This window comes from Gossypium hirsutum, chromosome A08, assembly GCF_007990345.1.
Source record: "Gossypium hirsutum isolate 1008001.06 chromosome A08, Gossypium_hirsutum_v2.1, whole genome shotgun sequence".
Taxonomy (NCBI): Eukaryota; Viridiplantae; Streptophyta; class Magnoliopsida; order Malvales; family Malvaceae; genus Gossypium; species Gossypium hirsutum.
Window position 1 is genome coordinate 6,431,867 of NC_053431.1, and position 71,311 is coordinate 6,503,177.

General features: G+C 34.3%; 2 protein-coding genes, 1 long non-coding RNA gene, 1 other non-coding gene and 1 pseudogene across 7 annotated transcripts; 1 reads left to right on the forward strand and 4 right to left on the reverse strand.

The window, feature by feature from the left end:
- Positions 1-12,289: 12,289 nt before the first annotated feature.
- Positions 12,290-12,769, reverse strand: LOC107954137 (uncharacterized). Its single transcript, XM_016889612.2, has one exon. It carries the CDS (start codon positions 12,767-12,769, stop codon positions 12,290-12,292), a length of 480 nt encoding a protein of 159 aa, XP_016745101.2.
- Positions 12,770-26,305: 13,536 nt separating this feature from the next.
- Positions 26,306-28,351, reverse strand: LOC107961092 (legumin A-like; annotated as a pseudogene).
- Positions 28,352-36,071: 7,720 nt separating this feature from the next.
- Positions 36,072-38,488, forward strand: LOC107961121 (uncharacterized). Of its 2 annotated transcripts, XR_001701183.2 has the most exons (4): positions 36,142-36,318; positions 36,438-36,561; positions 36,662-37,586; positions 37,669-38,488. It is a non-coding gene; the product is annotated as an uncharacterized lncRNA (long non-coding RNA). The 2 variants fall into 2 exon arrangements; XR_001701182.2 differs by having other exon boundaries at positions 36,072-36,561.
- A 3,828-nt stretch (positions 38,489-42,316) lies between these two features.
- TRNAR-CCG (transfer RNA arginine (anticodon CCG)) lies at positions 42,317-42,389 on the reverse strand. The gene has a single exon. It is a non-coding gene; the product is annotated as a tRNA-Arg (tRNA).
- A 755-nt stretch (positions 42,390-43,144) lies between these two features.
- On the reverse strand, positions 43,145-51,922 carry LOC107961099 (phospholipid--sterol O-acyltransferase). 3 transcript variants are annotated; one of them, XM_016897338.2, is made up of 16 exons: positions 51,231-51,919; positions 50,470-50,605; positions 50,211-50,355; positions 49,155-49,324; positions 48,985-49,061; positions 47,942-48,155; positions 47,665-47,839; positions 46,733-46,832; positions 46,424-46,518; positions 46,161-46,212; positions 45,962-46,033; positions 45,484-45,649; positions 44,833-44,937; positions 44,675-44,759; positions 44,504-44,592; positions 43,145-43,576 (listed from the first exon to the last, which is right to left on the reverse strand). In XM_016897338.2, the coding sequence occupies exons 1-15, from the start codon at positions 51,495-51,497 to the stop codon at positions 44,511-44,513; spliced, it is 1,941 nt and encodes a 646-aa protein (XP_016752827.1). In that variant the 5' UTR covers positions 51,498-51,919; the 3' UTR covers positions 43,145-43,576; positions 44,504-44,510. The 3 variants fall into 3 exon arrangements, 2 of the variants coding, with proteins under 2 accessions (XP_016752827.1, XP_016752833.1); XM_016897344.2 differs by lacking the exon at positions 44,504-44,592 and having other exon boundaries at positions 51,231-51,920; XR_005900063.1 differs by lacking the exons at positions 43,145-43,576; positions 44,504-44,592 and having other exon boundaries at positions 44,671-44,759; positions 44,833-44,927; positions 51,231-51,922.
- Between the last annotated feature and the right edge of the window lie 19,389 nt (positions 51,923-71,311).

Below are 71,311 nucleotides of genomic sequence, written 5' to 3' on the forward strand. Positions count from 1 at the left end.
GTGGGGGAAACACTCGGCTGGGATTAGAGATTCAACGAGAAATGAGGTTAGGGTTTGGCTTGGAACATTTGACAGACCAAGAGGCGTTTTCGACGAGAGGATCATCGGCAACACTCAATTTCCCGTTGGAAGTAGTACGAGAATCGCTTCCGAGCATTAAATACCGATGCGACGAAGGCTGCTCGCCGGCGTTGGCACTGAAGAGGAGACACTGTTTAAGGAAAAGATCGAAGTGAGCACACAAAAGGAGGTAATTTCAGAGAGACACGACAACAAAAGAACTTGGTCGTGTGGGAAGATTCAGGATCTGATTACTTGGAACAGCTTCTAACTTGTTCATCTTGAAACTGACGGACTTCCGACAAGAATTGTCATATGTTAGAGACAGATCACTTTTGTCTCGACTTCCCAAGTATCTAACGAGATAGCCCGACCCTTTCTTCAGTTTCAAACATTGTTTTCGGTTTCATTGAATGTTTGAGGGTTGATTTTTCATGGCTGTTAATTGATGCTTGTATGGATAAAATGTTTCTTTTCAATTTTGTAAAGTTGAAACATATATTTATATAATGATAATAATATATTAAATATAATATCTTAACTAGGGGTAGAGAATTCGATTCTCGTTTTGAGTATGGAATAATTTTTTCGATCTTAATCTCGGATAAAGAATAAATTCAAAACTCATGTCTAGCATCTATTTTTTAATAATCTATAGAATACGAAAAATTAATTATTAAACTCATTCCGATAATTACATTGAGAAATTAAAAAAAAATCTACTTATATTAAATGTGAAATTAAATTTGTTTAATATTTTCTTTGAATAATATTTTAACAATATAGCTTAATAACATGTAAATGCACCCATCACAAAAGTAATAAAAATAATATTTGTATTGATCACGATTGTTATTTTTATCAATAGTTTTTTTTTTACATTAGAAAAACAGTTGGCTTTTAATTTCTCAAAATTCAACTATGTTAATAAAATATAAAACATGACCATCGTATTATTAAAATATCATAAAATAAATGTAAAATTACTTTAATTTTATACTAAAATATAAGTGCACCACTTCTTGTTATTATTACAATAATCGATTAAATATAATAATTTTAAAAAAGATCATCTACGACAGCAAAATCCATTGTTTATAGACCATTGATGAGGTTTATAAAAACCCAAAGGAGTGTTTTTTCGGATTTAAAAATAAAAAGGTAAAAGTTTGAAGCGGATTGTATTTTAATCTCTTTACATTAAAAAATAAGTAAATTAATTTTTATACATTTTGAAACGTGCAAATTAGTTCATCTATTAAATTTTATATGTTAAATGATGACATGAAACATTAATTTAAATGGTTAATTACGAATTTGATCACTAAACTATAACTAAAATATCATTATGATTTTTTAAAAATTTCTTAACAATAATTTTAAAAAAATTAAAAATAATCTTAAAATTATTTTTTTTTGCATGGAAAGGACGTGACATTGGCTTGTGCCATGTACTGGTCGGACTTCAAATATCCTTCACCCTATACCAGTTCATGGGCTGAGCTACCTATCTAAGCTCAAAGGTTTACCCGAAATTTGAAAAAGTTTGGATAAAAATATTAGGCCCAAAAAATGAGTTTGGATAAAAAAAAAGGCTCGTTTAACCTAAAGGTTGGACTCAGGCTTTAACATTCAATGATCGAGCCTGGCCCGAGCCCGACCCATTTTTAAGTTTATAATACTTTATATTATGTTATATTTATATATTAAGCAATTTATAAAACATTAAAAAAATAAACCTACACTAAATATATAATACTACTCTAATGTAAACATTAAAATAATGTGAAGATGATTATATAAAAAATTTCAATAAATAAAATTAGTAAATTATTAAATATTAAATTAAAATAATATGGGCGGGCCTAAAATGGGGTTGGGTTAGTCTTTTGCAAATATGGGGGAGCTTGGGCAAACATAAAATATATAAATATCATGCATAGGCCCGACCTGAACACAACCCAATCCGGTCCATGAGCACCTCTACTTCACCCACTGGGGCTAGAAATTTTACCTTGAAACAATTGGTGGCCACCACCATCTTTGTTTCTTCATTAAAGGCCTTCCAAATAGGGCATTATAAGTAGGGGCGAAATTAGAAAAAAAAATTTAGGGGGGCCAAAATTAAATTGTAATTTTTACGATCGTAAAAATTACAATTTCACCATTTTAATAGCCTCTATCTTTATAAATTTTCAAGGATTAAATTAAAATTTTATCATTTTAGAGGGGTCAAAGTGCAATTTTACCTTTACTAATTTAAAATTTCAAAAATTTCAAAGGGCCTAAATAAAAAAAATTCATTTTAGGGGGACAAGGCCCCTACCAGCCTCACTGGTTTCGCCCCTGATTATAAAATATTGGATGGTCCACAATTAGAAACTCAACCATGTTTGTGATTGTTCAATCATCATCACCTACTATAACTAGTAACGTAACTGATCCTTTGACTTCAATCTGCTGATTAAATGCCTGCTAACTCAACACTTCCATCACACGTCCAATGTCAATCCAAATCCTCTTAATTTCATATCCTACAATCATTGCTAAAACTACCAAAGGATCATTGCCTTCTAGATCACTCAATTAGCTTCATCTTGATAAAAAATCCAACTTTATGGGGTATTAATAACTTAAATAAAATGTAAAACTTTAGGGGTATCGAAAAATAGAATTATTTAGGTTCATACATATCATGACCTATTTTATAAATGTTTGGTATTGATAAATTAAATGGAATAATTGTATAGATTAAGAATTGGATCAAACCGAAGATAATCGAGGAAAAGCCAAAATTGTCGATTAGTCCTTGAAGATTCAATTTGTTTGTTGTTTTGATCAGGCAAGTACATATGGAACTTACCACTCAATTTTTACTTTATGTATTAACGGTATTTGAATTTACACTTGTATATATATATGAACTAAGTAGAATTAATAAATTTGGCACTTATAGTTTGAAATGGACTGGATTGTAAGTTCATGTCAATATTGGTATAGAAATAGTACAAGATGTAAATGTGATTGTTGACTGATTATTTGTGTCAAAAATGAGAATTAAAGTTATGTACAGCAATTGGTTTTGACATTTATACGGAAATGATGCATGAGTGAACTTACTAAAAGGTTAGGATACGAATGACATGCCATTAAGATTATACACATAATTAATTAGGGATTTATATGCTATTACGAGATCTAGTATTTGTTGCAGATTCTTATGTTACACGTATCTTTGGTTTATCCTGGACGGATAACCTCGATATAATGTTAGCTTGTGTGAGAAATTTTGTTAAAATGCTTATGCAAGCAACCCTAACATATGTCAACTTGTATGAGCAAAATATTCTCGTGTATCTGAGTCCGCTTTGCTATAGTTCCATCGAGTGATGTTCAATTGATTGGAAATAGAATTTAAATCATGAAATGAAAATGAAATGGTGTTAATGATACTTGGCATATAGATTGTTATATGATTATGTTCTAAATGTTGGCAGTACTTACAATCTGAGAATGTAACTAACACATTCGATTTGTGGTGATGTTGTACATAGAGATATGTCTTAATGTGCCAAGGAAATTTAAATCGGTAGCCAAATAGAACAATTGTTTATGCTTTAATGATCCAAGTATGCTTAAGTTTCCATTTGAACTTACTTAGTTTGTTTTTCCTTTTCCTTGTAGATTGTCACCTTGTCAAACACATTAAGTCGGGTCATCTTGGAGCTCACACTATCACCAAATCAGTAGCCTTTTTGTCATTTTGAGTCAAGGGTTGTGGCATGTTTATATGTGTCATGGTGTATAACTTAGTGCGTGAATGAGTTTAATGCTTGACAAAGTTAATTTAACTATTACTTATGATATGATGATTTGGTGTTTTGATTCATACATGTTATTGGGCATATATGTATGTTTATGCTAAATAATGTGATGAATTATATTTATAGACTTAGCATGTGAATTGGCATAGAATGAAGTTGAGATGGTATGTTTAATTGGTAAACTTGAGATATGTATTAATGAATAGATGATTTGGTTAATGTTTAAGGCATATAAGCTATTAAAGTACAAAATGAATATAATTGTATGAAGGTAAGGTGAAATGGTATGTTTCAAATTAGTATGCATAGATAAACTTTGGTATTTGAATATATTGATTGATATGTTTTCCATAACATTGACTTGTTAAGTTTAATTGATGGATAGGTGTGAAATGTTTGATTTGGATTTGAAATAGTATGTAATTTGAACTCATTTGATATGTTTTTGGTATGTTTTGATTCAAATGAAATTGGTATTTTGTGCACAAATTAATAGGTATGATTGGAAGCTTTGAAATAGGTACCAAATGGTTCGTTTTTACCAAAAACAGAGTCCACGTCCAGACGACCAACCTTCCTTGTTGCAACATCAGTCGATGGTGAGTCACGTTGCGATGTCGAATGGCCTGAGGTCATGACATGAAAAATTGTTTGGTGACATCTTGACTTCGAAAAAGTGATGTCACGACATCAGTTGTCACATTCGGTTTCCTTTAAACCCAAAAATTAGGAACAATTTGGGGGTTGAATTGAAATAGATTGTAAGATGATTATTGTATGGTGAGTTAAATGCATATATTGCATGATTATTGTATGTGTGGTATGGATAAGAATTTTTAAAAGGTTTAGATGAAGTTGGGATTGAGAAAAGAGAATTTCTATTAGATACCACTATACGATGTTGTTGTGTGCAAATTATGATGTGGGAAGCTCCGAGCCTTTTAGAAGGGACATTACAATGTTCGATTATCAAGGTTAGGAATGGTGAAATGGAGGAATGAACAAATGAATAGGAGAAAATAGAATTCCATTAAAATTTTTCCATCCGAGATTATTGGGAGCAAATCTTGATGTACAAAGTTTCGGGCCTTGCGGGGCGAACACTTTGGTGTTCGAGCATCAATGTAAAACATGAAAAGGAATGATGTTGACTGGTCTTTCATTGCAACACCGTAACAATGGTATTTAGGTTCCATAGAGTAACACCGCGATAGCGGGCTCTATGGGGTGACACCGTGACTATAGTAAGGTCTTTCAGGGCGACACCTCAAACAGGTATAAGGTGTAAGACCATGGCTCAACTATGGCAACTAGTGTAGTCCGTCATGACAGTAAATATGTGGTGGCCTACTTAGAAGTTAAACACAGGGTAGACTGTTGAGACAGTAAACATATGGATGCCTGCTAGGATATTAAACATGGGGTGAAAGGGTGTAAGACTACAGCTAGGCTACGACAACCAATAGAGTCCGTCGAAACATTAAATACAAGGTAGACCGCCTGGACAAAACTTACGGTGAATCTCTTGGGGAAAAAGAGTTGGAAGAATAATGCGAGTGTTGACAAGAGATTTTAAAGAATATGTCACATAAGGTAAGTGTAGTGGAAAAAAGGGGAACGATCTGCCAAAATAGTAACCAGAAAAGCCACTTAGGAGTATGGTGACGACCCAGTTAAGATCGGGTAGGGAAAGATGTATCGTTAATGCGTTGTGGATAGGCAATGAAGGGTATTTACCCGTAAGTCATGGGTAAGGATCTGCCATTAAGGATCGCTAAGAAGCTTTACATACTAGTGAAAGACCTTGGAAGGTTATTGGGAGACTCACTCTTGACACCAGGTTCGTCATATTTATAGTTGGCAAGGAAGATTGATCATAAGCACTCTGTATCGATGAATTGACAAAGAAGGGTTAAATAGAACTCGTTGGTAAGAGAAGGTTTAATTTCTCTTATATGTATGTTCTTGGCAATAGCATATCGTAGACTCTATTGTAGATCCTAGATCAATCTTAAGGTCCACCTACTTTTGCTAGTCTTTATTGAAAGATTCTTTAAAAGATAAGTTATGTAACATACCAATTTCATAAAAAAAATAACATATTTGCCAATCACAACTTTTTTTATTTTCAGGACACCATAACTTATACCTTTTAACACCAGCCTTATAACCAAGAAAAACAAATTTAATGGATCTAGGTTCCAATTTGCCATTATCAACATGAGCATACGTAGGACATCCAAAAATCTTCTAATTAGAATAATCAGCAGAATTACCAAACATACCTCTTATGGAGTCTTTTTCTCAATGGCAACGGACGGAGATTGATTAATAAAAAAACATGCAGTAGAGGTCGCTTTAGGCCAAAACGACTTCGGTAAACAAAAATTCGACAACATATATCAAACATTTTTCATGATTGTTCTATTCATCTGTTCTACAACGTCATTTTTCTATGGAGTATGACGAACTGTCAAGTGTCTCACGATCCCTTCTGATTTGCACAATTCATTAAACTCATCAGAACAAAATTCCAAGTCATTATCTGTACGGAGGTGTTTTATCTGTTCTCCTGTCTATTTCTCAATCATAGTTTTCCAAGCCTTAAAGGAGAAAAACACATCACTTTTCTGCTTAAAAAAGAATGCCCAAAATTTTTTAGAAAAATCATTAATGATCGTCAACATATAATTAGCATCACCCATTGAAAGCACTTTAAATGGTTCCCAAAGATCAAAATGAATATAATCCAGCGTTCCTTTCGTATTGTGGATTCCTCTAATGAATCGAACTTTCTTTTACTTCCTAAAAACGTAGTGCTCATTGTCAAAACAATTTTTTATTAAGTTTTGAAAAACGGGAGTCGACTTTAAAACGGATTATGGAGTCGCCACCAATCTTTTTTGTTTAGGTGTGATCGGGTCATTTTAATAAAGCATTTTTGGTTTATTAAAACAATGTTTTTGGACTACGAAAAACTAGAAAACGGATTCGGGAGTCGGTTATGCACGAGAAAGGATTAGCACCCTGGCAACGCCTAAAATTGGTATCGTATTGATCAATTTATGCCCTTAATGTCGAAAATTTGGAAAAAGGTTAGAATGCAATTCCTTAAATAAAAAAAAAGAACAACTCGAATTGGATTTTAAGATTCACTCGTTCCCAAGGAATAAAATACCACATCCAGCACGTGAGGACACGATATTTCAAGCCTCCAAGAACTGAGATCACTTCATGATTTCCAAAACACGCAACGAAATCTTAAAAGGGTATCCCGTTATTTAGCCAAACGGAAAATTGAAACCCAGCATGGTAGGGCACGATTTCTCGAATTTCCAAATACAAAATATTGCCTCATTTTAATTTGAGAAAACATGGATGAAATTTCGCAAGGATATTCACTTATTCAGTTGAACGAAAAATCGAAACCCAGCACAGTAGGGCACGATTTCTCGAACTCCCAAACACGAAATATTTCACTATGTTTGAGAGTTTTTTGAAACGTAGGTGGTTATAAAATGAATGAAAATAAAAATAATAAATAGAAAATAATAATTGATGAGAGTGTTTAAAAAAAGTGGTAAAATAGGATCTTTAAAAGAAATAAATTGTATATAAGTAAATTCTCAAGAAAATACAAATATGAAACAACATGAGATTTATAATGTACGTAGATAAAGCTAATACAAATTGTGTGTATATAATAATATATAAAGGTGATCTAATTAAATATCATACATAATTTTAAAGCTACATTATATGAAAGGTTTTTTCAAAGAAAATAATAAGAATAACAAAAAATAATAGTAATATTAATGAACCACTATGGTATATAAAAATAATTGTAAAATAATAATAGTGAAAAATAATAGTAATAATGATGTATAAAAATAATAGTAATAAAAATAGTAACGATAATAATAATAACATATAATAGTAAGAATAATAACAATTATATATAATAGTAAGAATAATAATAACAATGATAATATTAATTAGTAATCCAATATTGAAAAGCATGTACGGATGTAAAATAATAAACAAAAAACAAAATAATAATAATGAGAATAATATAATAAGTAAATAAAATATTTAAAAACAAAAAACTGAAAGTAATTAGAGTTGAAAAAGGCTTGGGATTTAATTGTAATCAAAACGAAACATGGGGTGCAAATTAAAAAATGCAAAGAAATAGCAAATCATGAACTGGGATCAAAGTAGACGTGTGTGTAAAGGGGAAGGACTGATAGTGAAAATATCCCAAGCCCTCAAAACGCAGCGTTTCAACGCGGACCACATTGAGTCTACGCGCAAAATTCAGGGGCAATTTTTAAAAACAAATGAAATTCGAATAGGGCTGATTAAAAGCTGGCGCGGAAAAAGGGGGACTAAACGCGAAAATTCCCCATTTTAAGCGCAAAAGCGTGGATCCAGGCTGATGGAGTGGGTTGACGCGCGGACCCCCCACCCCTTAAATGGTGCCGTTTCAGTCAATAGGAAAAAAGGAAAAAAAAAACCCTAAAACCTCATCTGGCCGATTTCTTCTTCCAAAAAAGGGTTTCAAAATCTTTTTTTTTAAACTCTTCAACCTCTCCTCCCTCTCAGCCGATCCATGGATTTCATCGGCACGTGCCGCACTTCCGTCCGTCAAACAAAGGAGTAGGCAAACTTCTTTTTTTTTAATAATATGATAGAATTCTATACTAAACAAGAAATAAAAAAGAAAAAATGCGAAAAGAGAAAGGAAAAAAACAACCTCCTGAATCTTCAATCTGATTTTTTATTGATATAGATTCCCTTTGTGTATTCTCTACTATTGTATTTGTAAAAATCGGAAAAAAATCCTTTACAATGAGTTTTTATGAGGCTTTTATAGCCTTTTTACAACCGATTTTTGCTTGTTTGCAGGTGCGTGATCGAGCGTACCACTGACGTGGCGTGGTGGAGCAGCACACGACACGGAGAGGCGCATAACGTGCGGTGCCTGGAGACTGTCTTGGCTGCGGTGGCTGAAGCACTTAGGGTTTCTTGTTTTTCTTTATTTTGCTGGAAAATTTTAAAATTTTGGGCTTGTTATTTTGGGCTAAGGTTTGAGGGTTTTTGTTGGGCTTGTTTGGGTTTGATTTTTTATTTTCTATTTATTTATTTGTGGGCCATAGGCCGGGCAATTTTGGCCTATTACAGCTACCCCTCTTTGCTCGTTGTCGTGTAACGAGAACGGAGCAAAGACTTCAAAAGGGCCAAAATTGACTGGACCTGTCGAGTCTTGACTTCTTTTGGCCACTCTTCTTCAAGTAACCTTATACTCGTCTCTTGCAACTTTAGGGGAAATAAGACTTGTAGTTTGAATCTGCTCTCCTACTATCTCGGGAAGATAAGAGTCGTCATCTTCGATCTACTCCACTACTACTTATAGAGATAAGATCTATAACTTCTAGCCTGTTTCCCTACTGCTTAGGGAGATAAGATCTAAAATTTTCAGTCTGCTTCCTTGCTACCTCAAGAAGATAAGACTTGTATCTTCGACCTGCTCTCTTGCTACCTCAGAAAGACAAGGCCGGTGGCTAAAATCTGCTCTATAGCCGATACATGGAGATAAGATCTGTAATTTTCAGTCTGCTTCCTTCCTACCTCAGGAAAATGAGACTTGTATCTTCAACCTGCTCTCTTGCTACCTCAAAGGGATAAGGCTGATAGCTAAAATCTACTTCATAACCGATACATAGAGATAAGACTCACCATTTTCGATCTACTCCATAGCCGATACATGGAGATAAGATCTGTAATTTTCAATCTGCTTCCTTGCTACCTCAGGAAGATGAGACTTGTATCTTCAACCTGCTCTCTTGCTACCTCAGAGAGATAAGGCTGGTGGCTAAAATCTGCTCCATAGCCAATACATGGAGATAAGACTCACCATTTCTGATCTGCTCCATAGCCGATACATGGAGATAAGATCTGTAATTTTCAGTCTGCTTCCTTACTACCTCAGGAATATAGGACTTGTATCTTCAACTTGCTCTCTTGCTACCTTAGAGAAATAAGGCTGGTGGCTAAAATCTGTTCCATAGCCGATACATGGAGATAAGACTCGTCATTTTTTATCTACTCTATAGCCAATACATGGAGATAAGATATGTAATTTTTAGCCTGTTACCCTACTGCTTAGGTAGATAAGGCTCATCGTCTTCAACCTACTCTCTTGCTACCTCAGAGAGATAAGGCCGGTGGCTAAAATCTGTTCCATAGTCGATATATAGAGATAAGACTCGCCATTTCCGATCTGCTCAATAGCCGATACATGGAGATAAGATCTATAATTTTCAGTCTGTTATCCTACTGCTTAGGGGGTTAAGGCTCATCGAAATTGGTAGCTTCAACCCATCTTGCTATATCGTCCTCTTGGGAAGAATACCTGTAGAATCGATTTCATGGGCCTATGCTTATGCCTAATGATTAGGATGCTGATTAGGATGCTATGATCAGAATGAATCAAATGCTCCTAACTAGATGTATTAAAAATGATATATGTATGCAATATAAGAGTGATCCCCTTTTAATGCTTGGATTGTCATTGCTCCTTATTCATCAAGGTTCTGTCCTTAATGTGTTATCTTGCCTTCCTTCCTCAGTTGGTATCTTCGACAGAAAATTCGAAGAAATAGTCACAATTTTGACTTTACTTCTCAAGTAGTTCCAAACCCTTAAGCTTGGTGAGTTCTGAATAATTGACCTGTTTTGGGTTCTTGCACTATTTAGAAGCCTCTAGAGTAATATGCAGAACTCCTTTAATGAAAGTGTTATTTGTTCATTAATCGTCATTTCAATAAAAAAAATATTTGAAAAAGATTATCAAAATGGACAAGATGAATCTTTATCGAGAGCGAAGCTCGAAGTAAAAAAAATTAATCAAGATAACAAATTTTGTTAAGATACAAAAATGTATAAAGTGAAAAATAGGTGCGCCAGATATCGCAGCATGAGCTCCTCTATTCAGACTGTTCGAAAACCATTGGGAGCCAGATATGTGTTTAGGAGGTCCGAGGTATTTCGTTGATGCCTCAATATACAACATTCCTCCTTCTTGTTAATTCTGGTAGAACAAAACCACAACATGCCTCCCCTTTGATCAAAATTTGAGCTTCCCTTTTCTGGGTTTTCAACTCAAAACCCCTTTGGTCTCCAAGCGCCCTTTGCAGGTTTTCCCCTTGGCCTCTCCATTCCTCCTTTTCTCTCTCTTTCTTTCTTTTTTTTCCCTCCAGGCGCCCTTTGCGGGTTTTCACATTGGCCTCTCCCTTTTCAAGTGAAGTACTTTTTGACTGAATCTGAGTTTACTGGGTTGTAGAGGCTTTTACCATCCATTTCCGTTAATATCAGCGCCCCCAGAAAAAGGCCTTTTTTTACCACATAGGGTCCTTCCCAAATTGGCATCCATTTTCCCCTGAAATCTTTTTGCATAGGGAGAATCTGTTTCAATACCAAGTCCCCCTCATGGAATACACTAGGGTGAACCTTTTTGTTGTAAGCTCGCATCATTCACTTCTGGTACATTTGACCATGACGGATAGCCTTTAGCCGGTTTTTCTCAATCAAGTTCAGTTGATCATATCAGAATTAGATCCATTCTGCTTCGTCCAGCTTCAATTCTGATAAAACCCGGAGAGAAGGAATTTCAACTTCAATAGGCAAAACTGCCTCCACCCCATAAACCAATGAGTAAAGTGTTGCCCCGATCGAAGTTTTAACCAACGTTCGATAGGCGTAGAGAGCAAATGGTAACTTTTCATGCCAATTCTTGTAGGTCTCAGTCATTTTCTCCATGATTTTCTTGATATTTTTATTAGCCGCCTCAACTGCCTCATTCATTTTCGGGCGATACGGTGACGAGTTGTGGTGCTTAATTTTGAGCTGACTACAAACTTCCACTATTACACTATTATTCAAATTTAACACGTTTTCAAATACAATCCTCTCTGGCATGCATATCGACATATGATCTATTTCTTTAAGAACTTGCTGACTGCCGACTTTGTGACATTGGCTTATGAAGCAGCCTCTACCCATTTGGTGAAGTAATCAATAACCACAAAAATGAATCAATGTCCGTTAGAAGCCTTGGGAAAGATCGGCCCAATGACGTCCATGCCCCATATTGAAAAAGGCTACGGAGAAGTCATAACATGAAAAGGTGAAAGAGGCACATGGATCTTGTCTCCATAAATTTGACATTTATGGCATTTCTTGGCGTAATTGATGCAATCTCTTTCCATCGTGGACCAGTAATACCTGTATCTCATGATTTGTCTAACTATTGTGAACCCATTAGCATGCGTCCCGCAGACACCTTCGTGGACTTTCTCCAAAATTTCCTTGGCTTCAACAGCATCAACACATCTTAACAGCACCTAATCTTTCCTCCTTTTATACAGGATCTTTCCATCTAAGACATAGTCACTAGCCAGCCTCCTCAATATTTTCTTATTATTTTCTGTTGCCTGATCGTGGTATTCACGATTCTTCATATATTGCAGAATATCATGATACCAAGGATAATCATCTCTCTCATTTTCTTTGTCGATATTGTAACAATAAACTGGAGCCTCACAAATACTAATCTGGATTGGCTTCATATCCTCCCATTTATTTACTTTAATCATAGAGGCTAACATGGCTAAGGTATCAGCCATCTGATTTTCATCTCGTGGGAGGTAACGGAAAGTGACATCATCAAACCCCTTGATCAAATCCAGAGTTAGCTCTTGATAGTTGATCAACTTTGGATCTCTCGTTTCCCATTCACCATTGAGCTGGTAGATCACTAGTGCGGAATCCCCACATACTTCCAACACCTTGATGTTACGCTCTATGGCTACACGGATTCCCATGATACATGCTTCGTACTCTGTCATATTATTTGTGCAATCAAAATCCAATTTGCAAGTGAATGGATAATGATCTCTGCTTGGGGATATTAGGACTGCCCCAACTCCATTACCAACGGCGTTTGATGCTCCGTCAAAATTCAATTTCCAAGGAAGATCTTTTGAAGTGTCTTCTTCGATAGTTTCCACATACATCAGATCTTCATTAGGGAAATCAAAGTTTAAAGGCTGGTAATCTTCTAAAGCTCTACTGGCCAGAAAATCCGCTATTGCACTCTCCTTTACAGCCTTTTGGTTCACATAGATCATGTCGAATTCAGAGAGCAGAATTTGCCATTGGGCCATCTTTCCATTCAGAGCGACTGACTCCATCATGTACTTAAGAAGGTTCGAGATTAGCCAAGTCGTGTGGTATAACATGTACTGCCTCAATCTCCAAGTTATCTAAACCAAAACATAACATAGTTTCTCAATTAGCGAGTATCTCATCTCTCACTCAGTGAATTTCTTACTGAGGTAATATATCGCCTTTTCTTTCTTTCCTGTCTCGTTGTGTTGGCCAAGCACACATCCAATTGAATTTTCAAATACTGCCAAATACAGTATCAATTGTCTACCTGGATTAGGTGGTGTTAGCACTGGGGGTTTGGACAAATATTGTTTAATCCTGTCAAAGGTCTTCTGGCACTCATCATCCCACACACCTGGGTTGTGTTTCTTGAGAAGACGAAATATGGGGTCACATTTCTCAGTTAGTTGCGAAATGAATTGAGTGATGTAGTTTAGTCTTTCCAGAAAACCTCGAACTTCTTTCTGAGTGCGTGGCGGGGACAATTGTTGTATAGCTTTAACTTTGTCAAGGCCGACCTCACTTCCTTTTTTATTGACGACGAAATCGAGCAATTTTCTTGATCTAGCCCCGAAAGTACATTTTGTTGGATTGAGTTTTAGCTAGAATTTTCTCAGCCTCAAGAATAATTTCCTCAAAACCTGTATGTTTTCTTTTTCAGTTCGAGATTTTACGATCATATCATCAACGTAAACCTCAATTTCCTTTTGCATCATGTCGTGAAATAAGGCTACCATTGCTCTTTGATACGTTGCTCCCGCATTCTTTAACCCGAACGACATCACCTTATAGCAAAAGGTTCCCCACAAAGTTATAAATGTGGTTTTTTCCATGTTTTCAGGATGCATCTTTATCTGATTGTACCTAGAAAAACCATCCATGAAAGAAAATAATGAATAACCTGTCGTGTTGTCCACCAAAGTGTCAATGTAAGGCATTGGAAAGTTATCCTTTGGGCTGGCCTTGTTCAAGTCCCTGTAATCTACACACATCCGTACTTTTCCATCATTTTTAGGGACGGAAACGAAATTGGCTACCCATTCCGAGTAATTCACCACTTGTAAGAACCCAGCACCAAATTGCTTCATGACCTCTTCTCTTATCTTTACTGCGATATTGGGTCTCATTCTTCCGAGCTTTTGTTGAACTGGCCTGCACTCCTCCTTTATGGAGACGCGATGCACTGCAATATCAGCGCTTAAACCAGGCATATCTTGACACGACCATGCAAAGACATTTTTGAACTCTTGCAGTAGTTTAACGAGGTCCTGCCTTGTTTACTCGGTTATGCAAGTTTCGATTTTCACCTCTTTTCCTTCTTATAAGGTCACACTCTCGATTTTTTCTTTATGGGGTAGAATTTGTTTCTCTTCCCGTTCTACCATTCTTAATAAATCCGGAAATAACCCACAGTCTTGGTCCTCATCAAAATCCTGAGATCCCTCTAAGCACATATCTGGCTCAAAAGGAGATTCTGAGTCTGTAGCAGCATCACTCGTATCGTTGATATCTGGAGACCTATTGTAGACATGGAAGAATATCTAAAGAATGAATCTAAAAGTGGCTTATTTGTATGACATAGTTATGAATGAAATAAGAGAACAAAAGAATATTTACCCAGCATGAGACACAAGAATGCATTTTTTATTGAAAATGAAGATGTTTGAACATGAGCCTATTTCACAAAACATTCTTATTGTTTCTAGGCTTAAAAAAACAAGTGTGTTTTGAACATTACTCTGTATTAGCTCTAAAAACTACAGGAATTTCCTCTGCAGTCCAGTTGTTCAGAACACTTCCAAGCTCATAAGGGCGAATGCTTGATAAGTTTCCTTACATCTCTCCCTCCTCAGATATGGCGTTGATGCTCAAATTTTCTATCAAATCTTCAGCTATCCCTTCTCTTGTCATCTCCGACTCAATATGAATAGTTCCTCCTGACACGAATGTATTGAATATGTGGGGAAAGGTCATCGACTCCCACTTGACCTCTACCCCACTCAATCATGCCTTTCATCTCTCCTGCCTCTTCTCTAGATCTTCCTTCCACTGTTTGGCATCTGGCTTATGCCCCAAGCCAAAACGATCCTACTTTCCAACCAAGAATGGCACTTCAACCCGTCCATGGAGATAATTTTTGAGTCCCCTTCCAGGCAATGCTCATTTTCCTACCATCAGTCTTAGGCTCATCCTTGTAGCCTTAGATATTTTGGGCATTGGAACATTGCCTCATTCAGTAATGAAAGTCGCATTTACAAATTCTAATGACTGAAAGGAACACTCTATTGCCTCTCCATCACTTTCTATATAAGGCACATCGCTGGTAACGGATGCGATAATGTCTTCCTATGCGTTTATGGTTATTAGCTGACCCTCCGTCACCAACTTCAGCTTCTGATGCAATGATGATGGTACTACTCCCGCCGAGTGAATCCAGGGCCTCCCCAATAAACAATTATAAGAGGGCCTAATGTCAATTACGAGGAAGTCTACCTTGTACGTATTGGGTCTAATCAGAAGGGGAATCTCAATCCTTCCCATCACTTTCCTTTTGGTGCCATCAAATGCTCTCACTATGTTCTGGCATGTCTTCATATGAGAGCTATCTATAGGTAACCTGTTCAATGTGGATAAGGGCATGACATTCAGTACCGACCCATTGTCAATTAATACCCCCGATAATGTGTACTCTTTACAGCTAGTGGTGATATGTAAAGCCTTGGTGGATCCCATGCCTCCTAGTGGGTTTTAATCATCACTGAAGAAGATAAAGTTATCAGTGCTTATGTTGCCGACAAGACAGTCTAGCTTGTTCACCGAAATGTCTTCAGCGACATAGTTTTCATTCAGCACCTTCATCAACGCATTACGGTGTACCTCTAAATTTTGGAGCAGAGCTAGCACAGATATGTGTGCTGGCTATTTGTGCAACTATTCTACAACACTATACTCATTGTGTTTTAGGAACTTCAAAATTTTTTAGCTTCATCCTCAGTTACTGGTTTATTAACCAGTAGTTTTGTCTTCTCTTCCCCCTATTCAAACATCAAAGATTTCCCTTTTACAGGCTCGACTTTCGTATCTGGCATGCTGACCAGACTCCTTTCTTCTGATGATGTCACATTATAGTTATAATTCCAAGGCACCCTTTTGTTATCCTTGTAAGGAAAAGCAACGGGTTTCTAAATCACAACTCTTGGCGCCATTCTTGCTCCAGCTTCATTGATTCTTGGTCATGAAATGATCTCTACTGGGTGATTGACCTTACAGACCCTCTCTATCTGCCCTTCCGCCGAGGTGCATACATCCTCCTCCTCAACAAACTCAAAGAACTTCAGCTCTTTCTTGTCCATTAGACCTTGTACCAGGGCTCTAAATTCATCACATGTGTCAATCTCATGGTCCTCCTCCCCGTGGAACTCACAATAGTTCCCTGCTTCTCGGGATTTACTTCCAAAGTCTCGCATGATTAAACCTCTCTCACCATCTTCTTCAGAACCTCCCTCATCGGGGTTTTCACTTCTGCCACATCCAACTTAATTCTCCTACCCATATTCTCGACTATCGCGTTTACCCCATTAACAGTATGATTGGGTAACAGATTTCCCACACCAGGTACATCATCGAATTTCACAACACCCATGTTGATGAGCCTTTCGACTACCCTTTTAACGGAGGTGCAGTTCTCTATCGAATGTCTCGCGATTCCCTCATGATATTCACATTGGGCACTTGCATCATACCACTTGGGGTATAGGGGTTGCAACAGTTTTAAGTAGAACGGGGATACAACGTGTGCATCGAATAAACTTTTGTACAGCTCCCGATAGGTTATTAGAATAGGAGTGAACCAAAGCTTTTCCGTGCCTTTCTTTGTATTGGGCTCCTGTCTTAGTGAAGCTTGCTAGCCCATGGCCACCGTTCTCAGATGAATTACTGTGATCGATTTTGTATAAACCATACTCACCCTGCTAACCTCATTTTCTCTCTTCTTCGGGGCTGACCTCCGGTGCTTTCCCTAGCCTCTATCTTTCCGCACCTTATCGTATTCTCTATCATTTCACCGGACATAACTATGTCTGCAAAACTCTTAGTTGCGCTTCCCAACATGTGATTAATAAAAGGTTCTTTCAAGGTATTGATGAAAAGCATGGTTGTTTCTTTTTCCAACAGTGGGGGTTGGACTTGTGTAGCAACCTCCCTCCATCTTTAAGCATATTACCTGAAACTTTCATTTGACTTCTTTTCTATGTTCTGTAACGTGATCCTATCAAGCACTATGTCTGTCACATGGTCGTATTGCTTCATGAAGGCCTGTGCTAAGTCCCTCCATGATTTAATTTGGGTACGACTCAGCTAATTGTACCATTTGGCCGCGGCCCCAATTAGACTATCCTGAAAAAATGAACTAGCAATTGCTCAAACTCCGGCATTTTGAACTTTGAAGGGAGCATTAGATCCGGAAGCAAACCCAACTCTTTAGCATCCATAGCACACTGATAATCTGCGCTTTCCAGCGCCTTGAACATCTCCTCCAGCCATTTGTAACAGACTTCTAGCTGCTTTGGGAGTTCTCCTTTTGCCTTCTCTACCTTTTTCATCTCATCAAAGTTGGGGACTGAAGGATTTACCCGATTGCCCTCGGGTTTAGAACACGAGCCCATCGAAAAATTCATCAGTGTCAAAATACCTGTCTGATATTGGGGTTTGATACTAACAGAAACCCTTCACAGTGGCACTGGGGTATTTACTGGAGTGAAACCTGGAGGGTAAGCAAGGATCTCACTATCGTCCTCAAGGTTGACCATAGGGCTCTTCCCTTTTCTTGGCCCTTCGAGCAGTAGCTGAGTTAGTTGATTCATCATGTCCTTCTGCAAATCTAGCATCTGATCTTTCATATCCTACTGAATCTTGGCCAGTTGCTCTTGCATATGTGTTTGCAGCCGCTCCTGCATTTCTTTCTGCATTTGTTCTAGTTTTTCCAGCTTTTGATCCATAGCTTTGGTCTTTTTCCATGTGTAGTATTGATGTTCCAGGGTAACTTTTAAAAAAAGATTTCTACTCAATTAAGGTTCCTTTGTGAAATTTAATACACATGATGCGATGTAATGCAAATGCATGAGATGAATGCGAGACTAAAAAGGCGTCGATTCTGATTCAATTTCATTTAGAAAACTTGATTAGAAAAAAATCCTTTACATAAAACAGATCTTATATATGACTTTGCACTAATGCCCAAAGTTTTAACTTTCTTAAGAAGGCAAGCCAGCTCACGACCTCTGTCTGACTCTAACTCATACTTCACACTTAGCACATCATCCTGAACTGCTAAGGTCTGTAAATGATCTGCCGCTTCTCGAATCTGAGCCACGGCCTCACCCATGATATGATATCTATCCCTGACCTAGTCCTGCGATCGACGGAGCTGTTCCCTCCATTGCTCATTATTCTACTCAAGGAACTCGATTCAAAGTTCACAGTTCTGTATTGCAGACTCGAGTTCATCTACCTTCTGTTTCAAATGCTCGATCTTGCTTAGGCTGGCTCTTAATTCAATGTCGAAGTCACGACCCCAACGCTAGTGCAGTGCCTTTTCTAACACTACCACTCGAGCTAATAACATCTGCTTCTCATTTTGGCCCTCAACCAAGCTCTTTTTTAAGGCATTTTTCCATGCTCGAGCATCATGGAACCTCTTCTCCCACTGATCAGCTCTAGCCTTTTCCTCCTGAACTTCTTGTCGCTATTACTCTGACGTCTTTCCCAATCTAACAATTCTCATCGACATCTGCAACTTCTTGTAATCGGTTTTCAAACTGTCCAATTCTTCTTCAGCCTTCCTCTTTCCCTTTCTTAAATTCTCAGCCTCGAGCTTCTGGACATCGGTGTCTAACCTCATATGTAACTTTTCCTCCTCCAATTACTCTATCTTCTTCCCTAACTCTGAATTTCTCTTTTCAAAGTCTTGTTTGATGATTTCTAGCTCGGAGGGTATTACTTGCAAGTATTCTTCCATCGATTGAACGCTTCCTAAACTTGGCTCAGAGACATTATCATTGATTCTTTTACTCAACCACCCTTTGTATTCAGGAGTCGTCATTGTTCCTACAGTCAATCTCTTCATTTGGTGTATCTGTTTCCAAGTATCAGAAATCTCTCGAACCTTCTTCTTATAATTGTTCTCCCTATACGAGAACTCACTCTGGGCTAGTCCATGTGTCATCGGTATAAACTGCCTTGACTTGTATTGTCTTAAAACGAGCAAAGGGGCATATCCAACAGCTCCCTAAATTCCAGGCAAAGGTACCCAATCAAAGCTCCCACATCGATAGAGGATCTCATCAGGAACAAACCAAGGAGCCCTCCATTCAACATCCTCTTCCTAAAAATTTTGGAGGAGCGCGATCCAATTTTTCTCTGATATGTCATCTCTCTTAAACGTGGCCATTATCTCCTTTAACTGGGAGTAATTCTCAGAGAAAACCCGATAAGAAACCTTATCCACCTTCCAAAAATGGTTGTGGAACCAAGCTAGCAATAATTGCGCGCACATTATAAATATACCTTCACATGTCCTCCGACATGCACTCAAAGACCTGAATGTCTCCACTAGAATACCGGTACCGGTGTGACCCATTTGTCAAGCCGTTCAAATAAACCGATAACTGCTTCATCTATATGCCTTAAAGCTTTTGGGAAAATTATCAAACATAGATGCTCAAAGCGAAGATGTCAACATTCTTCTTTGTATCTGGATGTGCTACGATCAGGTCCTTCAAACTCACCCAAGGAATGCACTTACCATCTTCTTTTTGTTGAATTCGGGCTGTAACCCACTGTTCACTCATCCCGGTGATATTCATTAATTTCTTTACAAATGGTTGGGCATTAGTAGCCTTAGAATAAGCTCTATCGACTTAAACCTTTGGACAATGAAGCAAAACTATATACTCCTCTACAGAGGCACCAAGTCCATCTTCCCGAAAGTGAAGCAACTATATGTAGGGTTCCAAAATTGAACCATAGCCCGGAACAAGTGTTTGTCCACCTTGATGTCAAGTAGGTAGGGTAAGTCACCAGAATCTTGATAGAACAGCTGCTTAGTTTCATTATCCCAACGGACCCATATATCTCTCAATTCCTGGAACTCGTTTTGGGTCACATTGATGCGAGTGAAGTCACACAGCTCCGATATACACCCCGCAACTAGGCTATCCCCTTTCTCAAGTTGCATCTTCTCTAACCACATACGGACAGCCGCATTATCCTCCATTTTATCAAGGAATTCACTCTCCATGACAAACTTTCTAATTTAGTAACCGACCAGAAATCAACACCTCTTTAATATGGAATGACATGCAATTAAAGCCACAATAAAATAGAACAAGTCAGTATCAAATAATAAAAATGAAGCAAATAGAAAATAATCAAACACCTATCTAGGTAATCGCTAGGGTTCAACACAGCTCTATCTAAGGTGGGCTCTTACAGTTCACTATATGTGGCTCGGTTCTAAGAAAAGGGTACCTGAACCAGCAGATTCCTCAATCCTCACCCGTTATAGGCTCATGCGGATCGAGTTCAGTTCAGGGGAATACATTTCCCTATGGCCATGCGGTGCTGAAAACCTCACGAAGACATAGGTACGGATGTATCTCGAAAGCAGTACACTAGCCCATACGGAGGTGAAAACCTCACGAAGGCATAGTTTCTCACTCCCACTTAAAAGGTGTAACAACAATGGTCATGCAATATAATGCAAAAGTATCCTAGCAAACACAATGATCACAAACAAATGCAACAGAGGAATCGTGATTTTCAAATCAGATTTTCAATTTTTGACAAAAGGACAGAAAATAATTAATTTTACGGCTTGACTCTCTTATTGGTCCCCAGTGGAGTTGTCAAGCTGTCGAAATCATTTTTTATTAAGTTTTGAAAAACGGGAGTCGACTTTAAAACGAATTATGTAGTCGCCACCAATCCTTTTTGTTTAGGTGTGATCGGGTCACCCTGTGATCGATCATTTTAATAAAGCATTTTGGTTTATTAAAACAACGTTTTTGGACTACGAAAAACTAGAAAACGGATTCGGGAGTCGATTACGCACGATGAAGGATTACCACCCTCGCAACGCCCAAAATTGGTACCGTATTGATCAATTTATGCCCTTAATGTCGAAAATTTAGAAAAAGGTTAGAATGCGATTCCTTAAATAAAAAAAAAGAACAACTCGAATTGGATTTTAAAATTCACTCGTTCCCGATGAATAAAATACCACATCCAGCACGTTAGGACATGATATTTCAAGCCTGCAAGAACTGAGATCACCTCATTATTTCCAAAACACGCAACGAAATCTTAAAAGGGTATCCCTTTATTTGGCCAAACGAAAAATCGAAACCCAGCACGGTAGGGCACGATTTCTCGAATTTCCAAATACAAAATATTGCCTCATTTTAATTTGAGAAAACATGGATGAAATTTCGCAAGGATATTCAATTATTCAGTTGAACGAAAAATTGAAACCCAGCACGGTAGGGCACGATTTCTCGAACTCCCAAACACGAAATATTTCCCTATGTTTGAGGATTTTTTGAAACGCGGGTGGTTATAAAATGAATGAAAATAAAAATAATATATAGGAAATAATAATTGATGAGAGTGTTTAAAAAAATGTGGTAAAATAGGATTTTTAAAAGAAATAAATTGTATATAAGTAAATTCTCAAAAAATACAAATATGAAACAACATGAGATTTATAATGTACGTAGATAAAGCTAATACAAATTGTATGTATATAATAATATATAAAGGTGATCTAATTAAATATCATACATAATTTTAAAACTACATTATATGAAAGGTTTTTTCAAAGAAAATAATAAGAACAACAAAAAATAATAGTAATATTAATGAACCACTATGGTATATAAAAATAATTATAAAATAATAATAGTGAAAAATAATAGTAATAATGATGTATAAAAATAATAGTAATAAAAATAGTAACGATAATAATAATAACATATAATAGTAAGAATAATAATAACAATGATAATATTAATTAGCAATCCAATATTGAAAAGCATGTACGGATGTAAAATAATAAACAAAAAACAAAATAATAATAATGAGAATAATATAATAAGTAAATAAAATATTTAAAAACAAAAAAACTGAAAGTAATTAGAGTTGAAAAAGGCTTGGGATTTAATTGTAATCAAAACGAAACATGGGGTGCAAATTAAAAAATGCAAAGAAATAGCAAATCATGAACTGGGATCAAAGTAGACGTATGTGTAAAGGGGAAGGACTGATAGTGAAAATATCCCAAGCCCTCAAAATGCAGCGTTTCAACGCGAACCACATTGAGTCCATGTGCAAAATCCAGGGGCAATTTTTAAAAACGAATGAAATTCGAATAGGGCTGATTAAAAGCTGGCGCGAAAAAAGGGGGGACTAAACACGAAAATTCCCCATTTTAAGCGCAAAAGCGCAGATCCAGGCTGATGGAGCGGGTTGACGCGCGGACCCCCCACCCCTTCAACGGTGCTGTTTCAGTCATAGGAAAGAAGGAAAAAAAACCCTAAAACCTCATTTGGCCGATTTCTTCTTCCAAAAAAGGGTTTCAAAATTTTTTTAAAAAAAAAAACTCTTCAACCTCTCTTCCCTCTCAACCGATCCATGGATTTCATCGGCGCGTGCCGCAGCTCCATCCGTCGAACAAAGGAGTAAGCAAACTTCCTATTTTTTAATAATATGATAGTATTCTATACTAAGCAAGAAATAAAAAAGAAAAAAATGCGAAAAGAGAAAGGAAAAAAACAACCTCCTAAATCTTCAATCTGATTTTTTATTGATATAGATTCCCTTTGTGTATTCTCTGCTATTGTATTTGTAAAAATCAGAAAAAAAATCCTTTACAATGAGTTTTCATGAAGCTTTTATACCCTTTTTACAACCGATTCTTGCTTGTTTGCAGCTGCATGATCGAGCGTACCACTGACGTGGCATGGTGGAGCAGCGCACGACACGGAGAGGTGCGTGACGTGCGGTGCCTGGAGACTGTCTTGGCTGCGGCGGCTGAAGCACTTAGGGTTTCTTGTTTTTCTTTATTTTGCTGGAAAATTTTGAACTTTTGGGCTTGTAATTTTGGGCTAAGGTTTGAGGGTTTTTGTTGGGCCTATTTGGGTTTGATTTTTTATTTTCTGTTTATTTATTTGTGAGTCATGGGCCGGGCAATTTTGCCCCATTACCTTCATAAAACTTTAGTTTGTTAATGCCTTGTCCATCAAGAAATCCTATTTTGCTTAATTCTATTATGCTGTTCCCGCTCATATGCCCTAGACGCATATGCCAAAGTCTAGTAATATCATCATCTAACAAGAAAGAGGAAGTGACAGTTGCATCACCAGTAATAGTAGAACATTGCAAAACATATAACGTGGCAGTCTTTCTCTACTCTTTCATCACAACGAGGGAACCCTTGCTAATCTTTAGAACCTCACTTTCATTTGTGTACTTGTGCTTTTTTGAATCAAGAATACTCAAATAAATCAAATGCATCTTCAATTCTAGTACATGTCATAAGCCACTACTGTTCTGACGATTCCATCGAACATCTTAATTTTGATTGTGCTAATACCTGTGATTTTACATGAAGCATTATTTCCCATCAAAACAACACTTTTAGACACTGTTTCATATATTGTAAATCGATCCTGATTAGGACTCATGTGGAAGGTGCAACCAGAATCGAGGATCCACTCCTCGCTCACTTTAGAGTTGTCGGTAGAAGCAACTAGGAGTTCACCATCGCTATAGTCTTCTACAAAATCAACTTCACTGGATTGTTCTAGTTGCTTTCCTTTCTTTATTCACAGTCTCCCTTTTGATCTTGTTCTGTAACTTGTAGCACTAGGATTTAATGTGCCTTTTCTTCTTGATGAAGTTACAGGTTTTACCTCTATTTAAAGATCTCGATCTACCATTAGATTTACTACGAGGATTTTATTCTTGTATCCTCTCATGATTATCATCAATATTTCATTCTTGTCTCCTAGAACAATGAGACCCTCTCCCTGAAAGTAAGATCCAACCACAAGATGTTTCATTTTGTCATACAAGGTTAAGGAAGTATAGGCTTTATCAACTGTGAGAGATTTACGACTATACAAAATTGTATCTCTAAAGGTTGAATAAAACGAGGGCAACGAACAAAGTAGAATTAACACTAAATCTTCTTTATCATACTAAACCTTTACGGCCTCTAGCGAGAATTTCTTTAAACACAATTAAGTGTTTGTACACATATGCACCTTCCTTCAAATGATGAGCATAAAGACGTTATTTCATATGCAACTTGCTAGTTTGGGTTTTCGACATGCAAAGCTGCTGCAGCTTTGCCCATATTGTAGTGGTGGTCTTCTCCTTCATCATGTCCTATAGAATTTCATTCAACAAATGCAGATGTAATTGCGTTAAAGCCTTTCGATCTTTATGCTTTTTCTCTTTCTCCGTCAATATCGAAAACATCTTACCTATCCTTAGCAGGGCATCCTCTAAATCTATCAGCGCAAGAATTGTCTGCATCTTTATCTGCCACAACGCGAATCTAGTGTTGTGATCCAACAACGGAATATCATACTTTAAAGTCACCATTATCATGATCGAGATAAGCAACCTGAAAAGCTTGATACCAATTTGTAAAAACTGAACGTCGATAGTTGCAATATAGAACGATCGCAAAGCAAAAATATATATAAAAACGCACAGATTTTATGTGGAAACCCTTTCAGGGAAAAAAACCACGTTCAGAGGAGAAGAAAATTCACTAATGTTGAAATTCGAATGAAAAGGAGTTTCAACTACTTCTATTTATAGGTTGAAAAGCCTTATTCTAATCAATGTCAAATAGAAGGAGAGAAGTTCTATATGGATTCTACTTGTACAATCAATATCAAATAGAAGAAGAGTAGTTCTATACGAATTCTACTTGTATTTTATTTTTTTAATAGGAATTTGGGTCACACAACTCTAACAGGAAAAGTAAGGGATTTCAAGAGGAAGGAATGTTTAGATGAGTCCTTGTGAGTTGTTTGCATGGCCTTTTTATAAGAGGGGACAAATTTGGATACATGCCCTAAGGTCACTGACGTAGAAGTTTGATTTGATACTCTTGACAGTGACAGTGATTCTATGTCCTAGGATGAGACGTTTTAGGGTTACTAACAATCAATTACCCTAGGCCTCCACGTGGTCTTCATATAATCTTAGTGAAGATGTCTTTTTCCAAAGTTCGTCGAGTTGAGGCTCGCAAACTAATATGGATGCAATATGAGGTCCACAAGGTATGTTGGGAGGTTAACAAAATTCACTACATGAGCTATACCAAAAAATATATATGTATCAAAATATGAAACAAAAAAATTATCGTTGACCTTCTTTAAGAACTGCGTAATTATTTACAAAAGAATGGAAATAATTAAGTTTTTTTTTTCTAAAAAAAGGAATTTCTTGGGTTTGTTTGGTAAGGTTTGTTTCACAAAATTCTGAAAAATGTGTAAAAACAGAAATTTCTAAGATAATGGAAATAGATTTTTGTTGTTTAGTTATTTTCTTAAAGATCTATATTAATTCTTTTCAGATAACACTATTAACATAGATATTAAATGTTAATTATTAAAGTGTTTATCGACAAAAAGAATTGATATTGTAATATTATCATCAGGGGCGACATGGGAGCCGACTGGCAAGTGTTTTGACTTCTTTAAATTGAAAAATTGTAGATTTGAGCTTTTCAATTTTATAAAATTATAAATTAATAATAAATTTTTAAAAATTATAAAGTTATGAGCTAATAAAGTTACGATAAAACTACATTTTAATTCTCATAAAAATTTTCTAACTTCCCCATCATTATCATTGATTATCATTGACTTCAAAATACATATTTTCAATTTGATGTATCAATAAAAGAATTTCAAGGTTATTATTATTAAGTAATGGTTTCGTTCATCTTTCAAAGAATACGGTAGGACTAATAAAGAAATTATTATTATTGCTATTAGTAGTAAAGGAAGAATCTAAGTCTTCTTTACATCATAGGCGTAATGGAAGCTTAGAGTCATAAAGAAATGTTAGGTGAAGTTGCATGTTGATGTTGGCACATAAACAGTAAAAGTAGATATTAGAAAGTTACATATATTGAAGTTGTATCATTTCAACCGGTTACATGAAATGAAAGGGCTGCCTTGTAAGACCCTTTCTTTTTATTATTCATCCTCTAAACCCTAATCTCTCAGAACCTCAACGATCAACAACAAAATCCATGGCGGACATAGCTCTGCAACTCTTTTTATTACTCCCTACTTACGTTACCCTACAAAGATCCCCCTGATTTTGATTGCATTGGCAACGGCTGGAGTTTAAGCATCGGCCCTCCTCTCTGACTGTGAATGAGTGAAGAAAAAGGTGTTTTTGTTGTTAAACTTAATCCGCCTTGCATCTTCTCTTGACACCTGATACGACGCTGCCACCACTTCCTCCGGCAGTGCTCGCATGAAGGAGACACTTCCAGCCATTGGGGTGTTGGTGGCTTCGCTATTGGTGAAGAAGGAAATCCATTCCGCTCCTTCGTTTCCTGCTTGTTTCATGAACGCAAAGTTCTGTGGCACCGTCAGGAGCTGACCTTGCTCCACGTTATCGTCGAACACTGCGTCGCCGTTGTGGTTCACCACTTGGACTCTGGCACGGCCTCTTAACATGTAGAGTATTTTGTGAGCGTTGACGTTCCATTGTGGAATCAAACCAGCTCTCTGCAAAAAGAAATGTTACATAAAGTGTTATATATGATTCAATATTTTATTGAATATTGTTAAGAAATAAATGTCTCGAGCTTACGTTGTAGAGGACACCCCTCTCGGCGCTGAGCTCAAGTTGTTGGAGGATGGGGAGGTTAAACCTGTTGAGGGTGGAAATACGACCGGCTTGTGGGTTGAAAATATCGGCACGTTCAGGGTCAGCAAGGTTCTCCTTGATCCTCATGGAGCAGAAAGTTTCCTCGAGGCCATTATCTTGAGACCCTCCTCTCGTACGGCGGTATCGCTGCTCCTGCTGGCGCTCCTCACGTTCTTCTTCCTCCATTCTGGGTGGTGTTACGACTTGGAGTCTGTCCCTGACTCTGATGATGGTGCCTCTATTTCCTCGTACACGTTGGATTTTCCTAATGACGTCTTGGTCAACGTTGAAAGCTTGAGCGAGGAAGTTTCAGTCGAAGGCACAGAGAAGGTTGTTGCATGATGAGCTTTCCCGCCCCTGCTCCTCCTCCTCTTGGTGGCGGCTGTGGCGGCTGGGGTTGTCTTCTTCTTCTTCTTCTCCTTCTCCTTCTCCTCCTTCTTCCTCAGACTCCTCCCCTCTCTCGCTTCTTCCCTGCATCTGCTGTGCTAGCCTCCTCAGTTGCCTCTGTTCCTCTTCTGGGTTACCAGCAAGATGGAATCTCTATAACATTACAAGAGAGAGATCATCAAAAACAAAAACAAAAACAAAAAGTTATATGTATAGAAAGGGATTGTCAAAATTATAAAAAATTATATACTCTAGGGATGTTGTCGAGCTGATTAGCACTGTTGCCAGTGTCAAGTAGATTGATAGTAACAACACGCTCATTGCCATCATTGTAGCTCCAGTGAACCACACCCTGCGGCAAAGCAATGATGTCACCCTGGCGGAACCGTCGGATTTTCTGGTGCTGGTCCTGGAACCTGCCACGGCTTTGATGCTGCCATTGTTGTGAATCCTGGAATGTTTCGGCACATCCAGGCATCACAATACCTTGAATACCTCTTCCTGAAAAAACAAATTTAAACATCATTTTGTATTTTATACCAACGGTAATAACACCATTAGTGACGCACTATTATACCTTGGACAATGTAGAGAAGCTGAGGAGCATTGGCGAAGGAAGGCAAAACAAGGCCATTAGGTTCAATAGTCTGCCTCATTACAGATACACCAGCACACCTGAGCTGTTGACTGTTGGGGTTCCACCACTCGGTGGTGCCGGCTTCGGAGCGAATTCGGGTCTGGGGTGCAAAGGCGTGGAGCCTATTGATTTGACATTCATTTTGGAACTGCTGTGACGAAAAGGTCTGGCGAGCTAGGCAGCCATTGAAGAGAAGAAGAAGGGAAAGAAAGAGCAAAGAAGGGTTAATCGCCATAACTATGTGTTGAAATGGTTATTTGGTGAAGAAGGGAGTGGAGGGATAGTGGTATTTATAGGGGAGAAAGGGTGGAAAAGGAGGTCAGGGTTGTGTCGACACACAGCAGTTTGCATGGGGGAGTTGAGGTTAATGGCTTACACATCATAGACTGGGGGAGGGCAGGTGGCTCAAAGCTTCGATGAATATATACTTACAAATAACAATACCAGGAAATGAAGAAGAATCCGAAACCACGATATGTCGCCAGTTGAGATTGGTTAAGGAAAGAGTCTTGAATTTTGGTTACACTAATCAAACCAAAATGATTCAATGCTCAAACATGTTTATCAGATGAATTTATTAATTAAGTGTTAAAGAGTTCTTTAAAACATGTTTCATTATATTATATTATGATTTTATTTAAATTTCCATTTAATAATTTCATCATTTCAAAATTTATCTCAAACTTATATTTTTATCATATTCAAATAAATTATATTTTTCGAGTTTTTATCCTATTTAAAAAATTAACTATTAAATATATATTAATAAAAATGTTATGTCAAAATGTTGAATTTGTATGCATAACAAATATGATTTAATTGTTAAAAACATTAATTGATCCTATATATTCTCGTTGTATTTGCTATATATATTAAGAGTTTGATTAAATTAGTGCGACTTAATTCTCACAAAAAATTTATTTATTTTACAAAATAATAAATATTATTTCTGAGATATTTATATATTTATATATTTTAATAAATACGAGAAAATTATATCATTTGACCCTAAATATTATTATTTTTCTTTTATATTTTAACTAAAATTATATTTAATTTTTAAATTTTTACTAATCTACAATAATATAAAAGTGTCAAAATTGATAAGAATATATAGGAAAAAAATTTTAAACATGATGTAGATGTATGGATAAATAGAAATCTAAAAAGGCCAAGGAGAGTGAAAGTGAGCACGTGAAAATGTGGTGTGGAGGCAGGACGTGAAGAACCTTCGCAGGGAATTACTTGTTTGTTTGTAAAATGTGATGGTGTTCCGACAACTGGGCCGTAGCATGTTATTCCTCTTGCCATCTGTTTAAGCCTTTACCCGTAAACGCAAGTTGTACTATATTCTATACGGTCGTACATTGCAATTATTACAATATAAAATACAAAGAACAAAAATAACTCATACAAAATCTATCAATTTAATCACCCTTGTTAGGGAATGTTTTCATTTTGGTTACCGAGCATTAAAACCTCTAGCACGATTGATTGTGCACGTCTTATTATCATTTTTGTAATAGTCTATTTTTTAGTAGTGTTGAGAACGATGATTTTGGAATTCTATTTTCGATATTTGAGTCCGTAAATACTATTATTTAATATTTATGAGATTAGTATAAATGTTAACTAAAGTTGTGTACATTAATTTTTCTAAATTAGTAGTTAATTAAAATATAAAGACTAAATTGTAAAAATTATAAAAATTCATCACTATGAATTTTTAATTAATCAAAAGATCAATTGAGCAATTGGGCTACTAGTATATGACCAAATGGTGGTGGATTTTAAGTGTGATCCACTAAGAAATGTTAATTATGCAAGTTAATTTTAATTAATTAATAAACTAATCAAAGAAAAAAATAAATCATTTAGTTCATGTAACGACCTAAATTTTAAAGTCATCGAAAAATTAAAATTTCGGGTTATAATTTCGGCAAAATAAATTCGTAAATATTTATTAGAAATATTTACGAAGCTAGTAGTGTAGTTAATTACACTTTGGTTAAGTGAATTAGCTTGAATTAAGGTTAATTTAGTGAAAGGACTAGATTGAATATAGTGTAAAAGTTTAATTGTAGAATAGAGAAAATTCAAGGGATTAAATTAGCAATTAGGCCATAAGGTGACAAATGTATGGTAAAAATAAATAAAATGTGTAAAAATATAAATGGTACATATGTAATAAACATGTGTATTTACTTATATTATAAGAAAATAATACTAATGATTAAAGTATATTATAATAATATAATATAATAAAGTAATTAAATAAAATAAAAGAAACAAATAAATGAAAGAATGAAAAACGAAACAGAGCAGGGAAAAAGGGAAAGAAAAAGAAAATGAAATTTTAGGGTTTTGGAGTTTCAAGCTTGATTGGTAAGTCAATTTGATCCCTTTTCTTGTAATTTTGATGTATATGGAATCCTAGGAAAGAATACTACTTGATTTATATTGAAATTTAGAAAGTTATTGAATTTTTAGATGTTGATTAAGTTGAATAAATGGAAGAATTAAGTGTTAATTTGATGGATATTCAAGTTAGAAGTGGGAGAAGGATTAAATTGTGAAAGAAAATATAGGTCTTGCAATAATAGGGATTGAACTGAGAAGAGTTATAATTAGTGTTTTATGCTGAAATTTAAGAGTTGAGATAGTTTAAAATGATAATTGAATGAAAATATAGGATTTATTTTGAAGAAAAAGAATGGTTATGGTGGAAGGACTAAATTGGAATTTTAGTAGAAGTTACATGGAAATTAAAGAATGTGTTGTTAAATAATATATATTGATAATTTTAAATGTTAAATTTTATGTAGCCAACATAGCACCGGAAACATCATCGAAAAAAGGAAAAGAGAAAGTGAACGAGGATATCGAGTAAATTCAAGAAATTTGGTTTGTATTTCTATAAACTATACTTAATGTTTTAATACAATGTAATTGTTATTTTTATAGTTAGATTGTATATGAATAATATGATGGAAACTGTTACTACTATTGTATTGGAATTGAATTACATGTGAATTATTATGAAAAAGTATTGAAATGAAGTAAAATTAAATTAAGAATGGAAATTTGAAAATTGGAAGTTGACTGAAATCCCTATTAACAATGTCGGGCTAGCCGGATATAGTTAGCATGCCATAGGATTGGAAGTGTTCAGGGATATTCCGACTGTGTGTCGATGAGACACTATATGTTTCGACTACTATGACTGTTCCGGATTCGTTCCGAAGAGGTACTCTGTGCCTGATTATGACTGTTACTGCTACTGTTACTGTTACCCTACGGTATATTCCGGTTTCGGCCGATGAAACACTGTACATTATCCCCGGTGTGTGGGTTGGATCCGTGTATCCGTCCAGGTCCAAGTTATGTTAATAGGGGTAAATGAAAGTACTAAAGACAAAGATTGACTGCTATTGATTATGTGACTGTAACTGTTATACAAATATTGAAAGATATTGAACGATATGGAAAGTATAAAAGAATTGTTTAAATACTTTTAAGAGCTATAAGTTAAAGGTAAGTGATGAAGCTAATAAGATCATAAAGTAAAAAAAAAGTTATGTTACAATGTATATACATAGCTTATTATTGTTTTAAGTATTAGTTTATAGAAATACCACTGAGTGCATACTCAGCGTACGGTTTGTTTCCGTGCGCAGGCTAGGTACGAAAGAAAGCTAAGGACTCAGCATCCAAGCCGATCCCGGACTCAAAGTGGTGAATACTTTTCTTTTGGTAAAATGGCATGTACCTACGTTGTTAAGGTGTTATTTTGTATATGATAGTGTATAAACATGAAAGTTATTGAAGCATGGAATAGATGTGTTTAGCATGTGAAAATAGCTTTAAAATGGTCAAAAATCATGTTTTCACAAGGCCAAGTCACATGGGCGTGTGCCCAGGCCATGTGAATAAGTCAAAATCTGCCCATAGCCTAGCCCCACGGCCATGTTGAGCCCTACGGGCAAGCCATACGGGCATGTTCCAGGCCACACGGGCGTGTGCCCCTATCTTTAAGGAAAAATTTTCAAAGTTACCGGTTTAGTCCCAAATCACTTCTAAAACATATATTGGGCCCCGTAGGCCCATATTAGGGACTTTATGATGAAATTTTTTGAATATTGATTTGGAATGTAAAGTTTATGACTCGGTTTTGTATAAACGTTAGTGTATAAGTCCGGTAATACCTCGCAGCCCTATTCTGGTAACGGCTTGGGGTTAGAGGGTGTTACAGTTCATCTTCTTCCTCACGAAGCAAATAAAATAAATAGTTAGGGTTTGAAGCTTCCAAACTTTTGGCCCTTGGTAAGTATATTCAATTAAGTCGTTTATTTATAATTTTTATGTTTTTGAGGTTGTGGCAACTTGATTTGGCTAATTCATGTACCAATTTCTAAAATTGTTAAATTTTCTAAAATTTACCACTAATGCTTAAATGTATTGGTGTTAAATTGTTAGATTTTAAGCCTAAAAGTGAAAAAGGACTAGTTTGTAAAGTAAAAATTATTAGTTTTGAACATAAGGACTAAAGTGTAAATATTTTAAAATTAGTATGAAATTTCTATAATTATAAATATTATAGGGTCTTAAAAGAATGTAATTGAGATAGGTTTTGAAATCGAAGTTCAACTTTGAAAGATATGGCAATTTGGTTTTAAGGACTAAATTGAATAAAATGAAAAACTTTAGGGGCATTTGAAAAATGAAAATTGAACTGATTCATACTTATAATAAAATGTTATAAAATGTTTAGAATTAATAAATTAAATTGAATTATCGTTTAGATCGGGAATTGAACCAAACCGAGGATAATCGAGGAAAAGACAAAATTATAGATTAGTCCTTGCAATTCAACTTGTTTGTTGTTTTGACCAGTTAAGTTCATATGGTATGATGGTATTTAAATTTTTATATATTTGAATTATGAAGTTGTGTATGTTTGATAGTAATTTAAATTGTTTACAATTTAGTACAAAAGGTGAGTTAAGGACTAAATCGTAAGAAAATGATAAATTGAATATGATGAATTGCAATTTGAGATATTTAATGAATTAACAGTTGATTATGTTTGATCGAATCATATTGGTGTGAATTTGATTGATTCTCGAGATGGAGGATTAAATTGAACAAAATTGAAAATAGTATAAATTGGTGAAATTGGCTTGGTATTGAGATGAATCATGCTATGCTATGTATGAAATGATATCTTGATTGATGAATTGATGATTTTGAGATCAATAGAATGGGAATCAAACTTATAATGAAATTGAATTATTGGTTACCTTATTAACTGTTCGAGTAGGGTTAGATATAGTTGGCATATCTTAGGATAGATAGAATGCGGGTTACTTTGACTACGTGTTGATGAGTGTTGGGCACAAATTTTACTTCAGTTATACCGGTGAGTGCTGAGCACAAACTATTTACTTTGGAATTGCCCGATAATGCATGGGGTGTTAAATTTGGTGTGTTGGTTGGATACGTGCATCCGTTTGAGTTCGAGTTAGGCTAATAGAATTATAAAATGCAAATTTGATAATGGTATATCAATTGAAAAGATATTGTGAAATAATGTTTAAAAGAAGAGTTACAATATATGAATTTTGGTAGTATATGAAAGATTATGCAAGCTGGATGTAGAAGTCCAGAGGATTGATATGAGAATGTGATGAATTAATCAATTCGATTTGGAAAATGTTATGAACTTGATATTGAATTAATTAAATGTTGATTGATTATATGAATGACATTGAAATGCTGATTATAAGTGAATTGGAATATTATATGTTTGGATTACTATATAATACGATATATGTTGAACTCACATTGTTGATATATGGTTGCCATGTTAGGCAAACTTGTCAAGCTAGTAGTTTATCATATTATATTGTAAATCGAGGTAAGTAGTTGTTTAATGCCTATAAACTTACTAAGCATTAGATATGCTTACCCCGTTGTTTTCTCTTTCCTTGTAGATTATCAACTTGCAAAACATATCAAGTGGATCGTCTAGAAGCTCACACTATCCTATTTTGATTCGATAGTTTTTCAATTGTTATAAAGCTCAATTTTGTTGAATGTATATAGGTGTTTTGTGTTTGATTAATCATGAATGATAGCATAGCTTAAAACCTATTTTATGTATGTCTTTACTTAATGGTAATACTTGTTGAGATGGTATACTTATGTTAAATGGTTTGAGTTGTGATTATGGCATTTGGATTGATAATGTTGGTGTGAATTGATAATAATAAAGATGTTAAATGGCTAATGGTATGATTAAAGGCCATGTAGATGTTATCAGTTGAAATAATGATGAATGTGGTTACTTGGATATACTTGAATATAAAATTGAAGTTATTTTGTGCAGGTAAAGATGTGCACTGTGCACAAAATGAATGCATTGAAGTGTAAGCTTAAAATAAGTACCAAATAGCCTAAAATATACCAAAAATAGAGTCCACATCGTGACTTTGGGCGATGGTCGTCGCGACAAGCTTTGGATTTCAGGCCACGAGGTGATGAGGAACATCATCGTCACAACGAGGCCAAGTCAGTATGTCACGTCACGATAAGGAACTCCTTCATGTCGCGACGTCAATCAAAATTTTTAAAACTTTTACAAATTGATCCTTATTTGATTCCAGGCTAATTTTAGAGCATACGTAGGCTTGTATAAGACCCAGGGAAAGTTGTATATCATGTTTATGGCTTGAAAATGTTATGTTTGTATGCATTAAGCTGTGAATTGAAAGTTAAATGTTTGTAGTTGCTTCGGCATCGAATATGGCATCCTGTAGCTTAGATCTAGCGATCAGGTCGGGTGAGGGGTGTTACAATTTGTTACTATTTTTTAACTCTATCATTGTTCATCTTCTTATTCCTTAACCCATTTTTTTTCTCCACAACACCCTGCTTCCCAAATTGAGTAACTCTACTTAAATGAATTGAGGAATAGATTTAGTGAATATTTTGTGAAGCAGGGGTGTGGGAGGGTGGCGTGGAGAAGAAAAAGATTAAATGCTCAAACTGGGATCTAACTTTTTAAGAGTTGCTTAAATAAGTGTCAAACCTTTTAACTGTTCATATAAGGTCTAATCATTAAAAAGTGCTCAAATAAAGGCTCTCTATACACTTTAGTATTGTTTGTAGTAAAAATCAGGTGAATGTTGACATGTTTAAAATAAAACACATAACAACTGAATTTGATATTGCTTGAAAAGAAAATAAAATAATAAAAACATCAACTAAAACCTAATATACGACATTTGAGATGTCCTTATTTAAGTATTTTCGAAAAAGTTTAGCCTTTATTTGATTGTTTTGAAGGGTTTAACCTTCATTTGAACACTTTTTTTGTAAATGTTAGGTCCTAATGTAAGCAATGTCTAAAAAATTGGGCCCTAATTTTAGCAAAAAAAAAAGAGTTATGGAAGAACAAGATAGAAATAGTAAAAAATGATGGCAAGGCATACACAATTAGCTGTTGTTAGAGGTTTTAACGCTTGATTGATTAAAATGAAAGTGCTTTCTAATAGTGGTGACTAAATTGCAAGGATTTTTATTTAGGTGACAACAATAAAAGTGGCCTAAAAGTTGAGTTACTAACTAAGTATTTTACCCTAAATTTTTTATTTGATTTTTTGAATAATTTGCGTATTATGTATGTTTTTTTTTTCAATCGTTATGATATACATAATATTAAAATTTAAAAAAAAACGATGCGGTGCATTTTAATAGTGCCAGGTGTTAACTTTTTTTTTATTCTAATGTTGCAGACCAATTTAAGTAATGGATGATAGTTTGAGTATTAAAAGAAGTCCAATAAAAATTTAAATATCAAAATGAAAAAATAAATATAATATAAGAAAGGGTGCATTAAACATTTTAATATATTTTATTCTTTTATTTCTTCACTTTTTTTTAAAGACCCAAATGATGCCTTTATTAGATGGGATATTATCCAAGTACAGACGCAACAATAACTTTTTCCAACAGCTGTCCTACTGTAATTGGCATCCAGAACGGTGCCTTGGGGAAATTGAAAGTAGAAAAATAATAAAATTTTAGTATTCTAGAAAAGCAACCAGAAAGATTCTAAACAAAAACAAAAACTAAAAGACTAAGATTAAATCCCATTTTTTTCTAACTAAACCCAAAAATCTGTTGTGCATCAGTCACTTTGGAGACTCCTCCACTGTAAATCACTCAGCATTTGGCTTTTTAAGCACCAGCCTCTGTTGTTTCCACGAGTTCATCGAATTGATTCGTCATTATTAGATCCAGACTCGTCACTAACATTTCTTCTATCATTGCAGTGGTTCCTGTCAATATTTACCAGTTCTTCAACCATGCGTGGAACCCCTTCCACCCAATATTGTGGGTCTTTATACTTCCATCCTTCCATCGCCATTCCGTGCGCCACTGTGTTAGCTGTTCTTGGTACGTGTATGAACTTTATACTTCTGAATCTGAGTGATTTTCATTTGATTTCTTGGATATAGGCTCTAATTCATTATCTGTCTTCTGTTTCCCAATTCAGTTTCCTAATAACCGTCAACGCATCTCCCTTAACCTGTATTTCATGAAAACCTTTTTCTTTCGCCATAGCGACAGCCATTAAGCACGCCCTTGCCTCGGTCGTTGTTAGATCTGCAATATTATCTCCTGGGTAAGTACCTGATGCCATAACTATCCCGTCTTTATTTCGCGCAATGACTCCAGCTACTGAAGTATGCTAGATCTGGTTAAAAGACGCATCAAAATTTATTTTTATTACATCTCCTCTGGGTGGTAGCCACTCCTTACTGTTAATCTCAGTTCTGATCTTCATTACTTCTCTCATGTGTTTAATTTCTGCATAGTATGCGTTGATAAATCCCACTACTTCATGCACTAGGATCCTTTTTCCCTCATGAAACACTCTATTTCGGTTGTACCAAATAGCCCATAACAAAATGGTTTTGATTTTACATTCCTCGTCAGTGAGATGCTCGAAATCAGTCCCTAACCATGTTTTCCAATTTGTTTCTCTATTGCATGTCGCATTGATATCTCCCAAATCCCGGAGTACTTGTCAGGTAAAGTTACAGTCCCTAAAGAGGTGGCTCACCGTTTCCTCTTCTGCTTGACACACTGGACAAGTTGTGTTTATCACCAGCTTTCAGAGTTTCAGATTATACAAGACCAGCACAAACTCATTCGTAATTTTCCATAAATGTATTATGATTTTACTTGGCACCTTAAGGTTCCACAGTTTTGTATAAAACTTTGTTAAGAGATTATGTTGTATTCTGTAATCCCCTGTTGTATTCAACCTTCTGTAACTAGTCTTAGCTGTGTAAATCCCTGATTTATCCTCCCTCCAAACTAGTACATCTTCTGGTTCATTGCTCGCCAGCGGTATTGAGACGATTTTCTGCATTTGTTCCTCGCCGAATAGAGAATGTATTTCCTCCTGTTTCCAGGTAATAGAATCTCTTTCAATTAAATCATATACCATGGAATACCTAATATCAATTTGTTGACATTGAACTCTTCCGTTTTCAGCTCCCGGTATCCATGCATCATTCCAAATATTGACACTCTTGCCATTTTCGATTCTCCAGCCAATCCCCTCCTCTAACAGACGCCTGGCTTCCCATATGCTTCACCAGGTAAATGATGGGTAAGATCCGATTCTTGCACTCATAAACTCTCTTTTTGGAAAGTATTTAACTTTCATTATTCTTGCAAACAAACAATTGGGCTGCATAATAATCTTCCAACCTTGTTTCACTAGCAGGGCCATATTAAACCTTGATAAATTTTTAAAACCCAACCCTTCCTTCGTTTTGGGGATGCACATATCACTCCATTTACACCAATAAATGCCTTTATTATTTTTTGGATTACGCCACCAAAATTTACACATAATATTTTCAAGTTCATTGTAAAAAGAAACTGGTAGCTTAAAATACTGCATCGCATAAATTGGAATAGCTTGTAAAACGAATTTAAGAATACCTCATTTCCTCCTTCCGATAAGAATCGAATACTCTAATTGTCTATCAGTTTGTTGAAATGTTCTTTAATCTCGATGAAAGCTTGCTTTTTCCTTCGACCCACTATTGTAGGAAGCCCCAAATACTTCTCCGGATTATTAGAAATACGTACTCCCAAAATGTTGCTCACCTGCTCCTTTAATTCTTCTTCAACGTTCCCACTAAAATAGATCAAAGATTTTTCAAAATTGACTTTTTTCCCCGACAAAACTTCATATTCATTAATTACCCTTTTCAATGTATTAGCACCTTCAAGCGATGTTTCTCCAAACAATATACTATCATCAGTAAAAAATAAATGCGTAACGAAATATTGCTTCTGCCCACCTTTGCTCCTAGCTTCCCCTCTCTCTTTGCTTTTTGAATAAGACGAGAAAAACCTTCAGCACATATAAGAAATTAATACGGACTTAATGGATCTCCTTGCATTAATCCTCTTGTAGGTCTAAACTCCTCTCCATTTTTTCCATTGGTCACCACTGTATACGTAACACTTGTTATGCACCTCATTATGAGAAATCCAATCCTCACAAAAACCCATTCTTCTCATCAGTCCCTCCACAAAGCTCTATTCAACCCTGTCGTAAGCTTTGCTCATATCGAGTTTTAAAGCAAATCCTCTATTCGAACCCTCTCTTCTTTTCTTAAAAGAATGCAAAATCTTGTAGGCAACAAAAATGTTATCTGTAATTTACCGTCCTGGTACGAAAGCTCCTTGACTGTCATCAACACAATAGTGTAAAACTTGATGAAATCTACTGACAATCACCTTTGAGATTATTTTGTAAATCACATGACAAAGGCTAATAGGATGAAACTGACTCATGTTTTTTGGTGAAGTCACCTTAGGAATTAAAACTATACTTGTGCGATTCACCTCCTCCATATTTTGTTGACCATTTAAAATTTGCAAACAGTACCTAGTGATTTCCTCTCCCACAATGTTCCAATACTTTTGAAAAAAATTTGCAGAAAAACCATCATTTCCTAGTGCTTTAAGAGGGGCTATAGATTTTATTGCTTCTAAGATCTCTTCTGATTGAAATTCCTTCTTCAAATTCTCGTTAAGCTATTCTGTGATGCAAGGTGTTGTTGTTGAGATTAAATTATCGCTGTTATCAACTTCTCTGGTCAAAAACAGATCCTTGAAATAATCTGTTGCTATATTCGAGATTTCGTTAACCTCAGTCACCCATCTTCTAGAAACAGTTTCAAGCCCTTTGATTATGTTTTTTTTCCTCCGATATGTGGCCCAACTATGAAAAAAATGATGTATTTCTATCTCCCATTGGAAGCCAATTAGCTCGTGCTCGTTGTTCCCAAAAAAGCTCCTCCCTATCAGCCTCTAAATTCATCTCCAATTTAATCTCTGTCATTTCTGCTAAAACTTTGTTATTGACTTCTTCAGCACCCAACTTTAACATTTTGGAATTCAAATCTCTTATTCTACGTTCTCTTACCCCTTTTTTCTTTTTTCGCCCATTTGCTCAATCTATCTCCTAACCCACTTAACTTCCTCAACGTATTCGTCTTATTCATTGACCACCCCTGTTGAATTTGCTTCTCCAATTCTTCATTCAACAACCAATCTGATTAAATCTAAATTGCCTGTGACAATCTTTAGCCTGTATTCTACCATCCCCTGCCGTATCCACTAATATTGGGCAATGATCTGAAAAAGCATACTATAAATGTTACACCAAATATTATTAAAAAGATCCCACCAATCTTGATTAGCAACCCTCTATCCAATCTTTCTCTAATGTTATTTCCAAATAATCGTCCTCTTTCCCAAGTATAGCACTGCCTAGAAAAACCTAAATCATTTAATTCACATTCTTCGATAACCTCTCTAAAAGCATTCATCTGCCTTTCCTCCCTTATTCGTCCCCCTTGTTTTTCAAAAGAGAATAAAATTTCGTTAAAGTCTCCCAAAACTATCCACGGCTTGTCACTTATCCGCTTCAGATATCGTAATAAATTCCATGATTCTTTGCAATTAATCTCCACTGACGCTCCGTAGAATCCCGTAAATCTCCATACATCCATCTCATTCATCTACCTCCACATCAATATGTGATTTCGAAAAACTTTTCAATGTTAGATTCATACCATCTCTCCAGCCTAATGATAGTCCCCCTCTTGTGCCCTCCGCATCCACATCAATGCCATAATCAAATCCACACTTCCTCCTTATTTTCTCCATCCTTCTTCTATCAACCTTTGTTTCCATTAGAAACAAAATTTGGGGCTGAATGTGTCTCACTTTGTTTTTGAGACGATTTACTGTTCGTGACTGCCCCAAGCCACGAACATTCCAACTCAATATTTTCATTGTGCCCTGTCGGCCAGCTTGATAGCGGCCGCCGATAATGCATTTTTCAATCCTTCCTCTGTTACTTCCTTTCTATTATCAGATCCTTCCTTTTCTATATTATATCTCTGCCTTTTCTTTCCGTCCACAACTTCTAGAGACATATCTTCCAAATTTGTTTCCTTTCCCCCTCCCTCAAATTTTCCCCTATTGTTCTCTATCCTCCACTCAGCTGGTTTTATTGAATATCGCAGTGAACTTCCCTGCAATCCAGTGTTCCAATATTTTCTTTTTGATTGGTAACATCACTACCGAATCTTCTTACTGTTTTCTTCCCATCTATATCCACTCTTGCCCATTTTTCATTATCAATCTCCTCTCGTAACCATTTAGTGACTACTTGTCCTCCCCTCCTTGGTGTTGCCCGTAGGGATATATCCCATCCAAAATCTACTTGCTGATCGCTCAATGTTAATCGTACTGAGCAAAAACTTTCTTCATGCCCAAGACGACCACATAAAAAATAAAATAATGACAATTTTTCATATTGGAATAAAGCATATGTGAATTGGTTTTTCCCAATACTTATCTTTTTCTTCCATTTAAACGGGCTCCGAACATCCAATAAAACTTATATCCGCATATATTTACTCATCCCCTTTGTAATCAATGACGCATCATACTCTATAAAATTGCCAATAAAATTCCCTAATTGTCTTGTCATTCCTTCTGACATGAAACCAGCCAGTAAATTATGAATCTGTACCCAAAAAACTGTAGCCCATATGAGACTGTTGCTAGATCCTTACCCTTTACTACTTTATGAAAGATTATCAGGTGTCGGTTAAAAAACCATGGCATATCGTCAATGACCCGCTTAAGATCAACTTCACTATAGAAGCGAAATAAGGTGCGCTTGTCCTCCATCTCCGTGATCATCACCCCTCTTAATGGATGTCATAAATCTACCAGCGTATTCTTTAGTGATGGAAAATTCACAATACTCTCTGCAAGTACTTTCCCTACTAGACATAACTCATACACAAATTCGTCAGAAATTTCTTCTCCACCCAGCACCAAAGGGTCCTCCTCTTCATCCATTATTTGTAGATTCGCCAAATCTGCTCCTACCGCATGAATATTAGCCATAATCACTCCCAGATTTGAGATCTACCTTCTGTTGATTGCCGAACCCTAATAAAACCTCAGACCAACCATAATTCGTGCCACAAGGCAGACATTTCCTCACGTTTTAAATTATTTTTATTATCCCCATGAATAGTTAGTTTTATCTTTCTAACCTTTTTTTAGATTTTTTTAAAAAATAATTAATTAATTATTTTAAATATCATTATTTTTTAAGAGTTAATAACCAAAAATAAAGTTAATCATAATTCAATCACAAATATATGTAAAATTAAACAATATTAAACATAAAAAGACTAAGAACTAGAATCACTCGAACTAAAATTAACCTTCCAAATTAAAACTCACACATATTAAGGAAATTAAAAACTCACAAATAACACTTATGTTTGATGAGACTCGAATATAGATACTCAAAAATCTAAGACCTAACCTTTGTAAATGGTACTAAAGTTTCACAATTATTATTATTTAAAATAAAATTTCAAAATTATTATATTTAAAATAAAAATTATAATTAATTGATCTTTGATGTCAAGTACAGAAATCTAGCTTATTTATTACTATACAACTTGAGATTTAAATTTTTTACTGGAATCAAATTTTTTACTTTTGAGATTTAAATTGCCGCCAAATAAGCTGCTGCCGTATCCGAGAAAATCACAAAATCAAGCAAAATCCTAAAAATGGATATCGTTCACGGTGGGACTCGAACCCACAATCTCCCGCTCCGGAGGCGAGCGCCTTATCCATTAGGCCACGCGAACCTTTTGTTCTACGGGATACAAAGCAATTTATTATTTAATATAATACAGGCCATTGCCCATACATATTTTTGCCAAGATACTCAGGTTTAGAATCTATATTAGCCCATATTAAGACACGAGGTTCAAATATAACTAAAAAATACATTTTTTAATTAAACTCCTATTTTTAATTAACAGTTCGTAAACTCCTATTTTTATTTAAGTCATTTTCGAACAAGGTCTATGCGTCCGTCAAAGCAATCCAAATAACTACTATTTATGAAATTTAAAAACTCAATAGAATAATAATGTAAAAGGGGGAATCTCATTTTTTAAAGCACTTCCAAGAGGAAAATCATTGAATTATGAAGTACTTGGACTTTTATTATTTGATCAATTCAAACATGTTCAATTCATTTAAACGTTATTATTATTTGTTTGGTTATCATCATTGCAGTGTTAGTTGATTTCTAGTTAAATATCCAATTAAACTATACAACTTGACAGTACAAGGCAATGGGGACTACAAACATATACATGTAATTATATTATCCAGATTTACCATCTTCTTTAAAATACTTTTCCCCCACTTTCAAATATATGTATATAAACCCTCTAAAAAGGAATTTTAAGTACTTGATTGTTAAAATATTCAATAACTTTTCATGTATAATCCCAAAATTGTTTAAATCTCTAAGACAAAAGGGTGTACACCATTTTTTTTTCCCATAGAAAAGAGGTTGATGATGTCAATGTATAAAGATCAATGAAGCATCTTTTACAAGATATATTTCAAATTCTAAATTCACGTCTACCCATGTTTGATTTAATACTCCATGAACAAAATCTGAAGCTGAACTGGTGGATGAATACCATCTGTAAGTTCTATAGGAATTCATAGTCTTCCGTTGCCTACACCGATACTAATGAAAATAATGGTTTGTTTATTGTTCTCCAGCCTATGGGATTTAGAAGTTTAACAGCAAAGAATTGGCTAAAAATGTGTTGTATGAATTGCAAAGGTGAGACTATTTGGTATTGATGTTACCCTGTAAAGCTAAGAGGGACCCAAGGAAGAACTCTGCATGATATATGAAAGAATGTCAGGACACCAACCGAAAAAATAAATTTGTTGGAGATGCAGCTCCTTGATTTGTTTGTAATGCCCGGTAATGTCAGAAAAAGCTTATGGGGTTACAGATGAACACCTGTGGCAACAAAAATTAAAAGATAAGATTCAACAGCAGAATCGATAAATAATAAAGATCACCACCCATTTCCCAAATTGCTATGTAATTTAATACTCGGAGTTTTCAATGAGCGTAACAGAAGAACTGAAGATATTTAGATACAGAATTTTCACAAAAAATGAGGCAGAATGATGTCATGTGATAACACAAGGGAATATGCAAATTTATGTTACGTTGATTCAGGTGTTTGTGTCAAATACAAGCATGTGCTTGGTATGTGTATATTTTAATTCTTTCATGTATTTGGAAGGTCCTAAGATCATATTCCTATATTTATGTTTGAATATGTGTTAGGCACAAATACTTTAAAAGAATGAAGAACCAGAGTATGATATACAGTGCGAAAAGACAGATACGATAGTCACTGCATCTGGGGATTCCATGACTATGTATATGTTTACTTCTTTATGTGGCTTTTGGAATAAGAAACTACACTAATAAAGTTATCAACAATTTGAAACAAAAAATGTATATATGAGAACATTGAATAACCAGCATGTTTCAACCTTTCATTTGAACTTATATGATAATGGTAAAGTAAATCACTTTTGTATGCCAACTCTAAATCAAGTGAAGAGTAAAGTAATATTAACAAAGTTATCAAACTGTGGATCCAAATTTTCCTCAACAGGAAGCATGTGAACTTGAGCTGAAGGCAAAAATATAGCAATAAAGGTGACCGAGTCAAAGCACATCATAAACAATTAGTACTGTCAAAGAGGGAACCATAGCAATATAGGAGAGCATCAGTTAGTAGTAAACATAGTAGAACTGAAGCGGTGAATCCGTTTGTATTTCCTGATTCTGCCATTTGCAATTTATTCTCAAGCCTAGAGACCAATTTACGTTTTAGTTAGATGGAGAAGAAACAAGAGATTAGTCAACCTTTATTCTATACATAATGCAAGAGTGCATCGGCTGAAGAATTCCTTAACCTACAGCTCTGTCCCAAATGAACATCACCAAAGACATACCTACATCACCATACATCAGGTGAAAATCTTAATATAACTTGGGAACAGGAGGAAGAGCCAAAAATAAAATAAAAAATGGAACCTGTATTCACAGTATTCAGGCCATGCACATCGAGCTTTTCCGTAGTCCCAGTAACAATCATCATCCCTCAGGGGCCCTCGCTTAGCTATCAGCATTGTTATAATGAGTAAAACTCAAATTAATCTTTGAGAAAAGTAAAACAGTAAACCATGTTCTACCTTTTGAAACAAATTTGGATGGTGAATCAGCATGAATATCATGCCAAATCTGGAGCCATAACTCTCGCATTAGAGCTGGTGATCTAACGATGTTCCTGTGATTTGCTACATGAAGATGATATCAGTTTTACCCACTTGTAATGATAAGAAGGTTGATGTCAAAGAACATTAGTTGGCATTGTTAACTCAATTTTCTTGTAAAAGAAAATAAGGAAAAATTGAAAGAATGCAACTTAATATGGAGAACACATTTTAAAAATGGTTTAAATAACGCTCCTCAACATAGAGATACGGAGAATGCAAAGTAAACAAGCTAAGCAGCTAAACCATGAATGATAGACAAGCTTTTGAATTATTTGATTGTCCTTTAGCAAGAATCTGAAAGAGGAGCTCCCTAATTAACATCACTCTGATTTTTATAGATTATGCTGGAAGTAAATCAGCTGAAAGAAATTTATCCAAAACCATAGAGAACCACTTTCATTAAAATCCCTAACTGGATAGCAGCACATAACCACAACAACCATAAAGCTGGGCTATTTAAGATTCTTAAAAAGCATAGTAGCAATGCAATTAAGTTCAACATGATTTGAAATCGTACTACTTTATAAGCCATTTACTGAGAAAAGCATTAAAGGTATTGTCACCCACCTTTATCAAGCTCCCAAACTGCTGTCCTCTTTCCTGGAATGCTTTCCGAGTCTTCATAGTAAGTTATGTATTTGACTCTAGGTGACCTTGTCATGTTGGGGACTACATCTTCATCATGATGCTCAACATTCAACTCCACTTGTACATCTGACCCATCATGCTCCGACTACAATATGCATGAGAAAGTTTTACTATTTCAAACTCCCAATAGTTATGTCATATTTCAGATATGGATTACAAAACCATAGCAGACAATACTCCTTTTTATTATATCAGATGGATAGTGTTCATATGTTTTACCTATTTGCTGCACGAATGAGATACTCTATTTTATTATATAAAAGGATTGAAAACTAACCACAAAAAAAAAAAAGGCAATCTGATATATATGATGTGTTAAATATCCAGAAGATTCAAAGCTTTTCAATATCATCATCATAATAAACATATCAAGGCACTTGCATTTGACCAAGAATACCTGTGGAGCTCTTGTTATGTTCACTCTGGGCCCAAGCCAGGTCTTGCACCAAGATAGGGAATGATATGGTACCTGTCACAATTATGTAAGTGTTAGACCGGTAACTACAAAACGCAGATCAGTGACTGTAATCCAGTAACAAAGATTCTTGATGCATTTGAAGAATGAAATAGAATGATATAAGGGTTACTGAGCTCACTGTCTCATCTCCACTTGCAGGTCCTGGATTTCCTTCAACCTGATTCCCTGACCTACAAGAAGAAGTGCTACGCTATTTAAAAGTAGAATCTAATGAGATCAAATCATTTTTCAATGTTTATTACTGCAGCCACTGCTTTACCATGTTTACAACAAATAATAGTTACTATTAGAGCTGTTTTAGTTCTAAACATAGGGAAGAGATATGATTTAGGCATAAATGCAGTTAAACAGATTAACTGATCCAGTGTGGATGATGCTTACCGCGAGACCAGTGATCCTTCAATTTCATAGATGACATCAGTAATTATCCAATTATCAGGGTAAGGTTTGCCGCTTGGTGCAAAATAATAACCAACCTGCTTGCAGTATCATTCAGCACGATATCATCATAAAATCATCATAAAAATTAACCACAATAAGTAATAGAAAAGCAATAACGATGTGTAACAACTATAGTGGTATTCCCTTTTTGTAAGTTATTCAAACAGCTCTTAAGGGCTTCCTAATGCATGACAATAGTCTCAAACATGAACAAGATAATTGGAATTTATATTCAAAATTTAACCATACCTCGGTCCTAGAATCTACTCCATAGATACAGAAAACATTCTTAATAGGTGGTCTATCCCATGGTGTAAGAGGATTCAGAACAGGATCATCATGATATGACCTGAAAAATACAACATAGAAATAAAGACTAGTCAAAATAAAGAAGTCTAAGTTACATGGTTTGTATTAATTAAACTTCCAGGAAAATCATTATTCAAAAGTACTATGATAAATTACAATTAAAAATAGAAATTTCAGTTTGTCAAGTATCAGCCAACAATGAGAAACAACCAGAGACTCTGAAAGAAAACATGTTGAAAGCATCTTGACTGGTCTTCAGTGCAAGCAGATGGGAATTGATGAAAATCCATTTAACATTAATAACTTATGACAACTGTCAAGCCTGCTTATGTGATAGTTCCATGAAAAAACCACAATCATCGCATCTCCATATAATTTTAATTAGTACACGTGATTCATGAGTCTTCAAGATGAAATCACTTAGTATTAGTATGTCAACAATCGACAAACATTAAGAAGATATCAGAGATTGTTAGATTATTTGAAAGTATCATAGCTAGTATAAAATATATTTAAACCATGCCTAAACACTTCTTCTGTAGCTCCACATGATCTTTTAAAGCAAAAATGCAGCTCAAGACTCAATAACGAGATTTGGGATGAAAAGCCACTTCATATATCAAAACTAGCACCTACAACATGGGACTGCATGCATGATACATTAGGTGCCATTTAAGTAAAATTTATGCTGAAAGAAGATTTAAGACCCAACAACTAGAGTTATAAGGCTTCTATTATGAAATGTTCACAACAGGCAATAAAGTTGACAAACATCATTCTTACAATCAATTACGTCTATATCACCAAATAATGACCTAGAAAAAGGTAAATCATAATTTTCTCAAATGGCATAAAGTTGTAAGAATACCCACTTCTTCAGCTGGTGCAAGGTCCTCTTGCTATCTGAATCATAATCCTCTATTGCTTTGAAAAAGGTCCCATCTGATATTTCACGAGCTGAAAATGACAACTGTGTTGGGAGTCCACATTCCATGCTAGAGTAGTTGGTCTGGGAAAACTCTGAAACTGATGGATAGGCGTCAATCCCTGTTAATAAAAGAGATTGCTGTGAGCTTTATAGCAATTACCTACATGTCATAAAAACAAATAAATAAATAAATAAAAGAATAATTTATTCCAAAGCCTTACCACGGGTTGAAGGTATTTCAATGTTGATTATATTAGTTGAAAAACCAGAGTAATTTGACTGAAATTCCTTTTGCTCACATTGATAGGTATTGGGCCCCTTCCTGATTCCCCCAGAAAAATGCTTCAAATACATGGCATCTGCCCTACAATACTTTGAAAATGGCATCATCCATAATGAAGAACCAAATGAATTGAACATCAACCGAGCAGTTCCCTGATACCTTGCCAAAATATAAAGTAAATATATGTTAAAAGTGCACCATGATATAACAAATATTTTTAATTCCTACATTTTAGGAACCAATGGAAGTCAGTAACAGCAGTAAATTGATATAGATTCCATCCCAGTAGTGCAAGTTAATTTGATTCAATCGAAGAAGAGTTATACAATATTGAGGACATCAGGACTTGCAAAGAAATTAAGGAATTCTGTTGCCAATTTGCTACTCCTACATGTGCTGTAAGGAACATCAATAACTTAACTGTTCAGCATAAATGTTTTTAACATCTTGAATTTTCTCTGGTACTATTGAATCAAATTTTTCCATATTGCATTACTAGACCTGTTTCATGGAATCATGGGAAATCATTCAGGTGGTTTTAAGACTTCAACAGCATGTATCCCATTGGAAATCTAATATGTTTTCTACAAAAGCCGCCTACAATTACCTATCATTGAATGTGACAGCAGATTAATTTGTTACAAGGTTCTACCATAAGTTTAATCTTCATATGCTATTTCCATAAAGGGGACTAGTTTCAAAAAGCTGTATGATATACTCCAGAGCCAAAAATCAAGAATAGATGGAAGAGAATAACAGCTTGGAGTGTTATGTTTTATGATATTCTCCAAGGCACAAATATCTATAGTTCTGTATTGAATATCCATTACTGTTACATATGCATGCTCATATATTAGCTGTTTAATTGAAAAGGAACCATAACAAAGGTAAGCTGCTTTCCACTTGAACATTTAAACAAAAGCTGTTAAAGAAGTTCATGCAGGAACTTAGTTTTAAGATTGATAAAAAGTAGAATGCAACCTCAGAAACAGGAAGGCCAAATGTGTTTCCAGAAAGCATTCCTTTGACCGTCTCAGTTGAACCAAGAAGAGGAGCTCCTAGAAGGAAAAAGAATAACAAGTGAAACCCAAGAAAGGGAAAACATGACTATTCCAGGAAAAACATAGAGGATTTTATGCAGAGGATCATACCGACAGCAAAAAAAGCATAAATATGATCATCCAACCATTGGATGTACTGTTTTGGTGCAATTTCTAGCTTTAACCACTCCAAAAAGTAACGGAAGACATTATTACCCAATGAATGAGCAAACACAATTGATGGGCCCCCTCGAAGTTTAAGAGCAGTTTCAAATGTCTGCCTACAACCAGAACTAGCACACTGATTAAAATAGCCTAACTCCATTGTCACAATATTGCAATAAAGCATAATAATCAGTTGGAAATCTGTAACTATTATGTTAATTTAGCTTACCATCAATAAGAAATCATGAAAATTCAACTTATGAACATCTACAACAATGCACATTCAATGTATCCTGTGGTTAAAAGTGGCAGAGTAGCACCCAGCCCAATATACGACTCTAGGGTTCAAGTCTTGAGAAATCTGGAGTTGGATTCTTATGTTGGGTGCATAGAGAAATAAAAAATTGCAGAGCACAACCCAATATATATATATATTATGCCTCACATATAAGCATCTATAGCGCAACAATTTTCTCTGACTTGGATTTAGACGAAAAGCAACTATAACTAAATTATACACTATCAACAAAATAAAAGAAATGATACATCAAAATCAACTTTCAGACCAATGACCAGAAAAGTAGCGTGTCTTTGGAAGTTACTAAAAAAGAGGCATCACAATTCAGATTTGCAGAAATCATGTAATTTAGGTCTCTTTTGGTTATCAGAACATAGCACTGGATCCAAGCATTTAAACAAACAAATGCAATTCCACTTATACAATTTCAGAATCATAACTTCAGTCTCCAAGATGATGAAAATACTCTTATTAGAATTAAGAATCTTAAGGTCCTTCATGCTGTCCAATCATTATTGACAATATATATTCAGCAAAATCTTGTCAGAAATAGATGTTTCAAGAGGAATAAACATATTTACTTTCAGTTATGAAGAATGCATCCATGATGTACCAAAAGATTAGTTACTGCAAATAAATAGAAATATATTTGGCTACATGCATCAGAGGTAGTAAAAATAGAATGAACCAGGAAATATGCATACTTTAACTTGTAAAAGTAAAGGTCTCGCTCCTCAAGCATTGATGGTGACAATCTCCAATCGTATGGGGCAGCTATAATTCCATTAGCCTCAATACCAAATTCAATGCACCACTTAACCCATTCTTTCCACACTGAAGAAAGAGGGCCTGTGGCCACAGAGAAATTTTAGTTAAACATGAAGCATTTTGCAGCCACTTGAAATACGTTTTCGAATCACAGAAAGTGTATATTAGAAAGAAAAAAAAAAGAGAGAAGAATACCTGTAATGTAACCTGGATCAAGTTCAGTAATAGCAGAAAGACCACTATCAGGACGTGACTTACATTCTGGATGATCAGTTTGGTTGTACGGATCAAGTAACATACACTTAAGCCAACAATTTACAGCTGAGAGGAGCTGCAGATCAAAGAAGCGTAACAATCTTAGTATATTGAAAACAACCAACTATTCACCACACGATACAACCTATGTTACTCCCAACTCTTCATTTTTCCCGAAGTAACCATGTCCAAAACTTATTCGGATATGGATATAGGAGCATGATATATGCAAAAGAAGTTAGATAAAATTGAGTGTATCCAGGTCGGGCACATACCGCATCCCACACTTAGCATTTATCTACTAAATTCCTAGTCGATAACATCCTTCACTGTTAACCAAGGCCAAGACGTACATAAGCTTTATCAAAAAAAAACTCAAATTCAACTTCTTAAAACCTATAATACATCCTAAAATCCCATGCACGAGCAAATAAAACCAAGATACAAGAAATAGAAAAAAGGTTAAACAGGAATATATGTACATATAATATTCAAAAAGAAAGTTAAAAGACAATTTGATTCTGCTATCTCTATTAATCAACCAAACTTTTACTTTTTTCTAACTATTTTGTTTGTTTAATCCAAGAACCAGACAGAATATAAGCATAACAGAAACACGAGGGAATAAACTGTAGATTAAAACGACAAAGAAGATTGAATAAAACGGCGATAAGAAGACCAAAAGTAGGGGGAATCCTTACTTTAGTAGTGTCGAGCCAAACCAGGTCGAGGGGATTGAAATCGAGAGGAGAGTAAGGGCAGTCGAGAATGGACCAAGCTCTCAACTGAGTTGAAGCGAATCCAGGGATTATTATCCCCGATAGCTTTGAATAATTTCCTTTTAACTCTCCTTCACCGAGTTGAAATGCTCCCAATAATAGAACCGCGGCCAGTGTCATCGCTAAACGGCGGTGCTCTCGTTCGTCTCCGCCCATGATTGATTTCTTTGTTTCTCTGTCATTAGTCATTGCCTGGGCCTAGCAGCCATTAAAATGTTTACAGAGTGTGTGATGGCTGACTTTTCAACTTCCATTGGGGGAATTAAAAAATAATAACAAACACGTTGAAATCAAATTGGTTTTTCAATATTTTGTAAAAAAAAAAAATTGAAAAATAAACAAATAGTGAAACGGCGGCGTCTCGCTTTTAACTAACAACATTCCGTGGCGCCAAAAGGAAGGAACTGAAGTTTTCGAAGCAACGAAGAATCCGAAGCTGAGATCCGTCCATCGACGCCGGAAACGGCGGAAAACGACGTCTCAAAGATCAAAGCAACAGTCTTCCATTTCCTCGAATCTTTGAGTCAGCTTTCATTTTCTTCGCAAGATTTGAATGGCACGAGCCAAAAGGAAATTAAGTAACATCTCAAATACAATAAGAAAGATCTGATTTGACTCCAAATGTAATTAAATTTAATGTGCTTTCAAGAAACTAGGGTTTCACAACACTCGTCTTCTAACTCATAATTTAAATCGATTCTAAAATTTTAAACATTTTATTTGAATCCTTAAAATATTAATATTGTATTAATTAAGTCTTTTCATTAATTTGATCGTCAATTTAAATGCTAAATGTCAATTTAGATCTATAGTAACATATTTAAAACACATTAATAAAGCTACAGGCACATATGTACGTATGACATTAAAAATATATTAGATCCAAATGTATGTTTACAATCTGATTCATATATTTTAAATATACTACAAATCAATTTATTTTAAATTTTAAAGACCCAACTAAAATATTTTAAATTTTAGATACTATTTTAAGACTCGAATAATAATTTGAGAATATTTAATGAAATTAACTACATATGTTAATCAAATTCCGACCGTCCATTTGTGTCATCGGCCTCAACTTCAAGACGAAGCTCCACACCACGATGAGAAATGAATTTTGCATCTCTGTTTTCACAAGTTATAACATTGTCGAATTCAGTCAAGGAATTCAGACTATCGAATAATTGAATTTGAACATTTTAATACTTGATTCAAGTAGCTCGAGATCCTAGTTGAGCTTTAATATTTTAATACATATTTTGATTATTCAATTATCAAATTATAAAATTTATTTGAAAAGTATATTTGGCTCACAAAATATAAAATTATCAGAACATAATATTGTTTAAGATATCAGTAAATATTTTAGTACATTATCCTATTTGATTCATCTGGTTTAAAGTGAACTCTGTTATTTGATTCACATAATATAAAATTATCTAAAAGCATATTTTACTAATTATATAATGTTGTTTGAAAATTATTGATAGGAAAGTTTAAATAGTATGCTTATATTAATATATTAATTTTCCTTTTAAGTACAAACATTATCTCATTATTTTATCACTAAGTATATTTTTTATAAAAATTATTTTAAATAATTTCTAAATTTGATTAATGTACTATTTTATATTAAATATGATAAGCTATAACTTTATATATTTTTATTAATGTATTAATTTTAAAATATTATGTTATAATAATTTTAGAATCTATATACATAACATATATAATGTCATAAAATTAAGACTTAATGTATTATTTGATACCAAAATTTAGCACTTTTTTAATGTGGTGTTCGGGTTTTTTTGTCAAATGTGATACATGTACTTAGTAAAATTTATGAATTTTGTTGCTTGAAAGTAATTGTGTTAACTAGTGTTTAATTAGGTTTTAAGGGTGATTTAATGAAAATTTATAATTAACGGATAATACTTTCATCAAATTGACCCTAATATGAAACTCTATTTAACAAACAAAACATAAAATTAAACAAATTCATAATTAACACTAAATTTATTCTATTAACAAAATCACGAAAATTCAAACCTAATAATATTAACAATTAACTTTACCAAATTCACAGTAAAACCCGAACTAAATACTAATAAGTTAACATCGTTATCTCTGAATATAAAAATGTACAACTTTTGACAAATTCAAACACATGTACCAAATTAAATTTTTATTATTTATTTTACATTTTCACAAAAAAGAAACCTTATAAAAAGTTATTTTCTCCACCTTCGTTCTTCAATTAATCGGAAAATCCAAAGCTTGTGAGCTTTTCTAGATTCCGGCCAACTCTTTTTCCTTTTTTAAATTTCAATTTTTGTAAATATTTTTTTTTATTCACTTCATTTCATATAAGTGTAGTATCACAATTCCTAATTTTTATTTTTTGATACAATGTCTAGAACTACTCATAACTCTCATTAACCCTTAAATAAGAGGATAATACACTTTAACGCGTTCGAACTCATGACAATTTTATCTTTTTCCCTTGAATCTTTTATTTTTTAAAATAAAAATATTTTATTACAATTTTTAATTAACTTAACATTTTTAAAACAATATATTTGAAAGAATTTTTTTAAAACTTAATATATTTTCTTGATTTTTCACTAAATTGTTTCTAATATTAGTTACCATATATTTTAATGAAGTATTACCTTAAAAATATTTAATAATTATAATATCTAATAATTGAGGCAACCCTTACAGAAATCACGTTGCAAATAATACACTATTATTTTTAACGACCAGAGCTACCCGTAGACAAAGCACATTGCAATTTTGAGTTTTTATTTTTTATTTCTGGTAATCCATTATGAATATATTATGTATCTATTTGATCATATGATTCTTTTAAAGATTAAAAACTAACCACAAATTTTCAATATTAGGCAATCATAACTAACGCTATAGTTTATTCATAACAAAAAAACATAATATGATACAATTATTTTAAAAATATGATAATTTCATTTCTTACTATGTTCAAAATTTGCTCTTACATAAAAAGAAAAGTTGTAAAAATAATAGTTAATATTTATGAATTCAAAATAAAGAAAATGACATAATTGTAAAAGTTAAGAAAAAAATGGGTAACACATAGTTTGAGCGTGTAACTGTCACGGGCCGCAGGTCAAAGTCTATGACCAATGCACAAATAATGTTCCATGGAGGTCTACTATTTAAATGAGACTCATTTGACCCACTTGAACTGACCTGATTCGTGGAACACATAGAGATTAAAGTCTTGGTGGCTTAGTGGAACACTCTAGTAAAACTAGAGTTATCATGGTGAATACTGTATATCCTAAGGGATAAGATTGTATAGAGTTTAAATCCCTTTGGACTTTAATCTTGTAGATAGACACTAATCTCAGCCGTTAATGTAACTCAATCTGAACCGTTGGATCTAAGAAATCTGACTATAAATAGAGCCCTCCCCCTTTATTTGTAATCATTTCACTTCATTATTGAGTTAAAGAATATATTTGAGTGCATTTACTCAAACATCTTGCGTGCATTGCTTTCTTGTGGCTTTTCTATTCAATTTAAGACCTTTTCTCTTTTGAATTGCTTCCACTTTATTTTTGGTGTCTTAGAGAATTTTTGAGAGAAGTCTCACTTTAAGAGAGTTAGGTTAACTTAGGTGGATTTGAAGTAGAGAATTTGCCTAAGGCTGCGCGAAATATAAGACTAAAGTTTTAGCCTCGTGACAGTTGGTATTAGAGCTAAGGTTCAAAGATGTCGGTTAAGATGATGAAAGAAGTATATAAGCAGGTTAAGCTTAAAGAAACCGGTGTGGGGAAGGTAAGAAAGATATTAGATTGAGGAATATAATGTTAACTTTAGATAGTAGGGTTGCCAAACTTGAGGGATCCATGGGTGATGTGAGGGAGACCCTTGAAGAAGTTGAGGGGTGCATTACAGATCTAAAATCGAGGCAAAATCAACTCAAAGGGCAAGTGGCAGAGACCCTCAGTGTTAATGTAGATGTGATGCAATGGGTTCTCAATATCGCTGTGTGTAAGTTGACTAAGAAGAATGATGCTCTCAAGGCTGACCATGGTGTCATCCTTGAAGGAACAAATTGAAGAGCTCAAGGAGAGCTCGTTATCTGCAAAGCTGCTTTGGTTAATAGGGTGTTGTTTACGACACACAAGCCTAAGGTAGATATCCCTGAGCTAAAAGAGCTCAATGGAACGAGGCATGCAAAAGATGTGGACAACTTATTGTGGGGAATGGAACAATACTTTTGTGCCAAAGGTATCATGGATAATGCTACTAAGGTAAATACTACTACTATGAATTTTACTGATGTCGCTCTATTATGGTGGCATCGTAGGTCCACAGATGAAAGACGATGTGGTATCATTATTTGGACTTAGAAGGAGTTTCAAAGTGAATTCAATGGGTAGTTATACTAGAGTATGTCGAGGATGAGACTTGAGCTAAGTTGCATCGACTTACGCAATAAGGCACAATTAGGGAGTATATGCAATAGTTTAGTGAATTGTGCTCCAAATTTTCGATTTGGGTGAGAATAATGTGGATAGGCTGAATCCTTAGGCAAAGTAAGAGTTGCAACATCTAGGAGTCAAAGAACTTACCAAAGCCATGACCGTAGTGGAGTCCTTAATCAAGCTTGTTGTAATGAAATACAAGTTTGAGTCTTCCAAGTCTAAGGAGAAGGGTAACGGTGGGGGAGATGAAGAAATAGAAACTAAAAATGGCAATGGTGGAAATGGTGGTAATGAGAAACCAAATAATAAGAAGTGGAAATCCAACAAAAAATAGAAAGAGCTAGTAAAATGTTTCTTATGTAGTGGTCTGCATAGGGTTCGAGACTGCCCAAACAGCGATCCAAGCTATTCATAATCGGTAAAGAAGATGAAGTGGAGCCTGATGAGGAAATGATATTAAAGCATGGGTCAATGACACTCAATTATGCTAAAGCAAAGAGGGATCACAAGTAGAAAATGTTGATGTTTGTGGACATCAACATCATAGGAAAAAGGAGAAATGTTCTTGTTGATACAGGGGATTTTAATTTGTTTACATTGAAGAAAGATATAGGTAAACTTGTTCTCTTAGTTAGAAAATTGAATAAGAATATTAAGACTTTAATTCTAAAGAGGTCTCAACTATGAGAGTAGCACAAGAAGTTGAGCTACATATCGGTGAGTGGAAAGACAATGAAGACTTTAAGGTAATTTATTTAGATGATTACAACTTCATGTTTGGTTTGAATTTCCTTGATCATGTTAATACTCTTTTGATTCCTTTTGCTAATTGTATTTGCATCTTAGATACTCGTTAACAACAATGCATTGTGCCGGTGAGTCGTGATGAGAAAGTGGAACCAATGTATTGTCAGCAATTCAACTAGCCAAGAATGTTCATTGTGGCAAGAACATTGAGTTAGTAGATCGAAGTGCTATGAAAGCCCCTTGGAAATGCTAAAAGCACGACAAACCGATGTGAAACCTGTTAAGTTATCAGTTGGGCTACAACTTATGAGAGAGGTGGTTTGTGCATCAAACTTTGGGAGGAAAATGGTGATGCAAACTGGACAGCTAGATCAAGTAAATGCTACGAGCAATATATCTCAAACATATTCCTAAAGGACAAACCAGAGTCAGCGATAATACTCAAGGTTAACTCGATATTCAATATTGGTGTGTTAAAGCCTATTTGTGAGGATCAAGGGGATCCCGAATGAGGCAATTCACAATGGAGGCAAGTAAAAACAGTGGGCTCTTGTGAACAAGATGTACAAAGAAGGGAAATAGTTCGAGTTAGACGATGACAAAGACATAAACTGAGGCAAATGTTTCGAGGGGCAAAACTACCCAATAAAGAGAATGGTTGGGAATCAACTGAGGCATCGTGGTAGATCCGAGGTGAGTTAGATTAGTATTATTCCGAGGAGGTGACAAGAGCATCGCGAGAATGGGTGAGGGAGAATGTTATAGGCTGTAAATCAAAGCCCATGAAGAATACACATAGAACATCCCATGGAGGTTGATTGATTAAATATCACTCATTTGATCCACTTGAATTGGCCTGTTTGTGGAACACATGGAGAAGTCCATCTACTTAAAGCCTTGGTAGCTTAATGGAACATTCTAGTAAAACTAGAGTTACCATGGTGAATATTGTAAATCCTAAGGGATAAAATATTGTATAGAGTTTAAATCCCTTAAGACTCTCATATTATAGATAGACACTAATTTCAGCCATTAATTTAACTCAGTCTGTACTGTTGGATCTAGGAGAGCTCAACTATAAATAAAGCCCTCTCCCTTCATTTGTAATCAGTTCACTTCATTCTTGAGTTAAATAATATATTTGAAAGCATTTACTCAAACACTTTGTGTGCATTGCTTTCTTATGGCTCTTTTGTTCAATTCAAGTTCTTTTCTTTTTTTGATTTATTTCCACTTTATTTTTAAGTGCTTGAGAGAGTTTTAAGGAGAATTCTCACTCTATGAGAATTAGGTTGACTTAGGCGGATTTGAAGCAGAGAAATCACTTAAGGCCGCATGGTTTGCAAGATTAAAGTTTTAGTTGTGTGACATAATGTGGTAGTTTAAATGTAAACCTAATTTTTTTAATCTATACTATTATTTAAACTCCTGATTGAATTGGTGTCACGAATTAATCGGACACCAACTAGGTTAGGAAATTACAGGACTACCTTTCCGTAATTAAAATAAATAATATTTTTTGAGGGTATTTTAGTCTTTTCATTTTAAAAAATCAACAAATATGCAAATGGTGGGAATCGAATCCATGCTAATTGTATGTTATTTTTAAACATACACTCGTGTTCTAAATTTGTGGCGTCTACACGCATACACGTGTAATAGGATTTCTAGTATCTATAAAGTCATTGACTAAGTTGTGTTACGAGTCAAACGAGCATCAACTAGGTTAAAAAAAATTATGAAAATATTCTTTCGTAATTAAAATAAGTTATATTAATCAATGGTATTTTAGCCTTTTATCTAAAAACAATAAAAAATATACATATAGAAAGAGATTTAAACCCATGCCAATAAAATTAGTAAAACTTTAAATTTACCTATCAACCAAAACTCTATTTTAATTCCATTATGCACACTATAAAAATATTTTTTTATTGTAAATACACAATTTCCACACACATACGTAATAAATTTTCTAATTTTTATTTATTGTTTTAAAAGGAATCTTCACATCAAGTTGCAGATTTGTTTGGCTTTTTAGTACCCAAGAGGATTAATTTCATTTTATTTTTCTAGCATTAATGGCATTCTGATGGTCTTATCTTTTTAGTCTCTCATATTGCCTGGATTGAGGCAGCTGGATATAGTAGCTTTGTCTTTGTTTTGTAACATTCCTATCTTAATGAACACATTTCAACATAAAAAAATTTTGAAATATTAAAACGTGAAAAGCTTAATTTAAAAAAAGACAAAGGATAGTAGTTTTAATGTGCGACAGCCTTTTAGAATATTCGTAAAAGCACGTCTCAGGAAATTATCCCATTAATTTTATTATAAAGGTTTAATATATTTATTTTTTTAGTACCTAAATTTGACACTTATTCCTAATTGACATAATAAGTTATTTGGTCTTCTAATTTTACAAAAGATATCATTTAATTTTTCATTGCTTTTAATCCTTAAACTTGTATTGTTTGTCAAATCAACTCAAAATGGATGGAAAAGTTAACGTGTGTTAATATTGTTGATATTGCCACATAAGCAATTAATTTTTAAAAATTCAAAAATTCAAATTTTTTTATAAAATTTATTAAAATGATTAAAAAATTAAAAAATATAAAGAAATATTAAATGTTCCATCCAATTTACATTAATTTGACAAAAAACGGAAGTTAAAGGCTAAAAGAGACAAAAAATTAAATGAGGGCTAAAACAATTTTTTCTAAAGTTGAAAGGCCAAATAAATCATTATACTTGCTTGATTTGGTACTTAAATGTTTTTTAGGTCCAATTTAGTACATAAACTTGACAATTTTTCTTAGTTTGGTACTTAATATTTTGTTCTAGTCCAATTAGGTACTTGAACTTGTCAAATGTTATATAAATTATTCCAATGTACTAATAATGTTATTTTTATTATGAGGTTACAAAAATAATTAATCTATAGTAGGTGATATAAATTTTTTTTATTTTATTAATTTAAAATAATGAATTTATTTTATTTTGAGTTTCTGAAACTTTTATTTTCTTATTCAATTTTAATTCATTAAGCATAACTCAATGCATAGTTTTTTGACATAAATTCCCCTTAGTACCAACAATATTTTTTTGTGAAATTGAAAGCTTTGTGGTCCTTCTTAAATCAGTCTTACCATTAACAATCAAAATATTCTCAGCCCCAATATAAAGTAATATTTGAGCATATTGTTTAGCATAATATAAAAAAACCAAATAAAAGTAATCATTCCATGTCATTTATCATATGTTAGTCATATATTTTTTATTTTTATCTACTTATAAAAAAATAACACTGTTAGTGTTTTGCAATTATCTGTATAATATTTGATAAGTTTAAATATCAAATTCAACATAAAAAAAAAACTTAGGTATCAAATTAGGAAAAAATGTAAGTTCGTGTACAAATTAAAATCAATAAAATTATATCTCAAATTAATAAAAAATTGTCAAATTCAAGTACCAAATGTTATATTAAGCATATTACGAAACCCAATTTTTTCTCACCTTCCACATTTGCCCTAAAATTTCACAAAAAAATGAGTTTCTTTCTCCTTCTCTTCTTAAATACCCTCTCGATGTCTAAAATCATTATCTTAATTTTTAAAAATGCGAGTTTAATTTAATATTTGATTGTGATCCAAAAAAATAAAGAAATTTATTTATATATTTTTAGAGTAAATTGCATTTTGTTTAAAAATAAAAATATCCCCAAATATTCTTCCATTAATCACAAAAATATCAGGTTGTATTTCGATTTAATCTATCTAATAGGGCATCCCATTTTTAATAAAAATCAATAACATTTCACCCAACCTATCCATGAATCCATGATTTATAATAAATCTGAAATTAAATCAAGACATTTTTTGAAAAATTAGATATATATATGTCGGTTTTAAAAAATTAAGGTTTTAGGCTGTTTTATTTGAAATTTAGGGAAATAATGTGTCCTACACGGTGAGTTTTCACCCTCTCCTATCATGCCACCAGAAATCACTTTCTGTAAAAAATAATAATAAATTAACGATTAAATTGAGTTTTGAAAACCCAAAAATCCTGGAATAAAATTTACATCGATCTCATCTTTTTCATGGCAAAACATGAATATTATCTTTAAAAACTTCTCAAAAAAATGCTTTTTATTAGAAATTTTTTTACTTGTCATGTCCGATCTTTTCCAACATTTTGAAAGATTTTTCATATTCGGTGGTAGAGTTTCTTATAAAATGAAGATTGATATGGAGAGATTGTCATAGTTAAATTTTTAGCATAAATTTTACGTAAGGAGAAAATTGTTGATGTTAAATATTTGAAGTTTAAAAATTGACCCAACAAAGTAAATTAGATCAAGTAAGCGTCGCTTGAATTTGGTTAATGAGTATTTATTTTTCTGTATAATATTTTTGTTTTAAACATGTGAAACAGGTTTTTGGCAAAGATAAGTAGACGAATTAAAGTCGTTATTTATTATGACAGTCAAATTTGTGACATAGAAATTAGGGTCATTTTTGTATCAACCCAATATACAGAATTGGCTTTCAACTAGAGCATCAAATTGAACGAACTTCTGACAAGAATTAGAAGGAAAGTCTCAGTTTCAAGCTAGAGGAGAATTTCGAACTCGAAATATATATACCTAACATCAATGAACCCTATTAGATATGATACATTTGAGCTTGAAAATGACATGGATGTCGAGTTAATGCTTAATACGTATTACTCTACTAAAAAAATATATAATAGAGTTATATGCCCAGTTTGTTGATATCGAGAAAGGTGGTCCAAGTTTGAAAATAGTTCCAATTAATTTGTTACAGTAATAGGAAGCAAAAAGTCCAACCACACAGCTATGTGGTGGTTTCATGATGTTGCTACAAAGCTCATATCAATGAATGTCGAAATCATCAATGGGAAGGCATTCCTCAGTTTCATCCCTCGGTTTCAACTTTAGTGTACAATTGAGGTTAGTTAATAACCCAAACGTGAAGACCCAGGCATGACATTCTGTGAGTGCTTTTGATTTCAACTTCGAAAGGCCGATATTCTATGTTGGAAACACTTATGTGGGTATGGCATCAAGTTACACAGATGGGCAATATGTAAGTAATATTGATTTTAACGCAGGGTTGACAAAAACGGATGATGTTCTCCTTACAACCTGCACCGGCGAAGGGATATCCAACCCTGGACATGAAACCGCAATTGTGATTGATAACAAAGAGGAAGTTGAAAACAATAATGAGATAAAACCAATGATGACCCAATCCTGGAGTCTCAGTTGAATTGTTCATATTTGTATTATTTTTTGAACCAGAGGCTAAACCTATTGAACCAAAAGGGAATGGTTTTGACAGTGAATGTCTAGACAATGCTAGAGGAACCCAACCAAATTTTACAGCATATAAACCTCTACCCTACATGCTTAATTCAACCTTGATGCTGAAGATGGGTTAGAATTTTCAGAACTTCCTCCTAAAAGATCGAGTCATGCAAATTCTTACAAAATTTGACAATTTACAAGTTGGAATGGAGTTTTCCTCTAAAGATGATGTTGGTGTAGTGAACCAGTATAACATAAAGCATGGAGTCTACTTCGATGTTACAAAATCTCAAGTCAAAAAATATAAGACAAAGTGTGCAATGCATGAAAGTATATGTCCATGAAAAATCATCTGAATTGAAGGCGAGAGTCTAGACAATTAAAAAATATGACGCTCCACATACTTGAGTTGTTGCAGGTATGTTACAAGATCATCTGAAATTGGATTCTGACCTTATCTCTAACATTGTCTTATCTATAATGAAATATTTGTGTTGTTACATGTATGTCACATCATCATCCAAAATTGAATTCTTACCTTATCTCTCGCATTGTCTTACCTGTGGTGAAAGTGAATCTTAAGATTCTTGTGCTGGTTTTGATTGTTGATATATGTAATGAGTACGATTGCACTGTGTCGTACTACAAGACATGAGTTGTAAAATAGAAAACAATGGAAAAAATGCATAATGGGTGAAATAAATCATATAACTTGTGACAATGGTTGAAGATACTAAATCAAAACATCCCAAATACCTTCATCAGTCTGCAAATGGAGTCTGTGTAGCATGGAAATTGATCTGTCATAATTTGATATGTCAAATTAGGCTTCCCATTATGCTTAAAGAGCTTGTTTTTTAGCAATTTATATGTTTTTGTCGTGTTTTTACTTAGTTTTCGTTCTTTGCTTTAATAAGCAATATAGTGATTTTTATGCCACTTTTGAGAGTCAAAATGATCAAATGTGCCACAGGGAACCTAATGGTTGATTAAGCACTGCAGAGAGTCATCAGAGGCTCGAACATGAGCGAAAATATCACCTAGAAGGGGGTATTGCGATATCGAAGTATGAAAGTCATGATACCCCTGACAGTGTTAAATTAAAGAGGATCAATGCCATCTACATTGGTATCACAATACTAGCTATGAGTATCGTGATACCCAACTCCCAAGGATTCCTCCAAGTCAAGACCAACGTGGTTATCGTGATACCCCTGACGAGAAGAGACAAAAAATAATTGTCAGGGCAGACTTTGTCCAACTTCAACACCAATAAAAAATACACGCTAAAGGGAAGTTTGGGCATAAATTTTGGGTAAGGAAAATGCTAAAATAGGCTAAATTTGGCTGAGAGAAAGGAGACACTTCACATTAGCTAGTTTTTACATTTTTCACTTTATCTTTTAGAGTTTAGTTCTTCTTCTCCATAACTTAAGATTTACTTTCATGTTCATTTCTAATTTTTCTTAGTTCCATTGCTGGTAGTTAAGTTAGTTGTTATTGTACTTAGAATTTATTTACTCGTTTAGCACTTCAAACTTTGTTGTATTTTCACTTTAATCCTAGTTTAATGCCATTTAGTTTTCCTCAAATTTTTTTTATTAAAAATCATTCCTTTAGTATTTTCAGTCATTTATCTTGCCGCCATTGTTGTCTTCTCCAAGCTTTTGCAAGAAAGCTTTGGTTTTTATTCATTTGCCTTTGGTTTAAGCTAATTTTAGTTTTGTCTGATTCTTTGTTGTTAATAGGTTTTAATATAAGCATGAGTATTTAAATCCTAAGCGATTGGTTAACGAAAATGATGGATAACTGATTTTTTTATTCAAAATGAGCCCACACTCGGCAGACGTGAGCTTGAGGATAACGAAGAAGACTACTCGGTTGAAGCACTCATCCTAGACGAATCGAAAAGGTACAATTTTGATTAAATATTTATTACTTTAAATATCACAACAAGATCTTGTTTTGGAAAATTTTTAAAACTCTGGTTTTCCTTAAATTTATTTTCCGTTGCATTTTCCAAACCTGTTTTTTCCAACTTGTGATATCCATGTGACAAGGAGACATCCTATTTCAATACTGACGATAATATCGCGATATCCAACCTGAGATATTGTGATATCATTGTCGTAAGGGAACAAAAAATGACGCTATGGGTAATGTTTGTGTAACGACCCAAATTTTAAGGTCATTGGAAAAGTGAGTTTTTGGGTTTTCGATTCTGAAAATTAGATTCGTAAATATTTATTAGAAATATTTACGAAGTTAAGTGAGAGGTTAATTAGATTTTAATTAATTAAATTTAGCTTAATTAAGGTTAATTAAGTAATAGACTAAATTGAATAAAGTGTGAAGGTTTAATTATTAACTATAGAAAAGTCAAAGGATTAAATTAGCAAATAAGCCTTATGTGACAAGTGTGTGGTAAGTATAAATACATTTGTATTATTATAATTGGTACAATTGTATGTAAAAAATATATTTACTTATTATTTAAGAAATTAATGATTATAATAATATAATAGTTAATAATATAATAAAAGAAATAATAAAAGAATAAAGAAATAAAATAAAGAAAAAGGAAAAAAAAGAAGGACGAAACAGAACAGGGAAAGAAAGAAAGAAAAAGGGAAAGAAAAAGAAAGGAAAAATAGGGTTTTAAGGTTCAAGCTATAAGTGGTAAGTCAATTTAATCCATTTTCTTATAATTTTAGTGTTTATGGAATCTTAGGAAGAAATACTATTTGAATTTTGTTGAAATTTAGAAAGTTATTGAATTTTTAGGTGTTGATTAAGTTGAATGAATGGAGGAATTATTGGTTTAATTGAGAGAAATTCAAGTTAGAAGTGGGAGAATGATTGAATTGTAAAGATAGATATAAGTTTTGTTATAGTAGGGATTAAATTGTGTAAATTGTAGAATTGATGTTTTATATTGAATATTAAGAGTTGAAACTTGTTTAAAATAGGTATAAAATGAAATTTATAAGGTTATTTGAAGAAAAAGAATGGTTATGGTGGTAGGACCTAATTGGAAATATAGTAAAAGTTACATGGAAATTAAAGAGTGTGTTATTAAATAACATATATTGATAATTTTAAATGTTAAATTTTATGTAGCCAACGTAGCACCGGAAACGTCATCGAAAAAGGGAAAGGAGAAAGTGAACGAGGATATCGAGTAACCTCGAGAATTTCGATTTGTATTTCTATAAACTATGCTTAATGATTTAATACAATGTAATTGTTATTTTTAATGGTTAGAATGTATAATGAATGATATGATGGAAACTGTTACTACTTCTGTATTGAAATGAAATAATTTGAATACCCTATTAACAGTGTCGGGCTAGTCGGATACAATTGGCATGCCATAGGATCAGAAGTATTCAGGGATATTCCGACTGTGTGTCGATAAGACACTATATGTGTTGCCTTACTGTTACTGTTCCGGATTCGTTCCGAAAAGGTACTTCGTACCTGACTATAACTGTTACTGTTACTGTCATTGTTACTGTTACTGTTATCCTACGGTGTATTCCAGTTTCGGCTGATGAACATTGTATATTTCCCCGGTGTGTGGGTTGGATCCGCGTATCCGTTTAGGTCCGAGTTATGTTAATAGGGGTAAATGAAAGTACTGAAGACTGTCTGATACTGATTAAGTGACTGTGATTGATTTACGAATGTTTAAGTTATCGAAAGACATGAAATATAAATATATATGAATTGCTTAACTACAGGGAAGAAATGTAAAATGAATGTAAGGAGTTAAGCTATTAAGATTATGAAAGTAAAAAGTTTAAGTTACAATGTATATACATAGCTTATTATTGTTTTAAGTATTAGTTTATAGAAATACCACTGAGTGTATACTCAGCGTACGGTTTGTTTTCCGTACGCAGGATTAGGTACGAAAGAAAGTTAAGGACTCAGCATCCAAGCTAATCCCGAACTCAAAGTGGTGAAGTACCTTTCTTTTGTTAAAATGGCATGTATCTAGGCTGATAAGATTTTATTTTGTAATTGATAAGAATGAGCATGAAAGATGTTGAAACATGGTATGAAATATGCATATTTTGGAAGTTAAACTTACATGAGTTTGACTAGTATGATAATGTAGTATAATTTCGATATGAATTGTGGTATATAATCCTTAAGAGGTGTTGAAGTGAATGAATGAATATTTGCTAAGTTTGAATAGCATAATGAATGATATTTGATTTAAGAACTTTTAGTAAATGTTTGGGCGTGAATTAGATGTGTTTAGCATGTGAAAATAGCTTAAAAATGGTCAAAAATCATGTTTTCACACGGCCAAGCCACATGGGCGTGTGCTCAGGCCGTGTGGCTCTTTGTTTATGTCACACGACCTGTCCCCACGGTCGTATGGGTAAGTCAGATCTGCCCATGGCCATGGGAACCCCACGGGCTTGCCACACGGCCATGTCTCAGGCCACATGGGCGTGTGCCCCTATCTTCAAGGCAAAATTTCCAAAGTTGCCGGTTTAATCTCGATTTATTTCTAAAGTATGTATTGGGCCCCATAGACCCATATTAGGGACTTTATAGTGTAATTTGAGAAGTTTCGATTTGGAATGCAAATTTATGAATCGGTTTTATATAAATGCTAGTGTATAAGTCCGGTAATGCCTCGTAACCTTATTTTGGTGATGGTTTGGGGTTAGGGAGTGTTACAGTTTGTCCAACCAAAACACAAATCAGAGAAGGCCCATTCAAAGGCATTTTGGTTAACAAAGTAGGTCAAAATTTGTTGCTAAATCAACCAAAATTGGCTGAAGAGAGAGGGAGGCTACACTAGTTTAGTTTTTTGCTTTAGTTTTGCTTTAGTTTTCTCTTAGATTTTCTTCCCCATTTTCTAGGGTTTCTTCTTCTCATCTTCTTCCTTAGTTGTAGTTATTATTTTTCCTATAATTTCTTATTGTTCTTAGTGTTAGTTAAGTTAGTTATTACTATAGCTAGGGTTTATTTGCACTTTCAGTCTATTTACTTCACTTGTATTGACACTTTCATCTTTATTTAATGCATTTTCAGTTTCTTTATTTTACTGTTAGATGTTCATCTTTGTTTTGCTCTAAAGTTTTCTTCATTAAAGATCTTAACTCTATCAGTTTTCTTAAGCTTTCCTTTAATGGTTGTCATGGTTGTTATTTTTATATTTTTAGTTTAATTTTCAACATGAGTAACTAAACTCCTAAAGAGGTTGGTTGATGAAGATGTAGTTAAGTTGATTTTAGGTTAAGTGATTAAATTGCAACAAATTAGACTAAATTGAATGAACATAAAAACTTAAGATTGATGACCCTAAGGGAATATTGCAAGTGAGACCGAGCAGTAATCTTTTTTAGCACTAATTCTTTAGTTTTGGGTTAGCCGACAAGATCAAGAGATAAACCGAACTAATTCGTATAATTTGGTAAAGTTGAGATCGAAACGTAAAATGAAACCATTTTAGGAGTTTAAGCAATTTAGGACTTAATTGAATGATTAGTGAACCACATCGAAGTCAACCAACCACCTCTTGTTAGTTATTTGTGAATTTCATAACTTTACATCCTTTACGATTTAGTCTTTTAGGTTGTCAACAGATAATTGATCTGTCGTAATTCAGTGTAGCAGATTAAACTAATTTTCATACTTTAGGAGCTTGAAAACAAGCATTATCATTAGGTTTTAATTATGTTTTAGTAAATTTAATTAAATTCAATAAAATGTGCAAATTGAGTTTTTTTATTGACCTTAGAGGTTGAATGAGGCCTAAGGGTGAGCTAATGAACTTTGTGAGTGTGTAGGAGACCATTTGAAGGTGTGATGAACCGATACTGGCCGCTATGTTGCAACGCGGAGGGTTTAATGTCGCAATATAAGGAGCAGAATGGAGGAATTCCGAGACTGCCTTCGATGTCGCGACATAGCCTGAGTGTGTCGCGACATATCCCTGAAGACATCTTGAAGAAGAGTATACTGACTTTTACGTCACGACACAGATCCTGATGTGCCGCGACATCGACTCTGGACAGGAATTAATACAAGTTAAGGGACATTTTGGTTTGTAAAATCAAATTTAAAGCTCGAGAATGTCAACTAACCTAAGGCTAAGGACGATGGTTACCTCAAATCTATAAATAAGCTCATTTGCCACATGTTATGGCTATCAATTACTTAGTTTATAATCTCTCTTTTAATTCCAGTTTAGCTTTTCTCTTTTCTTAGGTTTTAGATTTATTTTCAATTTGTTCTTTGTTTTATTTTAAGAGATCTGATTTGATGATACAATCAACTCTTGTGGACCCGCTTTTATTGACAATACAAATCAGCCTTTTTCCTAAACTCTATACTTTCGATTCACTTATTGTAACACCCCTCGCCCGCATCCGACGCTGGGACGAGGTTCAAGGTGCTACCTGACTTTTACTAACACTTCCATACTAAACAGGGCCATGAAATCTCAAATAATTAAAAACTTTTATTTTCATATACAATCTGTCCCATATACGGGCTTACGAGGCCCAAAACATACATCCGGAGTGGTTCAGGACCCAATCGAGAACTCATGAAAAACTTAGAAAAATCTCTTGCGTTAAGGCTTCACACGCCCATGTGCTCAGGCCGTGTGGCCAGAAATAGGCTAATTATCAAGCCTTTTGTCACTCTCACACCACATGCATAGATACATACTTATCCAATAACATACAACGTGGCATAAATGAGCTCTTAAACATCTACAAACATGTTATGCTCAAGTTATTTTCTTATGCAAAAAATATTATAGAATTTGCCCATATCATTACCACATACTAGACATAACTATCATTACATCACAAACCATTCATGAAGCATTATTAACTATTTATCAATCACTTAGTCCTGCATTAGTTACTAGCTCATCGATGAATCTCAATTCAATCTCTAGGCATACATGTTGTAAGCCACATCACAAGAGATAATAACATACATGCATAAGAATAATCATATGGGCCCATAACGATATTAGCCGACATAGGCCAATTTACATGACTAATACTACCTTAATAACAAGCCAATGCCTTTGGCTAAATCATAATATTACATACTCACATTAAAACCCTATACATGCCATAGACTAGAATCACTTGAGTTTACTTACGCCGATAGCGTTAACTCGACAGTGTGATAATATCTCTGACGGCCTCCAACCCGAGCTAACCTGGAAACTCTAGAAAACATGGGAAAGAAGGGGGGGTAAGCTTTCGCTTAGTAAGTTCATATGAAAACAACAAGCAACTCATTAACTTGTTTTATCAATGTTTACAACATATTTTCAAGTTCACAACAAGCTGTCTTTCTGAGCAACAGTCACTAAATTATTTATCTATGGAGCTACGAAACTCCGAATTAAGTTCCGTAAATTTTTCCTGAAACTACACTCATTTATATTTCTTCCATAAAATTTACAGAATTTTTGGTCAGGCCATTTAGTACAGTTTATTAGTTAAAGTCTCCCTTGTTTCAGGGTATGACTACTCTGACCCCTGTGCACTACGAACCGAATTTCTCCTTGTACAGAATTTCAACGGCCATGCCGTTTATTTCCCCTAAAAATAGACTCAATAAGGAATCCATTCATGTAAGGTATGACTCTTAATAAGTTTTTTACAATTTATGGTGAATTTTTAAAGTCATAACAGGGGATCTCGAATTCATTCAGACCCTGTTTCACAAGAATTCAAATATCACACAATATAGAATTCTTTTTCTTCCTCTATTTCTTTCATGTGAAAATAGACTCATTACGATTTAATCCCACATTTTATTCTACCCCTAACTCATTTTTCACTATTTTTAGTGTATTTTCAAAGTTACACTACTGCAGTAACTCAAATCTGTCAAGGCTAAGTTATTCATGGTCATTGTTCATAATATTAATACAACACCATTTTATCCATCATGGTAAGAACACATATTATGCATCATAGATCATCACATATCAAGGCAATCTCATAGGATTAGTATACATACTTGCACAACTCGTAACATAACTCGAGTGCATACTCACCAATGACTTACCTCATTGGGACCATCATCAACTCTTTCCTTGGATTGCCCGTTGAACACTTGGAATACTAATTGGAATATCTATACAATTCATGTAATGATAACATTTAAATACATGTATAGCATGGGATTGTTTACATACGAACTTACCTCGATACCACAAAGGTGAAAAGGACATACTCGTCCATAAATCGATTTCTTTCCGTTCTAGGTCCAAGTCTCAATTTTCATCATCTATAGCATCACATTTAGCCTACCAATCAGTCACAATATTCATATGGGTCTAAAAATCATATTTTTACAAATTTTCATTTTGACCCCTAAACTTTTGCATATTTGCACTTTTTCCTCAATGCTCGTAAATTAATTTTTATCACATTTCTTTACTCCTTGAGTCTAGATGAACCATTTTCATAACTATAGCAACTCATAATTTCAACTATTTTACACATTTACAACTTATTTTACAACTTAGCAATTTAGCCTTTTTTAAGGTATTTTCATGCAATTTCTTTCACAAAAGTTGTTTATTAGACAACTAGGACTCATAATCTTCCATAAAAACACAGCAAACAACACATTTACTTTCATAGAAAAACCCTAGACTCTTCATCATTTTGCAAAATAGTCCCCTCTTATGAAAGCTCATGCTTTAGGGGTTCCAAAAATGTAAAAATCATCAAGCAAAGACATTAAAATCACTTACAAGCAAGGGAAATATGTTGCTGAAATTTTCCAGCTTCAAAACCCTTTCTTTGCTGCATATTTCGGTGAAGGAGAAGAGAAAAATGATAGCTTTTTCTTTTTGATTTGTTAATAATAAAACTAGTCAAAATTGGTGACCAAATTTCACCTAATTTTGACTTTTCAACAATTTTGTCTCCCATGGCCGGCCATCACACTTTAAATGGCCTAATTTCACTTTAAAGACCCCCAATTTAAGATACAAGGCAATTTAACACCTTTAGGTATTAAAACACAACTTTTACCTTTTACGCGATTTAGTCCTTTTTCGAAATTGGACTAGAAATTGCTAAAATTAACTTACCAAAATTTACATGCACTTATAAAATTATATTATAACACATAAAATAATACTAAAATAATTTTCTCTGGCCTCGGAATAGTGGTCTCGAAACCATTGTTCCGACTAGGCCTAAAATCGGGCTGTTACACTTATCATGTTTGCACTTTATATCGACTCTATCTTATTTATGAAAACTATAAGGAACTAATCTGTAACACCCCTCACCCGTATCCAACACCGAGATAGGGTTCGAGGTATTACCGGACTTAAACATTCACAACATGCAAAACCAGGCCAAAAATTATCACCAAAAATTAAAACATCTCGCACACATGCATATCGTCCCTTATATAGGTCT

Excerpts from the sequence above, each read along its gene's own strand:
- LOC107954137 (XM_016889612.2), bottom strand. The coding sequence starts at position 12,769 with ATGGGAATCCGTGTAGCCATAGAGCGTAACATCAAGGTGTTGGAAGTA.
- LOC107961099 (XM_016897338.2), bottom strand. The coding sequence starts at position 51,497 with ATGACTAATGACAGAGAAACAAAGAAATCAATCATGGGCGGAGACGAA. Across the intron at positions 46,833-47,664 it reads ACCTTGCACCAGCTGAAGAA|GTCATATCATGATGATCCTG; the intron begins GTGGGTATTCTT and ends TGTATTTTTCAG. Across the intron at positions 46,519-46,732 it reads GAGTAGATTCTAGGACCGAG|GTTGGTTATTATTTTGCACC; the intron begins GTATGGTTAAAT and ends TACTGCAAGCAG.